The sequence below is a fragment of the Dipodomys spectabilis genome, unplaced genomic scaffold (assembly GCF_019054845.1).
Source record: "Dipodomys spectabilis isolate Male_0828 unplaced genomic scaffold, ASM1905484v1 ptg000166l, whole genome shotgun sequence".
NCBI classification, from domain to species: Eukaryota; Metazoa; Chordata; class Mammalia; order Rodentia; family Heteromyidae; genus Dipodomys; species Dipodomys spectabilis.
In genome coordinates, this window is record NW_024870843.1 from 938,298 (window position 1) to 1,010,386 (window position 72,089).

The following is a 72,089-nucleotide window of genomic DNA, read 5'->3' on the forward strand; positions in this document are numbered from 1 at the left end:
TAATTTTACTTGGGAAGAATGGATAAAATAGACTTCAATTTCTAATTATATCAGCTTTTTAAAATGGACACAGACGTAGTTGTAGACTATGAAGTAATGGTTGGTCAAGTGGAGGGTACGTTGAAATGATGACAGGAAGTGTTGAATAATAGATATTGGAGTACTGTGAGAGTGTAGCTATGATAAAATGTTCTAGAACTGAAGATGATATTCATAGTCCAACTCTTTAACATTCTATTAATCATTGTACTTTATCGAAGAATTACAGATTGCATTTGCATTAACCTTAAGAAAAATTTTAGAATAGTAATGGGTGAATCTGAGTAATAATTTAGAATTTAAAATCACAGAATTCTATAATGCACACGTTTAATATGTTGATGAATAAGACTGTCAATAAAATATGATCGGTGATATATCCTCTGAGTGACTGTATATGACACAGCAAGTCAGTGAATACTCTACAAATTATGTAAATTGAGGAATGAGATAAGACTGAAAAGAATGAGGGATAATGATCATCAAGATGCATTGTATTGAGCTGGGAATATGGCTTAGTAGTAGTCTTAGGGGAATAGTGTGAAGCCCTGGGTTTGATTCCTCAGTTCTACCTTAACAAAAAAAGCTGGAATTGGCTCTGTGACAGAAGTCATAAAGTGCCAATGTGAGGAAAAGAAGTTCGTGGACATTGTCAAGGCCCTGAGTTCAAGCCCCAGGAGGGTCAAAAAGAAAAAGTTGCATTGTATTAAGATAGGCACTAACGGCTCATGCCTGTAATCCTAGATACTCAGGAGACTGAGAATGGAGGTTTGAAACCAGCCCAGGTAGGAATGTCTGTGAGATTTTATCCCCAATTAAATGTCAGAAAAATTAAAGTCCTGCTGTGCCTCAAGTGATAGACTTCTACGGTTCATCGAAAGGAGGTCACGCACACCGCCCAGACCCAGAGTTCAAACCTCAGGAGAGAAGAAAGACAAGAAAATAACTCACTAAACACTATTCATAAATTGCATGGTCAAACAGCAACTCCCATGCAACTACTTAAAGTCAATTAAAATATGATTAAAATAGAATACAAGTCATTTTGTGGACCAAACATAAATAGAATACAAAGGTTGTTTACAGGGACAAAGTAAATTTTATCTCTTAGTTAGAGTTGAAATTTGTTCTTCAGTCTTCTTAAATCATTTATGAAATTGACAATACTGCCAATTATAGGTCAATTTCCTTGAGGAACAGATTGAATTCTGATGTCTTTTCTTAGCAAACCATAGAGGTGAATTTTTTGCCTCTTGTTGAAGTATATCTGATATTTTCAAGTAGATTTGTCCTAATGTAATATTTATTAAATCAATCATTTCACTAGGGTGATGTTAGTCAGATTTTTTTCCAGTAAATCCTATCCCTTATAATAAATGAGAGCATGCTGTGTCAGTCTCCTATTCATATGACAAAATATTTTATAAAATTAATTAATAAGGGGATAGATTAATTTTGGCATCTGATTTTATACATTTCAGTTTATGTTTCTTATCCTCATTGTTTTGGGTTGGTGGTGGCACAGAACCCAATGTCAGGAAAATTTCATGGAATATGTGATTTCATGGAAGACAGAAAGTAAAGAAGAGGAGGAATAGGTGTGGGAGAGAGAGAAAGAGGAGAAGAGGAAGAAGGAAAAGGAGAAGGAGACAGAGAAGGAAAAGAAGGAAGAGAAAGAAAGGACATTTATCTTAACATCTTCATTGATCACAAGTTCTCAGTGACCATACCTCTACAACTGTGCCCACTTGAAAAGGTTCACCACCTCTTTATGGCAACATAGTGAAAGCTAATTATTAATCCCAATCTTTTATGATTTCAGATTTAATTTCTAGAATGGTGGGTAGATATTGCTATACAAGTGTGATAACTTCTCTTCCTAAATATTTACTTGAATTAATCAGATAAGCTATTTGGCATGGAGTTGGTTTGGTTATACCACTGTTGGAGAGATGAATGAAATATTTTGAACACAAATACATTTTATTTAAGAGATAAAGAAGCTTCAAGAGATTACAATTTGTTACCTTCAAAAATGACTATTTCATTCAACTTATAGTGACTTGAACTTTTCATAATTTTCTGGCATTTCCATTGAAGTATTTTGTCGTCTATAGCAAGTTTCATTCTTTCTAGTGAAGGAAAAATGAATGCTATGACGATCATTTATTTCTTAATTATTCTATAGAAAGTAGGTATAATATGAATTTCCTGCCATTCAAAAATAAGTTATATTCAAGTCTATAAGAATAATTGGAAAAGTCATGGAATATCTTGCTTTAGTTATCTTATATTAAGATTGATTCAATTTCTAAAAATGACTGTTGACTTCAGTAGATAATAATCAAAGTTAATGACAAATTGCTTCATTCATCCTGACAGAGCCTATTGATTTTATCTTACATGAGAAATTTGATTAATGATCTCTTTGTCGCTTTTGAATAATAGAGTATTTCAATTTGTCCAAAGATTCTGTAATTTAAACCTTCAAGTGTATATTTTTTCATAAAAATGAACAGTATTTTTCCACAGTGCAGGTTCAGATTTAACAACTAAATAAATATCTAAATGTTAATTAATTAAATTGAGCCTCTAGAATTCAAATAATAAATTTATTTTATTCTTAGATATATCTATGCTGAATATGAGTGTCTAAAGCTTGTAATCCTTGCTACTCAGGAAGCTGGGGACCAAAGCCAGCTTTGGCAAGAAAGTTTGTGAGACAAATCTCAATTAATCACACACACACACACACACACACACACACACAAACACACACACACACACACACACACACACACACACACAAAGCCAGAAGTGGAGTTGTGGGTCAAACTAACCTTGAGTGAAAAAAACTAAGGCATAGACCTTGAGTTCAAATCACAAGAATAACACACACCCACATGCACACATACATATTATGTCTAGATACTTATTTTAGTTTAAAGAAACACACAATATCATGAATAGTAATATTTGTTTCATATCCTGCAACTTTTATGAAGTGGTTTTTAGTATAATTTGCTTTAAGATATAGCATAGGTCATTAAAATTAATATTAATCTAGTTAATATTTTTAATTACTCATAACACATTGGTATTTTATGTATACACTTAAGAAATATTATTTGTAAAAGAAAGAAAGGAAGAATAGAAGAAAAGCAAGAAAGAAAGAGAGAAAGAAAGAAAGGAAGAAAGAAAAGAGGAAAGAAGGAAAGAAAAAAGAAGAGAGCAAAAGAGAGAGGTAGGGATGGAGGGAAGGAAGGAGGAAGGAAAGACAGCAGGAAGGAAGGAAGGAAGAAGGAAAGAAGGAACGAAGGAACGAAGGAACGAAGGAACGAAGGAACGAAGGAACGAAGGAAGGAAGGGACAAAACCAATTTAATTTATAAAATCTGTTATTTAGCCCAACATAAACTTCATGTAAGTTAACCCTTTTGTAAACGCAAGGTTACAATTGTCACTTTGCTGCATGTTCTCCATGCATGAATGAAACCAACAAAGGAAGGATCAGAAATAACCAGAGGAATCTGTTTGCATCTCAAGTGAATATGTACACAAATCTTTTTCTCATTTTCTATACATCGTCAAATAACTATTTGCAAACTATTTATATTGTTATATATATTTTAAAAATTGATGGTACCAAAGGATGTCAATATATTATATAATGTGAGCACTAGTATTTATAATGCTATTAATATTACAGTCTTCATATTATATTAATTATAACAATTTATACTTTATGTTTTATCAGAGAAATTATCATACTCTGATTTTGGTGTCTGTGGGAGTCTTAATAGCAGACAGCAATTAAAATCTAAGGATATCTGTATTTCTGAAATCAGTTAACTCATTGGAGATTGTTCAAATACATCAGAAGGGCCTTAGAAAGGCTGAACATGTTTACATGATTACCTATGATGTGATTCAAGAGCCACAAAACAATCATACTTCACTTTGTCATCACTACAATTATTCCCATTATAAGAAGAATCATTCACATAATTTACACGATATAGGTTTGTCCTTAAGTTATTATTTTCTATGAAATAATATCCAAATGATACACTACACTGAGTTAAAGAAAAAGTTGCAAAAAGTATTGGACACTGTAACTCCTTCCAATTACACGTATTGAAATTCTATTCCCCTGTCTGATGACATTAGAATCAGCCTTTCAGAGATTACCCTGCAATAATGATCCTGATAAATGAAGCCCAATATAACTATTCTGCCATGTGAATGTCCAGCAAACAGATTATAATGAACCAGAGAGTAGACCCCCATAAGACAAAGATTTGCTTTGAATAATCATTTTTATAATCAATGTTCAAGCTTCTAGAGTATGGGTAATATAGTCCTGATGTTTTTAATCAACTTACTTTGAAGTATTTTCTTATAACAGCCCAATAGTGGACAAAAAGCAAAGTAGTATAGATTTAAATTTCAAATTTTTGAAAAAAAACTATTCATAATGTTTTATTATTTGAACTTTATTCTCAAAACCTACAAGTTACAAATATTATTAAATGGGAATTGAATTGAGGTTCAACGCTCTATTCAACTATCATAATTAACCTTTTGAATAATTTTATTATCTTTAAGTATTTGTACAAAGGAGTTGCCATTCACTGAAACAGTTTATGAATACAATTCATCTTGATTAATGTCACTCCATTCAACATTCTCATCCACCCCTCCCAATCAACAAAGTCCATACTTATCTCAACATTATGTTATGTATGGAATTACTTGCCATTTAACAAAACATTTTGTGCATACAGTACACCTGGAATTGTGTTACCACTTCAACATCTTCACCCCCATTTCATACTATCCATTATTTTGTTTATTTCAATTCTGGGAAGTATGCAATAGATTCTTGCCTGTGCTCTATCCATTTCAATTTCCTACCCCTCTCACCTTGCCCCCCACTGTCCTCTCTTGTAGTCCACATTTACTGGTATTTATTTTGTTGGGTTTTGACTTAATCTTTGAAGAGAACTATACTATTTACACTTTCCATGGACTCTGACACTTCAGATAATTCATTTACCTCCTTGGATATCATCCAGTATGTTTAACTTTACATTTATGTGCACCTTCTGTCTACCAAACATAAGGAAAGTCATACAACCTAACTTTCTCTGGGTCCAGTTAATTTCACTTAATATGATTATTTCTAAGTTTTTCATTTTCCTTAAGATGGGGCAGTAGGGTCTGGGAAGGTGGCTCAGTGGTAGAGCGCTTGCCTTGCATGCATGAGGCCCTGGGTTCGATTTCTCAGCACCACATAAGCAAAAAGAAAAAAAGCCGGAAGTGGCACTCTGGCTCAAGTGGTAGAGCGCTAGCCTTGAGCTGAAGATCTGAGGGACAGTGCCCAAGCCCTAGAGCTCAGGTCCCACGACTGGACCCCCTCCACCCCCCAAAAAATAATGGTGCAATATGATTCTTTCTAATTGATTAATAAAATTTGATTATGTATGTATATATACATACATATTTGTAAATAGGGATCAATGAAATATATATATATATATATATATATAATTCATATACAGACACGCACACAATTCTTGATCCCTTTTTGCAGTGAGAGGCATCTAGGCTGATTCCATTAGTTGGCTACAGAAAATAATGCAACAATGAACATGATTGTGCTGGCAGCTTCAGTGTGGCCTTGTTTCTGCTCTATTGGAAAATGCCCATAAGTGGAATTGCTGGATCATAGGTAGCTTTCTATTCAGTTTTGTGAGAAACCTCCATAATGTTTTCCAAAGTCGTTGAACAAGATTACATTTCCACCAACAATGTAATAGAGTTTCCTTTGGACCACATCCCTATTAGTAAATGTGATTGTTCTTTTTTTTCATAATGACATTGTAACAGGGGTGAGAAGAATCTCGGTGTTGTTTGGATTTGCATTTCTTTCATGGAGAAAGATATGTCCATTTGTCATTGTTACTTTTCTTTAAGAAGTTCTCTTTAAGTCATTATCCAATATATTAATAGGGCTCTTGTTGATTTGAGCATTTATTTGATCTCTAAATATGGGTTAGTTATGTAAACCCTGGTCTAATGCTTAGTTAGTAAATATCTCCTTCCATTCTATTCTCTTTCTATATATCCTGCTAATTTTTTCCTTTGCCATGAAGAAACTCTTAAGTATGATGCAACTCTATTCACCCAGAAAAAGTGATATTACACCATTCATAAGGAAATGGAAAGATTTGAAACAAACCTATATTAAGTGAAGAATGTCAGACTCAAAGCAATATAGGTTGCCCGATTTCCCTCATTTGTTGTATTAGAATGTGCCTCTAATTCTACAACTTAACACACTTGGATGGTAAAAGAGAAAACATTACATTTGGACATGATAAATTACATGGGATTCTAAACATTTATACAGTGAGATCAAAGGAGGATGCCCTTTGGAGAGGATCACAAAGGATCAATAGCTATATGAATATTATCATATAAAATAATGTTCATCAAATTGATCTCCAAGAAATGATAATGAGAGTTTTTTTTATTATTTTGCTTTTTCCATCTGAATTCGGATGCTGTTATTTCGTTTTAATTTCAGCATCTTTGGTTTATATATAAGTTTGGAAAGGGCAAGGGAAACACAGAAATGGTGGGACAAAGTGTAAACAAATGTAGCAGTGCCACTCAATAGACACTACCTTGTAAATGAACTATACAACTTAGGGGGGAGGGGGGTTGAAAGGGAAAAACTCGGACAACATGTGGGAAGAGGTGACATTGTTGAAAAAGAAATGTGCTCATTATCTGACTTATGTAATTGGATCCCTTCTGTATATCATCTTTACAAACTAAAAATGGACCTCATTAACAGGCCAGATTAGTTATATTAATATTAGATAAGATTGGCTTTAAATTAAAATTTGTATAAAGGTAAAAAGAGACTAAAAAGGACATTAAATGTTGATGAAGGAAACTCTCCATCAGAGGGATATAACAATGCTAAATATCAATGCCCTGAATCCTAGATCTCTCAAATTCATCAGACAAATACTACTTGCCCTAAAAATATGCATACATCCAAACACATTGTTGGTTGCTTGAACACATCATTCTTACCTCTGGATGGGCCATCCAGGTCAAAATCTAGCAAAAAATCAAAACCAAATACTTGTTTTGGCAAGCTATACCTAACAGCTCATGGAACGTTCTCCAAAATAGATCATATCTTAGATCAGAAAGAAAATGTGTAAAAATTCAAAAATAAAAATGAAATTACTCCCTATATCCTGTTAGACAACAATGGGACCAAATTAGATCTCATCATCAAAAGGCGTCACAAAAAATTCTGAAACTCACAGAGACTAAGTAACACATTTCCAAATCATCAGTGAGTCACTGAAGACATATGGAGGGAAGTTCCAACGTTTATGGAATTCAGTGGAAGTGAACAGACAAAATACTACCTCCTATGGGACACAAGAACACAGGCAATACTCAGGAAAATTTATAGATTTGAGTATGTACATCAACAAATTAGAACAATCTTAAATCAGCACTAATAATGCACCACTAGGTCCTTGAAAAACAGGAACAAGCCAATTCAAAAACTGGTAGATAGAAATTATACAAATTAGATAAAGAAATAAATGAATCAGTCTCAAAAAACATACAATCATAATTGACTTTTATATACCAGTAGCTCAAAAATTCGCCCAATGAATGTAAATGTAGCTATTTTCAGAGATAGACTCAACCAGCTCAAACTAGTGAACAAAACATACTTGTAAGATTCTAAGAAACGATATTTTGTTTGCCTTTTTAAAATAAATTTACCCTGTTATTAAGTTGATTTATAGAGTTATTACAATTACATGAGTCAAGTAATGTGTACATTTCCTTTTATGAAATGTCTTCAGTTCCCTCATATTTTCCCATTCCCTCACTTCTTTCCCCACCCATGTGTTAAATAGTTCACTTTCATCAATGTTCAAGGAACTTCACTGCTTCATTTTTTCCCCCTTTCCCTAAAGCTTTGTGCCCACCCCCACCTTCCTGAAGACATAGAATGAATATACCATGCATAAGGTAAAGAAGACAGAATCATCACAAACTATAAATAACAACAACATACAGTAAACAAAAAACGGACTCTTCTGTTTCCATACCTCATAATTTGTTTCATGATGTTTATCATGTTATATAAATGTAATTGTTTTTATAATAAAGTCAATTCAGGGATTAAAGTGTGATAAAATTATAATTTTATTTATATTTAGTAATGCTTTTATTTTACATTAATGTTGTAAGTAACACAATTCAAATCCTAGTGAAATTTGAAGGTTCAGGTATAAAGTTAAATACTCAGAAGATCTAATAGTTCCATTTTGGCAACCAAACTGAAAAACAGGCATGTTTTATCCTCAGGAATGTCATTATTTCATATGCAAAAAGTAATTTTACCTACATTTTCTCTTATATGATAACATATTTTCTGCTAATCAGAGAGATACAAAAAGATTTTTAATTATGATATGAAAAATGCATCGACATGAGTGAATGAAATCAGGGAGTAGATGGCTCAGAGCGGGGTGGTTCTGTTAAATATTCTCATTATTTTGAATGATCTGGTGTTTCTATATGTGTGGAATTATTAATGTATTTTATGTCTGGACAAGAAAGTTTGATTAATAGATCATTGTCTGATCCCCAATGTCTGGAACCTAACCTGAGTCAGAGTGGTAAGTATGTGTGTGTGTGAGAGAGAGAGAGAGAGAGAGAGAGAGAGAGAGTGTGGGTGTGTGTATGTGTGTGGGTGTGGGTGTCTGTCTGTCTGCCTGCAAGTCTGGATTTAGAAGGAAATATCTTATTTCCCTGAGGGTATATACTTAATTCTATACTCCATTAGTGACAGCAAATAAAGTTAATTAACTTTTTGTGCCATATATTTATGATTGCATGAACAAACTAAAAATTATGTTTAGGGTATGAGTTTTGTAAAAGGTCAGCTGAAAGTATAAACATTTGGAATCTTGAGAAAGATATCAATGGCAATCATTTCAGTGTAGATAAATTTTGACAACACTTGCAGTGATAGATAATCTGATATCAAAATTCAATATTTATTGATTTCCATAGCTACACTATTCTATAAATTTGTAGGAAACAAGTAAAATTATGGAATCATAAAAGTAATGTGATTATTTATTGCAAACTGTTTTACAGTTAGGCCCTGATTGTAAGCGCTAGGATCAACAGAAATAAAAACACAATATACAACATGGAGTTAGATATTTTATAATGAAGCACATTTTAATATACTCCACATTGTTAGAAAGACTAGAACTTTGGGTTAGTTTGATAACATACCATAATAAGTGATATTGTCCACTTATTAAGCAGAAAGGCTTACTCAGAGGTACAAGATTGAATGTTTCGGTGTATGTTCAGCTGGTTTTATTGCTTTGGGGGCCAGTGACAAGACAATGTCAAGGAGGGGAGCATGTCAAAGAGAAATGTTTTTTACCTAGAATGATTAAAAGATAGAAGAAGAAAGAAGATGAGAGTCTATTTTCTCATGAGTTTCACTCTGAATAACTTAATCTACAGAAGAACTATTCAGGTATGCTCCACAGTCTGGGAGGAATTGGAATGTCATTTTTCTTTAACACATAGGTCTTTCTGGGGTATTCTAAATTCAAATGGCAACATCTTCATCAATGATAATAACTTGTATAGGAGTGGAAGCCAATAGATATTTCTGTAAATTCTAATCAGATCTCAGCAGACTAAATATTTTAGGGAATTCCTATTAAAAATTTTTCTTTCAGACTGACTGTGTCTTCATAATGTGTATCTGTGTGTTTATATGTGTGTGTTTGAATATACTAATAAAACAATGTGGCAGATAAAAGTATTAGTATGGCCTTTTGTTTTTCTTCTCATACTATGAAAGCCTTTCACAATTCCCAATCAAATCCCATCCAAGATTCAAACATTAATGCTGTCCCAAAATTTCTTTATGCTAACCTAAATACATCCATCTCATTTCAGATGGCCATGGTATAGGAAAATTTTAAGTCTTCCAATTACTTTGTCACCAAGGAAACAACGTACAATATTTCTTTTAAAAATACTTAGTATGTAGAACATGTTAGCCAGAAAATTGAAGGAGTATACATTATAGAACTAAATTTAAATATTAATCACATAAATGGATATTCTTTATCCCCAACTCAGAGCCTTTTTAAACTACATAATTGCTCAACTCATCTCAGTCCTTGCTGTAAACAAACCAGATGTGGTGAACAAATTAACATGTATACCATTGTTACATGCTGCTGTTCTAAAACATGGAAGTGAAAGACCATTTAATGCCTGTGAAGAGCTGATTCTAGGGATTATGGAAATTGATTACTTTGCACCATAAATAGAAAAATCAGCAGATGTTTCAAGTTGTGTTTTGTTGTTAGCATTTGTAAGATATATTTTGGAAAGCACAATGAATGAAAGCAGGCTATTTTGTAAAACTTTGCTGGCTGACACATTTACTGAAATGTTTCAAATGAGAAAACAGACAATAGGGTGGGTAAGATGTGGTATGCAGCTTTAAATACAGACAAGCAAAACAAATAATGGGAATTTTTTTTTCCTTAACAAATGCTTTCTGGTTATATTGTGCTATACACTATAATGATGAAATAATCATTTCTTTGGAAAAGTAAGGAGAAAACACTGTCACCTGTTGAATTTCTTTTTAAAGCGAATGTTAAATGTCAAGGTCAAAGAAATTTAAATGCCTTAATAAAATATTATCAAGTATTACTTTCATTTTTGATAAAAAGTTAAAACAAACTGACAGACTGTTCGTCCATTAAGATTTATAAGTTTCCTGCTATATATTTCCTATTGTTCCTCTTTTTTGGTGGGTGATATATATATATATATATTTTTTTTTTTTTTGGAATGGCAACCTGCTCTTAACCATTACCCACAAAATTTTTGCTGTCATAGAATCAGAGAGGTTTTTTTTTGTTGTTGTTTTGTTTTGTTTATTTGGTCATTCATGGGGCTTGAACTCTGGGCCTCGGCACTGGTCCTACACTCTTCAGCTCAAGGTGAGTGCTCTACCACTTGAGCCAAAGTGCCAATTCTGGTTTTCTAGTGGCTTATTGGAGATAAGAGTCTAATCGACTTTTCTGCCTGGGCTGTCTTTGAACTGAGGTTCTCATATCTCTGCCTCCTGAGTAGCTAGGATTACAAGCATGAGCCACCAGTGCTCAGAGAGTTTTATTTTATTAAATTAAGACAATAGTAGGCTCATTTTATGCCAACACAAAATATAAACACCAATGACATTTTTCCCTAAAAAAAACACATAAAAAATCATGAGATTCGGGGGAAGATGGCAGAGGAGAAGCTGAAGGCTAACCAAGCTCTCCCATAGAAAGCATTTAAGTATTCCAGTGAACAGTCTTCGGCTACAGAGACACACCAAGTATTTCATTTCAATACAGAGAGTTTGGACAGAGAAGGAAAATCCAAGCAAGGAAACACATCTGAACACATGCAGCTAGCCATGGCTGCAGTGGCAGAGTTGGTAGCAGAGACAGTCTTGGCAGCCATAACTACAGAGGGAATAGCGGACAAAGGCACCAGATGTGGCTGGCAAGTGGATTCTACCCAACACAAGCAAGAACTGATAAGGAGCAGATATCTTCATCCTGCAGATCACAGACCAGAAACTGCCCAGGAACAATACTCTAGCATGAGTAGAACCCTCATCTCCTCATTCCTTCTCAGGGAGCAGAGGAGGGAAGGCTGCATGTTCCCTACCACTGGAGATCTCTGTCTTTGATACTAACAAAGGCCAGGCTGAGCAACTAGCTCCAACACAGGCCTTGGAAGAAAACAAAAGAGTCATTTAGCAGGTCACAGGAACCTTACCTGACCTCCCAGGTTCAGCTCCACCCATGGGAAAGTCAACTAGCCCAGACAGAGAAAAATCTGCCCCCTGAGGAGTGACTTTCATCACTGGGTAAACAGAGCCAGAGGCTGCCCCTCCCTACAGCAGCCTAGACAACAATTAAAACTCAGTAAACATAAACCCTGAGAATGGCTCCAAGCTGGGCTCTCTGAGAGTCTCAGGAGCTAGCCCAACAAGGAAAAGCTACTGATTGCTGAAAGGCCTCAACTCTACCCATAACCTAGTCTTATCACAGCGTCTCCAATCTAGAGGAAACTCCCATCTCCCTCTTTTGGGATACTCAAAGCAAATCTACCTCCCACTGAACTAGCCTGGGAGGAGGATCACAAAACAATGGGTTAGGCAAAGCATTTTTCTGCCTGTTCAAACAAACTGACTTAAGAAAACAATCAAGCCACAGGAAAACCAAACACCACAAGCAGACCAGAGACTCCACCAAGAGACTGGTAATGGACACGGGAGATACACAATCCTACCATTGCCCCCATCCCCCCACCAAAAAAAAAAATCAAAGAACTCTTTTTTTTTAATTTAATTTTTTTTTTATAGTGAGAATACAGTACAGAGGAGTTACAATTACATGGGCAAGATAACGAGTATATTTCTTATCAAGCATTGTTGCCTACTTGTTTCCCCTTCCCATCCCTTCCCATACTTCTCCCCTCCCTTCACCTATCCTCCCCTACCCCCCACCAAAGGTGTTAAGTTCGTTTTTCGACATAATGAATTGTACATCTCATTGTTGCAATCAAAGAACTCTTATTTGAACCTTTTAAAAAAATTTTTAATTTTTAAAATTGTTTTCTATTAATTTTATTTTCCTCCCATAATTTTTATTTTAGGTGTATACGTGTGAGTGTGTGTGTGTGTGTGTGTGTGTATGTGTGTGTGTGTGTGTGTGTGCATGTGTGTGTGTGTGTGTGTGTGTGTTTTTATCTCTTCTGAACTTTTGGTCTTTTTAAGTATTCTTTTCATTTTTTTCTGATTCGGTACAGGATGATAGATAAGCATCTAGCTTTAGTTTTCTATGAGTGATTAACCAGTTTTGCCAGCATTTTACTGAAGAGGCTGTCTTCCTTCCATTCTATTTTTTATCTCCTTTATCAAAGATTAGGTGCCTATTGGTCTGTAGGCTCATTTCTGGGTTTTCAATTCTATTCCATTGGTCCTGAGTTCTGTTCTTGTGCCAGTGCCAAGCTGTTTTGTTTGCTAATGCTTTGTAGTAGAGTTTGAAATTTGATATTGATATTACTCCAGCACTGTTTTTTCTGTTAAGGATTGTTTATGCTATTCATTGCCTTTTATCCTTCCATATGACTTTTTGGATTGCCTCTTCTATTTCCTTGAAGAATGAGATTGAAATATTGATTGGTATTTCATTGAATTTGTAGATAGCCTTGGGAAGTTTTGCCATTTTCACGATGTTAATTCTTCCAATCCAGGATCAAGGGAGTTTTTTCACTTTCTAAGTTCTGTTTTGATTTCCTTTTTCAGGTTTTTAATGTTTTCATCATGGAGATCATTTACTTCTTTGGTTAAGTTAATTCATTGCTATTCTATTTTTTGTGGGGTTATTAAGAATGGAGTTGCTTTTCTGATTTCAGCCACTCTTTTCTCATTGTTGGCGTACAGAAAAGCCATTGATTTTTGAGGGTTAATTTTATACCCTGATACATTGCCATAGTTTTGAATCAGCATGAGTAATTTGGGAGTGGAGTCCATGGGATTCTTTAAATACAAGATCATGTCATCTGCAAAGAGAGAGAGTTTTACTTCATCTTCCACTGTTTGGATCCCTTTTATGTTTTCATCTTTTCTTATTGCTGTAGCTAGGCATGCTAAAAGTAAATTGAAGAGAAGTGGAGAGAGTGGACGTCCTTGTCTCGTTTCTGAGTTATGAGGAAATGTCTTTACTTTTTGACAATTTAGTATAATTCTGGCTGCAGGTTTGTCATATACAGCCTTTATTTTATTGAGGAATATTCCCTGGATTCCTAGTTTATGCAGAAACTTCATCATAAAATGGTGTTAATTAATTGATTTGCGTATATTGAACCAGCTTTGCTTCCCTGAACTGAATCTTGTTTGATCATGGTATGTAATTTTTTGGATGAATTGTTGAATTGTTTGGCGAAAATTTTGTTGAGAAGTTTGGCATCAATGTTCATCAAAGTAATGGGTGTGTAATTCTCTTTCTTTGATGAGTTCCTACCTGGTTTTGGCATGAGGGTTATGATGGCTTCATAGAACTAGTTTGGTAGTGAACTTTCTCTTTCAGTTTCATTGAAGAGTTGGAGGAGTATTGGTATGAGCTCTGCTTTGAAAACCTTGTAGAATTCTGCTGTAAATCAATGTGGTTCTGGGCTTTTCTAAGAACAGAGGTCTCTTACTGCTTTTTCTATTTCAATGCTTGATATGGGCCTGTTAAGATGGTTTAACTCGTTTGCTCCTTTTCAGTTGTTGCTGGTGTTGAGTAGAATCTGCTCACCCACTGTGTCTGGTGCCTTTGTCCTGGACCCCCTCTGTTGTATGTATGGCAGAGTGACTATGGCCGCCACCAAAGCTGCCTCAGCCATGGCTACAGCAACTGCTCAGATCTGTCTCCTTCCCTGGATTTTCCCTCTCTAGCCAAACTCTGTACTGTGATGGCACACAGTGTGATACTCTAGCCTAGTACTGTTCGCTGGAACACTAAAACTGCTTTCTGTGAGAGAGATTGTTTAGCCTCCAGGTTCTCCTCCACCATTCTCCTCACTTCTCATAAACATTTTCTTATTACAAGATTATTCTAGATTAGCTATATTATGATTGATAATGACCAAGATTGACAGAAAGGTGAAGGAAAATTGTCTACACTTCCATGAGGTTCTGACTTGTGTTTCAAATGTTATAAAAGCTCTCCATGAGAAATCTAGCAGCTGCATTTCTATATAGTCTTTGCTTGCTTACAATTTCTGATAATGTTTCAATTGAAGTACTTCTCCTTAGAGTCCCATAAGATTCAATGATGTTGTATTATATCTTTGTTACATCGTGAAGATAGCTCTTGGTGATTAAATTTGTGCTTTTCAAATTAGCTCTCACAATTCCATCCACAAAATGCAGACAAAAATTATCTGAAATAAATTTGTATCTGTTGATAGTGAATATATTTTATTTTCCAATATAACATAGAATATAGCAAAAATTTTCACAGAAATTACACTGCACTAGGTTGTGGGCAGATTCTAATGAAAATAATATACTGTGTTTATGTAGAGAATTTGAGGATCCAAAATTTTAGTATGCCTGTGGTCCTAAAACTAATACTTTACTTATATTGAGTGAAAAATACAACTTGCTATATGTACAGTTTTCCTAGTATGTTTTTAATATATATTTTATTGTAAAGATACTGTACAGAGGGGTTACAGTTGCATAAGTAAGGTAATGAGTACATTTCTTATTGAGCATTGTTACCACCTCCTTTGTATTCCCCTACTATTCCTTACCTTCACACATCCACAACACCTCCGTCCACCTCCCTCTAATAGTATCTTGCAAATCTCATTGTTACAATGGGACAACCTGTATCCTTTCCTTGTGTCTTAAATGAAGAAATGCTGGCTTGTTTCATGCTGATTCTACTTGTGTAGACACACTTAAAAACACTTTCCAAGTCCAAAATCACATAAATGAAATGCACATCATCTTTTGTCAGTTGATATAATTGTGTTCTACACACTTATTGACAGGTTACAAATTATTCTTAAATTTTAATACATAAAAAAACTTTCTTTTTTTCTTATTTTAGTGGCTAGGACATCAGCACGACCTCAGTCAGCATTTCTCACTTTAGACTTTTCATATGGGTTAGTTAAATTTTGACCTGTGCTCCCGTCTTCTGGGGAGTCACTCATCTGCTTAGGAATTGATGCTGGCTGTTGGAAAAGAGCCCAAGGAAGGATGCCATTTAAAGCCTTATAACTTTATTCTTAATAATCCTACTACTTTGGCTGCTGAGAGTGTCTACAAGAGCAAGCATTCCATGGGGAGCAGGGAGACACCATATGACCTATACTTATTTAGATTTCCGAGTGACTTGCTATCACTTGTACTGCATTTTTTCAAGTCGAATCTCTCTAAACCTACCAGTTGTAAGAGATAAGAGGAGTGGTAAAAGAACTCTTAGAGACAAATATATCTTCAACACATTTGTTACCAAGCATTCTGTCAAAGGCATATTCAACAACTAGTGAAACTTTTGTTGGCTATATCTATGTGTCTTTCTCCATTTGTGTATGTGTACATGTGTGTACATATGTATGTATTTGTGTGTATAGTAACATTCATGTGTACATATATGGGCCTATATATGCATATGTAAATAAATATACATATATAAATATATGTGCATATAAATATATATCAGGTGTTCAGTGATTTAATCTACAGTTCCCAGCACATTGTGCTTATCACAAAGTGTACATCATAAACTGCTCTTAAGGATCTGTGCTATATGAGGGATATCCTTTGTACTTACTTCCCCCATTACTTTGTTTTTCATCCCTGTGAACAACTTCAGCCTACTTTCCATAGGATAGCTTTGTTTTTGTTACTTACTGATAATAAAAGTAAAAGGTTGCTTGTAAAGAAAAAGAACTTTTAGGTCCCAAGCTAAAAGTATCTTATCAGTCTCAATGATTCATATGAGATAAAATTTATAATAGTACTTAAAGTGAAAAGGAATTCCTAGATCTGTTGTTTTGCCATTTAGAGTAGCAAAGAATAATTTCACGTCACTGTTATAACTCTTAAAGAATGCAAGGGTAAGGGATGGTCCCTATCCCCACAAAACCAGTGGATCCTGACGGATAATAGTAGACCAGCAGAAAATCTAAGTAGCAGACATAGAGCATGAAAGAGAAAGAGCAGAAATGAGAGAGTGCAAGAGAGGGAAAAATATCATAATACTTAAATTGCGTAACAGATAAACGAGTTGTATGAGAATATTCATACTGCTATATTGAGACTCTACATGTACATTTGAAGGTAGTTGATGTATGATAACTCATCAACATAAAATATAAAGTGATTTTGATAAAAAATAAAAATGACTCAGAAGAAATTATAAATGCAAAAACAGTCTTCACAGAAGCAAACTCTCAGAAATATTTCTTGACTTTGAAAAGGATAAATTGGCTGCAGTTAGTATAAATTTAGAAGTATGACAATTCACAATAATATAAAAATATGTTTACATATTTCATTATATAACCCAAAGGAGAAAGCAAATTTTGTTCACATGATTTTTTAAATCACAGTTTCTCAGGTGCTGGGAAGGTGGCTCAGTGGTAGAGTGCTTGACTTGCATGAATGAGGTCCTGAATTTCATTCCTTAGCACGACATAAGCAGAAAAAATGAAAGTGGTGCTGTGGCTCAAGTGGTAACACTAGCCGTGAGCTGAAGAACTGAGGGACAGTACCCAAGACCCAGAGTTCAAGCCCCACAACCAACAAAAACAAAGCAAAAAAAACAAAAACAAAACAAAACACAGTTTCTCAATTTTGTGGCCTCAATTCTGTAATACCACTACTTCAGCCTAGGGTTAAGATTTTAGGTGTGGACATTTATCAACACTACTGATTCAGACTCTACTTGATAAAAATTTTAATCAATATTTTGTTTTTAGTTTTGCTCTTTGTAAATTCACATGCACCTATGAAAAATTGTGTGGCCATCCCAATAATATTCTCAAAGTACCTCTTAATGACGACTCACAAAATGTTTTATTATATTACAAGGAAAAAATGCTATGAAGAAAAAAATAATTAAATATTAATGATTACTAAAATAAAAAACAAAATAATTACCAGGGTTTTCAGTATTTGAAGTGTACATAGTAGATTTTACTATTTTCTCATATTCCTGTACATGTAAAACTGGATAAAGCTATGAGTAGCCTTTAAATTTACCCACTAAGATTACTATTTATAGTTCATCTCATCATTTATATGTGGCTTATATAATTATTTGTTCATCATTAACATACAACGTAAGGGAGCCCTAAAGATTTAACAGAAACTGTGTACTTTAAATCTTAACTCTTCACTCTGCTTCTTTAAACAGTCTTTGCAACTTCTCATTAGTAAAGTTTCTATAAACTCTGAAATGTACATACTTACTCGTACATGCTACTAGAAATATTATATACTTTATCAAAAAATTTTATGACCTGCTAAACAGTCTTAATTTTATCATATGTAAGCAAATCCCAAAAATAAACATATTTAAATCATTAAAACTTTTAACAAACCTTAACATTTGCTGCAATGAACACTATGACAGGTGCCTTGTGTAGAATAATTGAATTCCTCTTCCTACACATCTCATGAACAACAAATACCTGGAATTATTTTGTTTTTGCCATGTCAATCTTGACTTTACTCTTAAATGTGTGCTTATGTAAGAAATAAATGGTTCAAAATTTCACAATTCTTTTGAACTTACTTTTTGTTTTATTGTCTAGTTTAAGAAAATCAATTACACTTTATATATACAATAATGTTCTGTGCTCAATTTGGCTGCACATACACTAAAATTGGAACATACAGAGAAGATTAACATGGTCCCTGCAAAAGGATGACACGCAAATTAGTGAATCGTTCCATACTTTTACAACAACAGATGCTGGAAGGGATGTGGCCAGAAGGGAAGCCTACTGCATTCTTGGAGGGAGTGTAAACTTGTTCATCCACTTTGGAAAGAGTTTGCAGGTTCCTCAAAAGACTCCACATAGAGCTCCCGTATTACACAGCAATCCCACTTTTAGGCATTCCCCTAAATGATCAGAAACAAGTCCATACTAAAACTACCACCACAACAAGGTTTATTGTAGCATTATTTGCCATAGCTAAGATATGAAACCAACTCTGATGCCCCTCAGTAGAAGAATGATCAAGAAAACATTCTGTGTGTGTGTGTGTGTGTGTGTGTGTGTGTGTGTGTGTGTATGAGAATGTACACTTACACAACCACTTTGGAAATCAGTCTGGTGAGTCCTCAGAAAGCTAAATATTGACCTTCCTTATGGCCCATTCATACCACTTCTAGGCATCTATTCTGAACAACAGGTACTAACATTCAAGGACACATGCACCTCCATGCTTATTGCAGCAATGTTCACAATAGCCAGGATATTCAAAAAAACCATATGTACCACCAGAGATGAGTAGATCCAAAAACTGTGGTAACTATACACAATGGAATATTTTCCATCCATTAGAAAGGACAAAATAATGGCATTATTAAGGAAATCAATCAAGCTACAGGAAATCATGTTGAGCGAGGTAAGCCAAAAGCAAAGAGACGAACGGCACATGGTCTCCATGATAAGTGGATGTTAAATCCAAAATGTAAGGTGATATGAAAAAATTAACAACACTTAAGAAACCAAGAACTTCCACTCATCTGGTCGAATCACTACTAAATAACCCCATTTTGCTGATCATATGTGAACACTGAAGGGAAACCAGAGGACGACACAAGACTAGAGAGAATCAGGGAAAAACATACAATAGTGGGATCCATCAGCTGCACTGGACATTGACCAAAATAAACTAAGCAACACCATGTCACTGAAGGGAGGGAGGGAACAAGTGGGAAAGAGGGAATAGCTGACGCTATACAAAACAAAAAATATACATATTTCAAAACAAAAGAAATATATATATATATATATATATATATGAAATAATTCTATTGCAAAGCTCATAGAACTCATAAATGTTGTAGACTATGATAGACAATTTGCTCCATCAAAGTAAGAATGTGTTTGTGACTTTAACTAAGCATCACTATCCCACAATATTGTGAAATTTGGGAACTTATGTAACCATGTAATCACAATAAAAACATTTGAAAAAATGATGTAGGTGGAAAACTAAGTTGCTCTAAAAAACAAAAAAGGAAAATGTTCTCTGTGTATATGTGTGTACAAACACACACTCACATATATACTATATATATATATATATATATATACATATATATGTCTATATATTAATTCTATGCCTCCATCAGAAAGAATGACATCGCCCAATTTGTTAGGAAATGGAAAGTCTTGGAAAAAATTATATTAACTGATGTAAGCCAAGTCCAAAGAAACATAGGTCCCATGGTATCCCTTATTTGCAATAACTAGTATATGTCTGGGATAAGCAGAAATGTTGAAAAACTTTGTGTATATGACTAAATAAGTTGATGTTAAGCTAAATGACCCCCAAGATAGAGACACAATTTTTTTTCTTTCTTGCTGTTGTTTCTCACATATTTATAATGTACAACGTGATTTTTTTTGTTTTTTATACGTTCCTCCCCAAGAGTATAACCCTCGTTTTCACTTTATTTGATGTTGGTGCACCTGCATCTTGTATATACACTTCTCTAATTTGGGGAGGGAAAGGGAAAAAAACAACATGCTTAAATAGGAATACAGTTTGACCCATTGTATAACAATAGATGCACAAGACATTATTTTGAAAAACGAACTTTACAATTTAGGCTGGGGACATTGGGTGGGACTTGGGGTTGTGAGGAGTGTACTTGTGGAGGTGGAAGGGAAGGAATGGTGGGGGAAAAACAAAGGAGGAGGTAACAAAGCTTGACAGGAAATGTACTTATTACTTTGCTCATGTTACTGTAACCCCTTTGTACAGTATTTTTACAAAAATGTATAAAAATGTTTTGAGATGGAAGAGTTTATTTTGCCTATTTTACCCATATATTATCATTAACAAAGAAATTAATGCAAAACACTGATATGAAGATATTTTGAAAAAGTGAGTGTGTGTGAATTCCTGCGTGTTAGCATGCTCAGAGTTTGAAATCAGGGCCTCAAGATCTCGCTACGTCTTGCTCTCTAGATTGGTGAGCTACTATATAAGCTACATCTCCATTCCTGGCACTTTGCTAGTTCATTAAAATTTTTGAAAATAATCTCATGAATTTATTTTGCCCTGATTGGCTTCCAAATGTTATCCACAGATGTTAGCCTCTTGAGTAGGTATCTCGAGTAGTTAGGATTACAGGTGTGACAAACCAGCACAAGGCTTTCAGAATAATTTTAAAAGTAGAAGAAAATTTACTTCACAGAGGCCTGTTTTATCATCTCCTAGTTTTAAAGCATTTTGGAGTGATTTAATGTGAATTTTTTCATTCTTGAATTCTTAAAATACAGTAAGTGATGATATTTAAAAGATTTAGTACTTTGTAAAACCGATACTGGAACTATGGGACAGAAGAAATTTGCCTCTCTTTGGGCCATAATTTATAAGCTTAGCTCTGTGCATAATAACCCAATGTCACAAACACAGTCTGTGTTGAAGACAAAATGTAACAGAAAACAATCACCATGGAAAATAATTGCTATGCTATTATTTCTTGGACAATATGTATATTGAATTGAGAATACCAGAGAATGGAGAGAATTTATTTACCTTTTGTGTATTGCTGAAAGACTTTTGGAAATTTGACTCATTTCCTTCCTCACTGTGTGTCTTGGGCCATGCTCTTAGTGCCTTTAATTACAATTTTTCCAAACACTAAAATGGTAATAACATTAGCATTATAGCAAATATTATCTTAAGAATTAAGGGTCCTTAGGATGATGAACTCTTTTCTCATTCTTGTAGAGGCATTATCAGATGAGAGGAACTGTATTTTTGTTTGCTTACTTTCATTTATTCTTCAGTTTTAAATCTGAACTACTTAAAACCGAAAGAAACCAAAATTAGACAGGCAGGCTTTGGAAAGAGCAATCAATGTAAAATAAAAGAAATACATATAGCTATGTAAAAGGCCTAACTAAATTGTAATATAGTTTCAAGCATAAACAGAAAATGATTTAAGCAATATCAAGTTATTGAAAATGTTAAGAGTTGCTTAATTTTTTCCTTTTTACTACCTTGAATTAATTATTTTTGTATAGAGAGATTAAAAATGAGATTAACAAGATACTTGATTAAAAATGGACAAAAGTTTGAATAGACATGTTTTCCATAAACCCCTCTATATCACCAATGGGTTTACACAGTTGTGTTTAATGCATTGTGAGCAGAAGTCATTAGAGAAATGTAATTCAAAATTACTATGATACTACTTTATAACTATTATAACTCTTATCAAAAAAAATCAAAGGAACCAGCTGTGGTGGTAAAGGTTCGTAATTCCAAGCATTTAGGAGGTTGGATTTCAGTCTTAAGCCAGTCTGGGGTACTGAAGATAGTAAAAATTTGCCCTTTATTACCTTTTAAATAAAAGGTAATAATGTTGGTGAGAGTGTGAGGAAAAAGAAATTTTCTACACTCTTGGTCAAAATACAGGTTAGTATTCTCCTTGTAGAAAGTAGTATGAAGTTTTTTAAAGAAATAATAGTTGAAATACCATCTGACCCACCAATCATGTGATTATTTCTCTCCGGGTAACTCGTAATATATCTGTAGTTCATTGTTATTCACATTATTCACAACAACAGCCAAGATATAAATCGAAGTTCAGTGTTCAACTACACTAATAAAGCAACTCTGGTACATGCACAAATATCTTTTTCTGTTTCATCCTTAAAAAAACAAGAGACTTCTCCCATTAGCCACAACTTACGATGACCTGAAAGATGGATTCGAAATGAAGAAAAATGTTATGTTCTGATCTTTGTAAACACACACACACACACACACACACACACACACACACACACACACACACACACAATCCTCAAACATTAAGACAGAATTTTTTTTTAAAAAAGTAAAGCAAAGTGGAACTTCTGGGGCATTTAGTTCAAAATGCATAAGATACTAGATATACATTATGACCAGGTATAGAGTTGTAGTGTACAACATGAGGATACAGGGGACAACATTGGCCTTATATAGGAATGAAGCTAAGTAAGGAGGAGTTGTTCTTCCTAGTAGTGGTTACTCTTTTAGTTGTTCTTCCTTCAATAATGGATGAGATGAATGTAATTCTTTAAGTATACCTGCCTATTTTCAGAAATAATAACAAACAATATAGCAATAATGTTGCACACTCAACATAGAACAAAATGTCAAATTAAAATGCATGAGATTATCCTTGATGTAAACTAATTAATACAAATAAGGGAAACCATGGGACCTATGTTTCTTTAAGTCTGGCTTACTTCACTTAATATGATTTTTTCAAAGATCTTCCATTTCCTTACAAATGAGGTGGTCACATTCTTTGTGATGCAAACATATTTTTCCACGTGTGTTTATCTGTAAGTGTGTACGTGTGTATGTGTGTGTGTGTCATTTTTGGTAAGTATTACTGTGTACATAGTAGTATCTTTACTGTGGCCTTGTTTGTGATCACCTGGTTATATGCCCAGAAGTGGGATTACTGGGTAATAGGGGAGCGTTATTGTGTACATCAAGGATAATCTTATTAGATGAGCAGAATAGCTCAATAGCTATGTACATATGATCGTATAAGGTGATTCCAAGTTAAATGAACTCCAAGACATGTTCTTTGTTATTGTTGTTCTTAATGTACTATGTGATTTCTTTTTATACTTTTGTGATTTCCCCACCTATGATTAATTCCCTGTAGTCACTGTATTGGATTTTGATACCCTGGGTATTTTCAATATGTTGATCTGAACCAGGGAAGGGAAAGGAAAAAAAAAAAAACTAAATGGTGAGACAAAGGACAAAGGGGGAACCTATGCAACAGTAGTACTCAAAAGAAAATATTTTGTAAGTAAACTTGGGGAGGGCATTGGGAGTGAAGAGGGAGAAAAATAGGGGTAATTTAGAAAAGAAATAAATTAATTACCTTACTTATGTAACTATATCCTATCTGTATATTACCTTGACAATAAAATTTAAATAAAAATAAAATAAAATATATGAGAGCAGCAATACAGGAGATGGGAGTGGGGGAAATACTGTAGTATCATAGAGCAGAACAGCTGTGGAAAGCAGTAATTTTACATTAACATAGCAAGTAATAAACTAGCATACAGATTTTCAGCTTCATGTCAATCATTAAAAAGGGAAAACAAAATGCACAATCAGCATACCAATAGAGATACAATAGAAAACTCAACAATTAAGATGAAGCGATGACTTGGACCAAGAATAACAAATGACACAATTAGGAAACAAATAACAAGCTGCTGGGCTGGGAAGGTGGCTCAGTGGTAGAGTGCTTGCCTTGCATGCCTGAGGCCCTGGGTTCGATTCCTCAACACCACATAAGCAAAAAGAAAAAAGCCAGAAGTAGTACTGTGTCTCAAGTTGTAGAGCACTAGCCTTGAGCTGAAATGATGAGGCACAGCACCCAGGCCCAGAGTTCAGGCCCCACGATCGGACCCAAAAAAAAAAAAAAAAATAACAAGCTGCTAAGTTTAAAAATGATCACCCTTAATTCTATTGACTTGCTTACATCACAATTTGTTAGAAGTATAATTCAAATCACAGTTTAATAGTATGTCATTTTAATAATAGTTTACTTATTATTGATTTCTTAATATTGAATGTTTAATATATAATTTTCATTTCAGTAGCTATAGAAAAGAAGAAAGTGAAAATAGTTTTAATACTATATTTAATGAATTGTAAAATTGAGAAGCATTAGAATTTAAACAAATAACATATCATTATTGCTTCATTTCTGTGAGTTAATGTAATAATTCAAAGTATATTCTACACTTAGCACTCATCTTAACATCAAATAATAAATTATTGCACATGACTCTTGGTATTAGTTGGAAGGGTTCATCACTGTGGTAAAATTCACACCACATAGTACACGAGGGTATGACCCCTCTCATATAGCTTAAATTGAGGAAATTTGATTTCTACATGCATGTTAAATTCTTGTCTAGGTGACATCTATAAAATTATTTACAATTATATACATGAGGACTATTTCAGATAATACTTAAAAGTCAAATTCATTAATTATATTTTATTATTTCATACCAAATAAATATTTACAGAGAGACTGAATTTTTGAGTAGATGATGGTGTATGTGTGCCAGAATATATGTGTTAAGGCTTATTTTATATTCATGACATTGTTTCTAGAGTTGGATTTATTTGTCCATTACGGGTTAAGTGTATTATATTGGATCTATGAAAGTAAACTGAATGTTTATTCCATTAATCCTTTGTCTAATCCCTATATAAATTATTCATCTGTTTGAAGTAATGAAAATAACAACAGATAAAAGCAAGATAAATCAGTCTGTAGTAGACAAGTATTTACACTGTTATTTTGAAAGTTGGTCCTGTTTTACACTACAGAATATTCTTGGGAATATGTGCTCCAGGCTGGCCACAACTGAAGAATATTATGGTTTGATCTATCATAAGAGAAGGAAGGAAGGGGAAGCTTCCTTCCAAAAGTCTGATCCCAGGAATGTGATCTATTTTATGGTGCCTACTTGGAAATGAACATTTTTCACAGTCAACCTTGAAAAGCCATTTTGATAGACGACTTCTGTAAGTGGTTACAAAGCATTATTGATGGCTTTGCAAGGATGCCTGATTGCCTCATTTTGAGACAATTAAGAGGAATTTAGTCAGTTGTTCTTTGTATCTTTAGAAGAAAAACCCATTGACTCTAGGCCAGGGGATCACAGGGGCCCAGAGAAACTACTATCTTGAATAGTAATCCTTGACATCTAAAACAACACACACACACACACACACACACACACACACACACACACACACACACACACACACACACACTCCATTAAGCACAGCCAGGCAGGGTTGCTATCACAGCCTAGATGAAATCAGGCAAAAAACAGAAGCTGAGAGTCATTTAGCTGATAACTAATATATTTTTTATGAGTAGACTCAAATGAGACTCCAAAGAGAGGATCAGAAAGACTGATCAGAGAGACTAAAATTGGTCACACAAAGATTGGAAAGTATAATTCCTTGTAGAACAAATAAATCATAGAAAGAACAAGACAGAAGACCAAATTCTAGAAATGCACAGTTTCTTAGAAGTCAGCTTAATCAATTATCAGTGCAAATCTTTGAATTCTTAAATATTTGACCACATGTGGGAGAGGTTGAAAAGAAAGAAAATTTCATCACTCTATTAGGAAGTCCAATATCACATTAGGAAGTAATCAAGCACAGATTTGTAATAAAAAGAGAAAACAATTATTCCAAATGAGGGTTTCATTTCTTTTGAAGTAAAAGTTCTTAAATTAGCTGCTAGCAATTATCATACAATTGATCCAGTCCCCCAGATGAGTTGATAATTGACTGCAGTATTCCCACATGAAGGAAAAGAGAAAATTTACAAATGTCTGATGAAATGAGGTGAAGATGAAGTGTTCTAATAGTAATATCTGAGGTTTAGACACTGGTGAAGAGGTGGATTTTCTTTTCTAAAAAGCCCCCATTTTTACCTGGTGCAGTTGCTCACAGCTGTAATCCTAGCTACTTAGGAAACTGACTACGGTTCAAAGCCAGCGTGGGCAAGAAAGACCCTGAGACTCTTATTTCCATTTAACCACCAGAAAACCAGAAGTGGCACTGTCGCTCAAAGTGGTAGAGCACTCAGCTTGAGTTGAAGAGTTCAGGGACAGTGCCCAAGCCCAGACTTCAAGCCCCTCAAACAACAACAACCAAAAATCTCCCCTTTATGGACTACCTTCATCTCTTCCTAAGATTCAACAAAGGAGCCATTTATCACCCATTACATTTAAGTCCTAATCTAGCTACTGCAAATACATTGATTTGGTATCTTATATAAAACGGTTCATATTTGCGGAAACAAATACCAGGAGTGGTAACTTTTTTCCAGTCCTTGAACTCTGGGCCTGAGCCCTGAACATGGTTATGCTGATAGCTTTCATGTGAGCTTGTTTGTTATTTATTGGATTTCTGCCCATGAGGGGAATTACTGGGTCTTAAGGGAGATCTATATTTACTCTTTTCAGTAAACTCCGTACTGCATTCCACAGTGGTTGAACATGTTTAATTTCCCACCAACAGTGTAATGGAGTTCCCAATTGGCTACATCCATGCCAGCATTTGCTATTGTTAGTTTTCTTAGTAATGGCCATTCTAACGGACAAGGTAGAATCTGTCTTGTTTACTTATAGATTTTTATGCATCTTCTAGCTACAACAAACGAATTAATCCATGAAACCTATATTGCTCTGATTCTGCATTCCTTTCTCTTTTCTCTTAATATAATTTTCCCAAACCTTTCATTTTTCTTACCACTGGTGAAAAGTAATCTTTCTGATGGGTGAATATAATTCCATTGTGAATGTGTGTGTGTGTGTGTGTGTGTGTGTGTGTAAGATGACTATAGGCCAATGAATTCATTTCTAAGCATGCTGTTTCATCTGTGTGTAAGATGACTATAGGCCAATGAATTCATTTCTAAGCATGCTGTTTCATCTGTAATTTTGTAATTCCATATTATAGTTGCATTGCTTTCTCTTCTACAGTGAAGAATATTGTTGGGATTTTGATGAGTATTGCATTGCCAATTGTTTAGGGGAAGTATTGCAGTTTTCAAAATGTTAATTCTTCCAACCAGAAATACTGAACGACTTTCTATTTCCTTGAATCTCCTTCAATTTCCCTTTTTATATTTTTTAAGTTTTCACATACAGGTCCTTCACAATTTTAGTTAAATTAATTAATTCCTAGTTTTGTTGTTGTTGTTTTGTTTTGTTTAGATTTGATTTGATTTTGAGGCTAGTACATATGAGGTTGTTTTTGGATTTCAGCGTGGATCTTCCCATTGTTGGTAACAGAAAAACTACTGATTCTTGTAGTTTTTATATCCTGCGACAGTGCTGAAGGTTAGCATCACCTTTACTAACTTTAGGGAGGAATCTACAGGGTCCTTTAAATATAGGGTCATTTCATCTGTAAAAAGGGATAGTTTTACTTCTACCCTATTTTGATCTGCTTTATGTTTTTCTCTTGTCTATTGTACTTGCAAGAAAGTCCACTACAATATTGAAGAGTAGTAGAGAGTGGACATCCTTTTCTCATTCCTCATGTTAATGTCTTCATGTTTCCACCCTTAGGTAAATGCTAATTATCTCTGTCATATACATACTCAGTTTAATATTGAGGAATGTTCCATGCATTCCTAGGTTCTTAGACCTTTCAATCATAATGGGGTATTAGAGCTTGTTAAAAGCTATTTCTACATCTCTATTGACTATCATGTGTTTCTTGTCCAGGTTCTGCTGATGGTTTGTATTATGTTTATTGACAAGAATATTGAATCAAATCGTATCCAAGATGAATCCTATTTGATCATACCATATGATTTTTTATTAGTTGCTGAAATTGATTAGTGAGAATTTTATTAAGAAGTTCTGCATTAATGCTTATCAAAGAGTTTGGTTCATAGTTCTCTTTCTGTGGTGAGTCCCTATGTGATTTGAGGAGGAGTCTAATTCTAGCTTCTTAGAATGTGTTTGATAATGTGTCTCTCATAGATACTAGATGGACGCATCTTGGTTTTTGATACTACTATCTAATCTATGTCTTCTATTTGGAAATTTAAGTCCATTGATATTGAGAGTTCAGACAGAAATATCTGATAAGTTCTGTTATGTTATACACCTGTTGTTAGGAGCTGTGCCTCATCTACTCTTAACATATTTACCTTGTTCTCTGGTAGGGAGCATTTTATATAACCAGTTCCTCTTCTTCTTGATCTCCTCTATGTAGGATATATTTGATTATATTTTATCCTGATAATTTGATGGAAATACGTTATTTCAAGTTTTCTTTGTCATGAAATATGTTTATATATCCTTTAAATGTAAAGGAGAGTTTGGCTTGGGACTGTATTCATGATGCTAGTTGTTTACCTTTAATGTTTGTCATATATAATGCCAGGCTTTCCTTTTTACCATATCAGCTAAGAAATCTGTATTTATTCTGACTGTATATCCTTTACAAATAATCAATCTTTTCTCTATGGCATCTTTAAGAATCCTTTCCTCGATTTTTAATAATCCTCTAATGGATTATGATGTCATGGTGGATTGTTCAGTTCTAGAATTCTGTTTGGTTTCTACAGGCTTCTCTTCTCTGAATGAGCCTATCTCATGTTTGGCATGTTCTCTGCTAGAATTCTGCAATATGCTTCCCATCCATTTAGTTTCTTGCTCTTCTCCTTCTTGATACGTATCTTCCCGAAATATGATCTTCTAACTGAGTCTTGAAGTTCTGGCAAGATCATTTCTTATTTCTTGGATTTGTTCTAAATGATTATTTCCTCTTTCCTATTAGATCTATTCTGTCTTTGACCCTGAGATTATCTTCTATGTCATCAATTTGCTGTGGAGACGTTCTACTTTGTTTTTGATGTCCCTGTCTTCTAATTGGTTATTTTTAGGGGTTATTAATTTTCAGAAGTGGCAGTTTGGTTATTCTCTTTCACTAATATACTCCCTCTATTTCCTTTTTGTTACTCCTTCCTCGTAAAATCTTGTTTTTTACATAAAATTATATCTTTATATATGCACATATAAACTCATTTGGAGGATTTAAGGTAAACTGTAACTTAATTAAAGATGTACAGAGGATTATCAGGATGAACAAAAACGAGTATTTTTTGTTAACTTCTGAACTGAACTATCATTATCATTATGGTTAGGGTTAGGATACCAGACAGAATTAGAATTAGGGTTAGAGAAATAGCAAATTTAGGTTCAACACAGGATGACCTATTGCAACAATAATACTCACAGCACATTGTACTGAAAATGAACTTTACAGCTTGGGGAGAGAAGAGTGATGGAGATGGGAGAGGGAAGGGATAGTTGGACAACAACAAAGAAGGGAGTAACAATGGTCAAGAAATGTACTCATTACCTTACACATTTAACTGTAATCCTTCTGTCAGCCTCATTACCTACTCTGGAAGCTGATTTCTGAGGACCGCCGTTCAAAGCCAGCCCAGGCAGGAAAGTCTGTGAGAATTTTATCTCCAATTAACTACCAGGAAACCAGAAAGTGGTGCTGTGGCTCAAGTGGTACAAGCGCACACCTTGAGCTAACGAACTCAGGGATTGTGCCCAGGCCCAGGGTTCAAGCCCCATGACCGGCAAAAAAAAAAAAAAAGAAAGAAGTGTGTTAAACATTAAGTAAAGCTGAACTTTTTTAGGTTCTAGGAAATCAGGAAAATCTGGGATATTGGAAGTACAGTGTATTTCGTAATATCAGGATTTGAGATCAATGGGTATAATGATTCCTCTTATGGAACAAGATAGGTTCAGAGATAAGAGTGAGAAAATCTGTAGGGTTTAGGAAAACCTGCAATTTATTTCGAGGATTACAGTGAAATTTCAATTAGGATTGCACAAAACGAGCATTTTTCATAAATTTTAGAATTGGAATACAATTAGTGGCAAGGATATGGTTAGGATTCCAGCCATAGTTAGGGTTAGAGTGAAGGAGAAAAAAAAAATGAGGGTCAAATTGAAGGTAAATTTTAATATAAGCCTGGTAAGAATTAGAATGAATGTGAACTAGAGTATTGCTATTAATATTAGAATCTACTTGCAATATTCAATATACCAGTTAAGATTAAGTTTAGAATTAGAAAATGACTAAGATATTGGAAAAAAATTGAAACCTATGTTTGGAAGTCTTATTTGAATCAAGTTAGGATGAATGAAAACTAGTGTAACACTAACTAGTTAGTGTTAGTATTAACATATAATTTGGATTAAAATCAGGGTCAGTATTTTGTTCTGATTATGATCAGTGTTATGAATAGGAAAGTTTTACTGTAAAATTGAGTTTTCACTAACAAGTAGAAGCAAAAATGTGAGCGTGAATAATAACTAGAGCATTAACATTATATTTATTTCTCAGTGACCATTCTTGTAATGATTAATGAGGGTTTTCCAGCCAGGTATAGGTTGAGAGTTAGCGTTAAGTTAAGGACTAGATGATATGTAAATCTGAAATTGTTTTAGGATACAGTGGTTCAGGAAAAGGTAGGACTAATGGAAACTACAGTATTTTTCCTGGTAAGAGAATGTGAGGACAAGTAATATAATGGTTCATGTTAGGGAACAAGATCACTTCAGAAGTAGAGTCAGGAAATTTGTTGGAATTAGGGAAAATTGAAACTCATTTCCAGAGTGCAAACTGGAATATTCATTACAATTAATAAAAAACTAGAGTATTTTTAATGTTAATTTTAGACTATCAGTAGGTTAAAAATTAGGTTTCAGTTCCAGCTGGGCTTACTGTTAGCATTAGGGAAATGGAAAATTTAGGGTCAAACTGAAAGTAAACCTGTGACTAACAAGTCAAGATCGAATTAGGATCAATATGAAATAGGAAACTGCTAATAATATTAGGATTAGGGTATGATTAGTGTGAGGGTTAGCATGAATGTTGTGTTAGAAAAATGGCACGATGTTGAGTAAAACTAGAAACTATTTTAAGAAAGATGAGTTGAATCAAGGACAGGATGTATAAATTTAATGTACTTTTGTGGCTTTTAGAATCCAAAGGCAATTGGTTCTAGGGTTAGGGTTACTTTTCTAATTAATGAACTAATGAATTAAAGGCACAATTCTTTTTTTTTTAATGCGTATAAGGTTTATTATCCTTATTTATTTAGTATTATACATATAACACTTCATTTATTACATTATATCACCTAGATTATATTTGCATATGGATTATTTTTTTTTTAATTTTATTTTATTTGTGACAATACTGTACAGAGGGGTTACAATTACATGGGCAGGATAATGCATACATTTCTTACTAAGCATTGCAGCCTCCTCCTTTGTTTACCCTTCACCTCCCTTCCCAGCCTCCCCTCTCCCCCCCACCCAATCCTTCCCCCTCTCCCCCCCACCGACATTGTAAAGCTCGTTTTTGACATGACAATTTGTACTTCTCATTGTTGCAACAGGTCCACCTGAATCCTTAAACGACTTGTTTTTCCCCATCTCCTCCACAAGTTATACTGACATCAAATATATTGAAAGTGGGGGTTACACTGTGGGGGAGGGACATACAAAGCAACAAAGAAATAATCTTATAAATGCGTTAGAAACACATGCATGAAAGAAAAAAAAACATTAAAATACCTATCTAAGGGTTCATTTTCCTAACATCACATTATCTGTCTTTTTCCTCTTGACTCATACATATACTGGATATTCTTACAAACCAAGACAGTCACAATTTGCGGAAAAAAACAATTTTCTACATGAAAATGTGTCTTAAAATATTTTCCAACCAGGATTAAATAATAGTGAACAGGGTGTCATTCATTAAAATTAGGTAAGTTGATGATAAAACTTTCAAAAATATCCAAACACATAAATTGGAACTCAGATATGTTATTGGGAAAACAAATACTTGCTCTTGCTGGGAAATTTTGTGTGTGTTTGTGTGTGTGTGTGTGTGTGTGTGTGTCTGTGTGTCTGTGTGTCTGTGTGTGTCTGTGTGTGTGTGTGCACCCACCACAGGTCTTCAAATGAGGCCTGGGACCTGTCATTAGCTTATTCTGTGGGAGTATGGCACTAAACCACATAGCCACAGGCTTTCTTCTGGCTTTTTAGTAGTTATTTTGAGATACATATCTCATGGATTCTCCTGTCTGGACTTAATCTGATCTCCAGAAATCCTTGGGTTAGTGTTACTGTGGGTGCTACCACAAAGTGACAGTTCATTAAACTGGGAGCAATATGGAAGTACTCATGCAATATATGTAGTAACCAGTTCATTAATGTGGGAGTAACAGGATCACATTAGATTGCCTTCAAACACATTATTTCTGATGAGTTTAACTGAAGGCCAAAGCATAATCCAAACCTATTAGCCACACTGTATGAAGTAGCACATATTCATGGTGTAGAATACGTACAATGAATTAAATCCTGAATCAAAAGACTTTGATGGGTTTGCACCAAAGAAATAGAGTGTCATTGAAATGAAGTCAAGACTGGAGGCCTGTAGTGAGCAGGAGAGCATCTGCTTAGTGTGTGTCCAACCCCCAGGACCATAAAAAAGTAGAAGAGAAAGTGCAAGAGAAAGAGGAAAGGAAAGGAGGAGGAAGTGGTAAGAGAGAAGGAAGGGCATAACAGGAGGGAGAAGAGGATCAGACAGGGAGAAAGTAGAGGTAGGAGAGAAGGAAGTGGGAAACAGGACCCTGGAGAAGAGGAGCAGGAAAGGAGGCAGGAAGGGGAAAATAAATGCAATATAACACCAAGAGTTGTTGGAAAACATTTTGCATAAGCGATCTGCATATGCATGGCAGGATTATTTTCTAATCAGAGAGACAGCTAGCACAGTGACAATATGGGTGATACCTGTTGCTCAGTCATTTTATTCTCTTTCTTCAGTGAGGAGTTCAGAAGAAATGCTGAGTTCGGTGTTTTACAGATATACTTCAGGAATTCTTTTTCATGATTCAAACAAGGGAAAGAACTAAATGCAACTTGCCTTAATTAAAAAAGAATTAGAAGCTATATTTATTTGTATTACTATGCATGAAGAAATCCTGAAGATTTCTGGTTAATTCAGAGGGCCCCATGAAAAATATTGGACAAGAGGAAAGCAAAACTGTTTTTAAAGTATAATAGGTTATCATTGATGAAAAGTTTTACTGGACATTTTTCGTTTTTCTTTTTGTTTTGTTTTTGTTTCTGTTTTTACCAGTTGTTCATTGCTCCAAGGCTGTGCCCTGGAGCCCTTTCCAAGTCACCACGTGAAACTCCATTTCTGTAGTCCCTGTGGGTGTGGGTACCTCCTCAGGTCACCCTTTGAGATGTGTGGCCAACTCCTTTACGGTGGATGTGCAGTGAGTGGATGTGTGTGCATGCTCCCCAACATTGCCAGATGAGCCCCGCCCACCCTTCCCACCTAACTTCCCAGTCTCAGTTGCTCCATTTCACCCAGGAGCTGGCAGCCATGGGTCTGTAGTTGAGGCCACTGCTGCCCTCTCCTCCTCCAGCTGTGCTGGTACTGGTCTTCTGTGCTCCTGAGTGCATGGCCCATCCTACGGAGACTCTGTTCTGGGGTCACTCCCTGCCCCCATGAGTGCAGGGTGGGGGACACCATGTTTGTACACTGCACAGTCCATGGGTAAAGGAAGGCTGGGCATGAAGTCTGCCCCCTTGGAGCCAGGCAGCCCAACCTTGGTTCACCTCATCAGTTTTTAAAGGGGTATGGGTACTGGAGCCATGTGTTGGCCCCTCTGCCAACTGGCTTGTGACAGCTTCAGCAGCTCAACAACCTGGAGTCCCTTCAGCATCTCTGTGGACCTCCATTTTCTGGTCCTTGTGGAATCGGTACAGGGCCAACCCTATATATGCCAATCAGTGCCAGAGAAGCCTGGACTTGCAGCACACCAGCTGCAGCACCGGGGGAATGAATCCCCTCTTGCTTTGCTGTGTAGCCTCCTCTGTCGCCCTTCTGGCCCACATGGGCCCAGCTCTGGGTGCCATTCTAGGGATACTCCATTTGGAGGCAATGGGCTCACACCCTACCCTTGTTGTTCTCCAAAGCAGGAGAAAAGGCTTGGCCTTGGAAATGTAGGCTGCACTGATGGTAGCCAGGACGTGGCATCTGCCCTGCCTTCCCTCCTGGCTTTGGCACTTGAGTCTGGGTTGCTTGGTTTGGTCATTAATGGAACCAATGGTTGGCTACAGCCCACCGCAAAGGTCCTGCACCTGCTGCAGCAGCAATGCGGTGTCCTGGACCCCCTTAGGGTCACCACATGGACCTCTGATGTGTCTACTTGGGCGGGATGTGCGTTTCATGTCAGGACTCCCATTAGGAAGTGCCACTCCCCTTCGTGGTACTGCAAGCAAGAGGTGCCACATATAATTTCTACTTTCTAACATTTTCCTTCACTGAGATAAACAGAACTTAGAGATTTAAATAAGTTTTATAAAAACAAAATATATAACCTATATCACTTCAACGTTTTAAACCATTGTAATATTTTTTATCCAGTAGGAATTCTATCTGTAATTACTTATTTTACATTTGAACGTAACTAATGTAATGTATTTTGTGTGTATTTTACTATTGTAGTTTAATTTCATTTGCACTACTTACAAACAATTTTTTTTCAAATTCTGAGATTTAATCAAGTGTTTATGGATAAGAGTTTTGTTGTACTTTTATTTCAGTTTTCCATTATGGCCTTATGAATACAAACAATAAAATCTATTCTTGCTATTATAAAGTTCAATGATTATGGACTATAGACTCAAGGATATAGCATTACATATCATACAGTAATGTGTATCACTTTGTTTAATACTGATCCATAAAATAATTAATAATTCAGGTGGCAGCCACTTCATCTGGCATGCTGGTCTGTCTGGTGAAGTAGGATCCTAGTGGCAGCCTGCCCATATCGGGCCATTGCAGGCACCTCCCCTGGGACTGTGGGAGAAGATCAGGGTACAACTGCTGTTCAGCTAGGGCAGCAACACGGCAGCTGCTGTGTGAATGACAGTGTCACTGACTCACATCTAACACATGCCTGCCCCGTGGACTTGGGCCCTGAGGATCAGCCCCTGGGAGCCACAAACACCGCGGGGCAGGGGGCACCTACCTAGGAAGGTGTGCAGACCAAACAGAAGCCACTCTGCAGATTGGCTGGTGCAATATTTATTCTTCTTAGAGCAGGGGACAATTCTGCTCTGCTGTGGGGAGAAAACAAGGAAGACAGTCACAGGTGGGTAAAGCCATCTTTTTGTACTCAAGCTGGCAAGGAAACTTTCCTCCATGCCCTCTCCAGCAGGCTCAGGAAGCCCTTCCATGCTCCTTGTCCATGAAGTAGCAGCCAGGGACACTCATGTCTGGTACTCCTGGCTGCCCTTTTGGGTTTGTTTGTTAATGTATACAGACAGCCCCTCCCTCAGACAGCAGAGTTATTCTGGGTTTGGTAAAACGTTCTGCATCTGATCATTCCCAATGTTTGGTTTTCATTGTTTCTTGTAAATGCTTTGTGAAATTTGTGTTTTAGGTGTTGAGGTGTGAGAGAAGGAGCCAGATTATGAACATAGTTTCCTACCAGTCTTTCATTTAAAAAAGAAAACAGATTCTCTATAAAAATGTCTATCAGGAACTAAATTTGAGAGGGGGGAAAAAAGGCTGCTTTCTCATAAGATCAAAATATGCTAGTTTTATATGCATATTTTATGCACACAAAATACAATTAAGTAACACATTATTTAGGAACAATTGTCCAGAGCTAAGAGTTAAGTGTCTGGGAGCTAGAGGTAGGGTGTTTGTGAGCTTTATCCAAAGGAGGGAAGAAAGTTAAAATTCATAAATGACTTTGTAGAATCAAGGTGACAATACAAAATGAGGGTCACAATAAACTTCTTGGCTAATCGGGGTCTTTTATTGTTCCATATGAATTTTTGGATTGCTTCTTCTATATCATTGAAGAGTGAAATTGGGATATTGGTAGGTATCACATTGAATTTGGATATAGCCTTTGGCAGTATTGCCATTATCATGATGTTAATCCTCCCAATCCAGGAGAATGGGAAGTTTTTCACTTCCATAGCTCTGCTTTAATTTTCTTTTTCAGGTTTTTAAACTTCCCATCATAGAGGTCCTTCACCTCTTAAATTAACTCCTAGGTATTTTATTTTTTGTGTGGCTAGTAAAAATGGGTTGCTTTCTTAATTTCAGCTGCACTCTTATCGTTATTAAATTAAAAGCCTTTATTTTCTGAGGGTTAATTTTATACTCTGCTAGTTTGCCAAAGTTTCTGATCAGCTCGAGTAACTTGGGAATGGAGTCCATGGGTTTCATTATATACAAGACCATGTCATCTACAAAGAGGGAGAGTTTTATTTCATCTTTTGCTATTTGGATCCCTTTAAGATTGCCTCTTATATTATTGCCCCAGCTAGCATTCTAATACTAAGTTGAAAAGGAGTGGAGAAAGCAGACATCCTTATCTCATTCCTGAATTTATAAGAAATGGGTTTAACTTCTCACCATTAAGTATAATGCTGTTTGTAGGTTTGTCAATTCTTAGCAGAAAGAACAGCACTAGAGCAATATCAGTTCCAAATTTCAAATGGTACTAAAAAGAGATAGTAATAAGAACAGCTTGGTTCTGGCACAAGAACAGACCTGAGGACCAATAGAGTAGGACTGAAGACTCAGAAATGAACCCCCTGACCGATAGCCACCTAATCTTTGTCAAGGGATCTAAAAAAAGAGAATGGAAGAAAGACAGCCTTTTGAGTAAATGGTGTGGGCAAAATTGGTTAAACACCTGTTAAACTAAAGCTGGATCCATATATAACATCCTACACAAGAATCAACTCCAAATGGATGAAAGACCTTAAAATAAAAGAGGACAACATGAAAACATTACATGAAGGAATAGGATAAACTAGGGCTTTTTAGCACATACTGAAATTTTCTTAGTAGAAAGCCAGAAACACAGAGTAAAGAAAAATCAGTGAAGAAATTCATTCCTTAATTCATCTCTTTATGAAACAAGTAATTTACTATTACAAGATGCGATGGAATTATAAATTCCAAGTGCTGATGCAGTCTGTATTTAATAAACATATTACAATAGTTAATAAAAAGAAATCAAAGAAAGGTTGGACAAATGGGATTGCATGAAACATGAGAGCTTCTGCAAGGCAAAGGTCATAGATAGCAATATCAATAGAAAGCACATGTTCTGGGAGAAGATCTTCACGGACAAGATCTTATATCTAAAATATATTTAAGACTCAAAAAACTAAATCCCCAAACAGCAAATCTTCAGTGAAACAACTGCTCGATGATTAAGTGGGCTAAAAACATAAAGAGAGACTTCTCTGAAGAGGAAAAAAAATGACCATTAGACACCTGAAGAAATGCTCAACTATTCTAGCCACAAAAGAAATGCAAATCAAGACAACATTGTGAATGCACCTTACTCTAGTTAGAATGGCTATAATCAAGAAATTTAATAACATTTTGGAGGGGATGTGGCTAAAACGGAACCCTATTTCATTGATGATGGGAGTGTAATCTTGTTTAACCACTTTGGAAAGCAGTGTGGAAGTTCGTCAAAAGACTCCATGTAAAGTTCCCCTATGTCCCAGCAATCCCATTTTCGGGCATTTAGGCATTTATCCAAATGATCACAAACAAGGTCATACCAAAGTTGCCTGTACAACCATGTTTATTGCAGGATTATTCACCATAGCTAAGAGCTAAGATATGGAACCAACCTCGATGCTCCTCAGTTCATGAATGGATCAAGAAAATGTGACACACACACACACACACACACACACACACACACACACACTCACACAGAGGAATGCTATTCCTCCCTTAGAAAGAATGAAATTGTCACATTTGTTAGGAAATGGAAAGACTTGGTAAATATTACATTAAGTGAAGTAAGCCAGGCCCAAAGAAACATACGTCCCATGGTTTCCCTGGTTTGCAAGGACTAGGACATGTCTAGGACAAGCAGAGAAGGTCAAATGCTATGGACGTATAACCATATAAGATGACATTAAGTGAAAGGTACCCCAAGTCAGACACACAAGTGATTTTTTTCTTTCTTGTTTTTGTTTTTAGTATACTTATAATGCACTATATGATTCTTTTGTAGGTTCATCCCCCCATGGTATAATCCTTGTTTTCAGTTTATTTGATTCCAGTGTTCTGCATTTTTATATACATTTTTGTAATTTGGGGAGTGGAAAGGTTACAGCAGAATGCTGAAATGGGGATGCAGGTTGACCCATTGGGATGATGAGATGTACTGGACAGTGTGTCGAAAATGAATTTACAATGTTGGGTAGGGGTAAAGGAGGGAGGAGTTGGAGAGTTGGAGAGGGAAAGGATAGTAGGGGAAAAACAAAGGAGGAGGTAACAATGCTCAATAGGAAATGTACTTATTACCCTACTCATGAAACTGTAAACCCTCTGTATTGTATTTTTACAATAAACAATATAAAACTCTCTTTCTGGTATAGATTTCCAGTGTTGTCCTAGGCATCGCATTTTTTGCCTTTTCTGGTTGTGGTTAGGTCCATCTGCCTAGTGAATCAGTAGTCTTCAAGGCTTCTTGGTCCTGAAGTGGGACATGGATTATCCAGTGATGGATGGAGCTAGGCCAAGGACAGGACAAAACCAATTCCAGGGCATGGCTTCTTCATTGCCCCCCCGGCCCCATGGAACTAGGATTGCAAGCAGAATTTCTCTGAATTTGACTCCAGAAAACAATCACTGAACCAAAAGGCAAGGTCACCAAACACCTCCCCTCTTCCCCCCATTTCCTCCTTTCTTCCTCCTTGGGAAAGTACATAATAATTTTGCAGGTTTTGGCAAACACACAAATTGCCCACCACCTCCCCTTTTAAACTAGGTTTAAAGTCACTAAGTCATGTAAACGGATAATGTTGCACTCATTATTCTGGACAACAACTTCAGGTGTTTGATGCTTTAATTTGTTGTTGGTGGTGGTGGTGGTAGGAGGGCCTAAACTCTTTGTCTGGTTGCTGTACCTGATGAGCTTTTCAGCTCAAGGCTAGTGTTCTACCACTTGAGCCACAGAGCCATTTCCACATTTTTCTGCTTATGTGGTAATGAGGAATTAAACCCAAGACCTCATGCATTCAGGAAAAGCACTCTATTGCTGAGTCTCCTTCCCAGCCTTAATGCTTCAATTCTTTAAATTTTATTTTTGTCAGTCCTGGGGTTTAATCTCAGAGTGTTAACATATCCTTCATTTCTTCAGCTCAAGTGGAACCCTTTACCAATTGAGCCACAGTGCCAATTCCTGTTTTCAGATAAGCATCTTTCAGACATTCCTGCCAGGGTTTGCTTTGATCAGTGAATTTTTAAATTATATTTCTTCTATGTATTTATTGGAATATTCTAGTTTATCTGAAATTAAAGGTTTCTGTAAAACTTTGTCTTCAAGTATACAATAGTACTAAATATTACATTTACAATCTATTCTGTAGCAATGCATTGTGAAATTATTGTGTTAAGATGAAAATCTTGTTTGTAGAAAAATCCCATTAAAGTCCAAATGGGAAATATGCTCATTTCAGCAGCTTTGAGTCTCCTTCGAATTTATTTATTTATTTATGAAAATACCATACAGAGGGGTAACAATTATAAGGACAAGATAATGAGTACATTATTCATCAAGCATTGTTGCCTCCTCCTTTGTTTCCCCTTCCCATCTGTTCTCATCTGCCCCCCCTCCCCGCCCCCGTGCTCTTCAGTCACCCCTTTGCCATCCCCCTCCCTCGCAAGCCAAGTTGTAAAGTTCATTTTTCTTTTATTTTTTATTTGTTTATTTTTTTATAGTGAGACTACCAAACAGACGAGTTACAATTACATGGGCAAGAAAATGAGTACATTTCTTATCAAGCATTGTTGTGTGTGTGTGTGTGTGTGTATATATATATATATATATATATATATATATATATATATATATATATACACACATATATATACATATATATATATATATGTATATATATATATATACATATATATATATATATATACATATGTATATATATGTATATATATATACCAAATTTTATTGATCCATGCATCTACTGAGGGGCATCTGGGTTGGTTCCATATCTTAGCTATGGTAAATAATGGTTAATAAACATAATTGTGCTGGTAGCTTTAATATGGTCTTGTTTGTGACCATTTGGGTAAAGGCCCAAAAGCCGGATTGCTGGGTCATAGGGGAGCTCTATGTGGAATCTTTTGAGGAAGCTCCATACTACTTTCCAAAATGGTTGAACAAGTTCACATGCCCACCAACAATGCAATAAATTTCCCTTATGCCCACATCCTCTCTAGCATCTGTTGTTATTAGAGTTGATTTTAGCCATTCTAACTGGGGTGAGGTGGTATCTCAATGTTGTTTTGATTTGCATTTGTGTTATGGCAAAAGAGGTTGAGCATTTCTTCATGTGTTTATTGACCATGCTTCTTTCATTTTGAGAGAAGTTTCTCTTTAAGTCTTTAGCCCACTTATTTATTGGGCAGTTGTTTTATTGAGGATTTGTTGTTGGGGGATTTAATTTTTTTTGAGTTCAAGGTATATTTTAGATATGAGACCCTTGTCTGCTGTATGGTAGTAAAGAGCTTCTCCCAATCAATGGGCTTTCAAATGATCTTGCTAGCTATGTCATTTGCCATGCAGAAGCTCTGCAATCCAATTTTTCCAACTTTTCTTTGATTTGTTGTAATTCTGGGTCTCTATTAAGAAAATTTCAGCCTGTGCAAAAGAGACCTACTGTTTCTCCTATTCCATTCTTTAATGTTTTCAGAGTGTCTGTTTGACTCCAAGGTCTTTGATCCATTTGTAGTTCATTCTGGTGCAAGATGATATATAAAGATCTAGCTTTAGTTTCCTACAAGTTGTTAACCAATTTTGCCAGCACCATTTACTGAAGAGATTGTGTTTCTTCCATTCTAATTTTTCATCTCCCTTATCGAACATTAGATGTCTATAGGTATATAGGTTCATTTCTGGGTTTTCATTTCTATTCCATTGGTCCTATGGTCTGTTCTTGTGACAGTACCAAGCTGTTTTAATTACTATGGATTTGTAGAAGAGTTTGAAATTTGGTATTGATATTCCTCCAGCTCTGTTGTTTCCGTTAAATATCGTTTTTGCTATTCGGGGTCTTTTATTGTTCCATATGAATTTTTGTATTGCCTCTTCTTTTTACTGAAAGAATGAGGCTGGAATATTGATAGGTATCATATTGAATTTGTAGATAGCCTTGGGAAGTATTGCAATTTTCATGATGTTGATCTTTCTAATCCAGGAGCATGGGAGTTTTTGCCACTTTCTAAGTTCTATTTTGATTTCCTTTTTCAGGTTTTTAAAGTTTTCATCATAGAGGTCCTTCTTTTCTTTGTGAAGTCCAAGGTATTTTATTTTTTGTGTGGCTATTACGAATGGAGTTGCTTTCCTGATTTCAGCCATACTTTTCTCATTTTTGGAATACAGAAAAGCCATTGTTTTTTGAGGGTTAATTTTATACCCTGCTACTTTATCAAAGTTTTGAATCAGTTTGAATAATTTGGGAGTGGAGTCCGTGGGATTCTTTAAATCCAAGTTCATGTCATCTGCCAAGAGGGAGAGCTTCTTCTTTCCCTATTTGGATTCCCTTTTATATTTGAATCTTATCTTATTGCTGTACCTAGCCATTCTAATACTAGTTTGAAGAGAAGTGGAGTGAGTAGACATCCTTATCTCATTCCTTAGTTAAAAGGAAATACCTTTATTTTTTTACCATTAGGTAAAATGGATGTAGATTTGTCATATACATCCTTTATTGTATTGAGGAATGTTCCCTGAATTCCTAATTTTTCCAGAACCTTCATAATAAAGGGGTGTTGGATCTTGTCAAATCCTTTTTCTGCATCTATTGAGGTAACTATGTGGTTCTTATCCTTTCTCTTGTTGATTTGAGGTGTTGTTTTAATTGATTTGCATATATTGAAGCAGCTTTATATCCCTGAAATGAATCCTGTTTGATCATGAAGTATGATTTTTTGGGTGAATTGTGAAAGTCGATTGACCAATATTTTGTTGAGAAGTTTTGCATCAATGTTCATCAAAGAAATGGATCTATAGTTCTCTTTCTTTGATGAGTCTCTGCTTTTTTTGGGGATGAGGTTTATGATGGCTTCATAGAATGAGTTCGGTAGTGAACTTTCTCTTTCAATTTCATTGAAGACTTGGAGAAGTATTGACGTAAGCCCTGCTTTGCAGGCCTTGTATATTTCTGCTGTAAAACTATCTAGTCCCGGGCTTTTCTTAGATTGGAGTTCTCTTATTGCTATTTCTATTTCATTGCTTAATATGGGCCAGTTAAGATGGTTTAACTCATCTTGTTTTAGTTTCGGCATGTCTATATTTACTAGGAAACAGTACATTTCTGACACGTTCTCAAACTTATTAGCATAAAGGCTTGAGAAGTATTCCTTATAATGTACTGAATCTTGGTTGAGTCTGTGGTGATGTTTCCATTCTCATCTCTGAGTTTATTTATTTGAGTGTGTTCTCTTGTTCTTCTAATAAGCTTTGTTAAGGGTCTGTCAATTTGTTAATTTTTCAAAGAACCAACCCTGCTTTGTTGGTTCTTTCTATGATTTTTTGGATTCTAATCCATTTAGTTTTGATTTATTTTTAATTATTTCTTTCCATCTACTGGATTTTGGTTTTTCCTGCTGCTCTTTTTCAAGGAGGCTCAGATGTCTCATTAAATTGTTGGTTTCAGGTCACTCCAATTTGTTGATGTAGGAACTCAGAGCTATGAATTTGCCTCTGAGTACTGCATTTGCTCTGTCCCAGAGGAGTTGGCAATTTGAGTGTTGTTCATTATTATTGAATATTATAAACATTTGAATTTCGTTTCTGATCTCTTCCATGACCTATTGGTGATTCAACAGTGTGTTGCTCAGCCTCCATGTATTACAGGACTTTCATTAGTGGCTTTTGGTGTTTAGTCCTAATTTTATTCCCTTGTAGTCTGAGAGAATGCAAGGTATAACTGCAATGTTTTTGGATTTTATAAGTTTAATTTGTGACCTAAATGTGGTCTCTCTTGGCAAAAGTTCCTTGTGTGCTGAGTGAAATATTCGGTAGATTTCTGTTAAATCTATGTGATCTATGCAGTTTTTTATATCCATGGTTTTTCTGTTGATTTTTTTTTGCCGAGTTCATATATCTAGTGAGGAGAGTGTGTTAACGTCCCCAACAATTAATATCTTTGCATCTATGGGAGATGTGAGAAAAAATATAGTTTCTTGGATAAATTTGGGTGCTCTTATGGGGAATAGATATTTAGAATTGTAATATCCTCCTGAAGGAGAGATCCCTTAAGTAGTATATAGCGACCTTCTTTATCTCTTCTCACTAATTTTAATTTGAAATCTCTTTTATCTGATATTAGGATTGCAACTCCTTCCTGTTTATGAGGCCATTTGCTTGTTAGATTTTGTTCCAGCCTTTCAACGTGAAACGTGTTTGTTTTTATGAGCAAGTTATGGCTCCTGAATGCAGCAGACAGAAGGATCATTTTTTCACCCAACTAGACAATCTATGTTGCTTAATTGTATTGTTAAGTTTGTTATTGTTGGGAGACAGTACTGAGAGATATTTGGGAGTTGCTGCCATTTTATGCACCTTCTTGAGGGCTGCGCCAACTGGTTTCTTCCTACGGTTCTTGGATTCTCAATTTGGGTGCAGTTTCTTACCCTTTATTGTGGTCCTGTTGGTTTTCTCTGTGTATGACATCTTTAAGTAACTTTTGTAAAGCTGGTTTGGTAAAGATATTTTGTTTCACTTCTTCTTTGGTATGGAAAGTTTTTATTTGTCCTTCAGTCATGAAGGAGATTAAAACCGGGTACTATTTTCTTGGCTGATAGTTGTTTGTCTTTAGGGCATGGCCTACATCATTCCAGGTTCTTCTTGCTTTAATTGTCTCTGCTGAGAAATCTGAGGTGATTCTAATTGGTTTCCCTTATAGGTGATAGATCTATTCTCCTTGACAACTTTGAGGCTGTTTTCCTTGGTCTGAATTGATCCTGTGGGGATTATAAGATGTTCATATGATGTCCTGTTCTGGTCTGGTCTATTTGGGGTTCTAAAAGCTTCTTTTATTTGAATAGGCTTATCTTTTTGCATGTTTGGGAAGTTTTCTGCTAGGATCCTGTGAAACAAATTTCATAGACCTTCTGTTTCTAGGTGCTCCTCTACACCTATTATCTTCAGATTAGGCTTTCTGATTGTGTCTTCCAAATGTTGAATAGATCTATCATATTTCTTGGATTTTTCTTAGATAGTTGTATGTTCTCCCTCTATAATATATAGGCTGTCTTCAATCCCCGAGTTTCAGTCTTCTGCATGGTCTAACCTATTCTCAAGAATTTCTACTTTGAGAGCTGGGAAGGTGGCTCAGTGGTAGAGCACTTGCCTTGCATGCATGAGGCTCTGTGTTCAATTCCTCAGCACCACACAAGCAAAATAAAAAGCCGGAAGTGGTGCTGTGGCTCAAGTGGTAGAGTGCTAGCCTTGAGCTGAAGAGCTGAGGGACAGCCCCCAGACCCAGAGTTCAGGCCCCACGACCACACCCCAAAAATAAATAAATAAATAAATAAAAGAATTTCTACTTTTAAAATTTTTTTTTCCTTCTAATTGGTTGGCATTGATGGCTTCAAATTCTTCGATGGAGCTTTGTTTTAGATCTTGTATGAATTTGTTTACTTCCTTAATTTCCTCTTCAGTGTTTATTCTCAAATCACTTAGTTGATTGGTTATGGTTTCCTTGGACTCTCATTCTTTCTGTTGGGCTCCATTCAACATTCCATTTCGGGTCTCCCTGACTTCATTCAGCTGTCTTTTAATGGATTCCATGAATGCCTCTATTTGGTATGAAAGTAACACCAGTTTTCTGCTAGAACACTATTTTTAGGCAAGCATCAACCAAAGTCCCGTAGTTGCACAATCAAAAGTTGACAGATACAATCTATTTCAACAGGTACTATCTATTCAATGTAAAACAACAATGTATTAATGGGCTAAGAACAGCAAAGTAGAATTTGGCAAACCAGAAATTATTAGTTTTAGGGAGAAAAGTGGGAAAAATAGGATTAGAGAGATGTAGAAAGGTAAAAGGACAGTGAAATTAACCAAGTCCTAATCTCAAAGAGGAAAATAGATTGGACAAAATGATAGGAGAAAGAGAAGAGAAAATAAAAGAGGCAAGAAAAAATGGAAAAACAAAAATTTAAATTTAAAAAGTGAAACACAAAAATGATGCAAGTTTAAAGAGGAAATAGTGAGAGAAGAACAGGAATAGGATGAGAGGAGCGGACAAGTAGAAAGGAGAAGTGAAGTACTAAAAATACTTAAAATAAAAATAAAAATTAATTATAATATTATATAGGTATTATGAGATAATACTGTTATTAAGGAATTTTAGCCTAAGAGTTTTTGAAATAATTAATAAATTTTTGGATTAAGTGTGTAAACAATGTGGAATAAGGTCTAATAATCAATGAAGGGTATATCTGAGGATGAGGAGAACAGCAATTAAGTCACCTAAAAAAGAATGAAGAGAAGAAAAAGTGAAAAGAATGAGAAAGAAAGGAAAAAGATCAAAATTCAGTAGAGATAAAATAAAAATACAAAAGTGCACACACATATACACCTAAAATAAAAATTATAAGAGGAAAAAACAGATTAATAGAAAACAATTTCCTTAAAAATTTACAAGTTAATGAAAAGGTAAAAAGAAAGGGTTCTTTGGGGGGGGTGAATGGGAAGATCCTATATCTCCCTTGTGTCCATAACTAGTCTCTTGGTGGAGTCTCTGGTCTGCTTGTGGTGTTTGAGTTTCCTGTGGCTTGATTGGTTTCTTAAGTTAGTTTGTTTGGCAGGCAGAAAAATGGTTTGCTTTACCCAGAATTTTGTGATCCTCCTCCCAGGCTAGTTCAGTGGGAGAGAGATCTGCTTTGTTTCTCACAAAAGAGAGAGTTGGCAGTTTCCTCTTGTTTGGAGATGCTGTGATGAGGCTAGGTTCTGGGTAGAGTTGAGGCCTTTCAGCAAACACTAGCTTTTTCCTGAGGGGCTAGCTTCTGAGACACTCACAGAGCCCAGCATGGAGCCATTCTCAGGGTTTATGTTTACTGAATTTCAATTGATTGTCTAGGCTGCTATAAGGAGGGGAAGCCTCTGGCTCTGTTTACGCAGTGAAGAAAGACATTTCTCTGGGGGCTGAGTTTTCACTGCCTGGTCTGGGTGACTTTCTCTTGAATGGAGCTGAGCCTGGCAAGTCAGGATAGGTTCCTCTGACCTGCTAAATGACTTTTGTTTTCCTCCAAGTCCTGGGTTGGAGCTATATTCTCAGCCATGCCTTTGCCATCATCAAAGATGGAGATCTCAGGTAGTGGAACAGTGGGGGGGGGAGGGGTGACCTTGCCTCCTCTGCTCCCTGAGAAGGAGTTATTATGTCTTGGTTCCTGGGTTGTTTCTGGTCTGTGATCTGCAGGATGAAGATACCTTACCTGCACCTTGTCAGTTCTTGCTGGTGTTTGGTAGAATCCGATCACTCGCTGTGTCTGGCACATTTGTCCAGGACTCTCTATGTTGTAGGTATGGCCACTGCTACTGCAAGTGCTCAGATCTGTTTCCTTGCCTGGATTTTCCCTTTCTGGCAAAAGTCTCTGTACTGGGATGGCACACTTGGTGTAAATCTCCCGCCTAGGACAGTTCACTGTTACACTAAAACTTCTTTATGGTGGGAGCTTGTTTAGCCTCCAGGTTCTCCTCTGCCATCTTCCTGGAACTACTCCTCTTTTTTTTCTCTCCAGTATATTTTCTTGTTTTGGAACAAGTGTCATGGACTGTCCAACCATTCAAAATGAAGCTTATTCCATTAATTTAATAGAAAAGGAATGCAGCCTGCTTACATCTCAAACCAACTTTGAGTATAATGTTAATCTGATAAATCACATCATTGAATTTTCAAAGTTGTATTAATAATTTTTTGTTAAACTATTCATTAAAGAGGTTCTAAATAGCAAGAATAAAAAACAATGTTTTGCTTTCTAAGAATGTTTTAAAAGCTAGTAATTCAATAAAACATATTCTATTCTTCCAAGATTCCATGGTGAAGAATTTCTCTTTTATCATAACCCTTACCACTGACCCCCTCCCATCAAACTTGTAAGCTTTATTCAGTTTTCTTGTTCCCGCTTTCATTTTGGTACTAGCACGAATAATCTCCTTGTTGTATTTGACAATGAAATTCCAATTGTTGTTAGAGAGGTCAATACATATTGCCAAAGGCAGATTCATGGGCACATCATAGAGCATGAACTATTGAATATCATTAACGTGATCCTATGCAACTATTCCATCAATTAATATAAATACCACATATATGTGCATCTTCATATAATTTTTAAAATGCAATGTAGTTACATATCATATGTCATAAAATAATTCAGACAACTGGTAGAAGAGACTAAGCTCAGCATTTTGTATCGTTCCTAATACTATTTGTAAAATTTTCTTTCTCAGTAACTTTTACTGCAGGGCCTTCTTTTCCTAGCAATAAGTTATAAGTCATGTCCTTGGATTTTAGTCAACTTTGAGTAAGCTGTTTTCTTTCCACCACCAGTTAGTCCCTCGCGTTAAATACCTGAGGAATAACTTGTTCCAATATGCCTGCAAGAGGAGTATCCAAGTCAACTGTCTGTGCCCAATCTTCGCTTGCTTTTTGGGGGAGAATGGGGTAACAGAGACAGGGGAGACAGAGGTGTCAAGGTTCAGATGGCTGGAACCATGGTGTTATGAATTATGGGTAGCAGAAAAGAGTAGTAGAGAATAGGATACCAGGTAAAGGTTAACTGTGACTGTAATTGCTGAGTTCCAGTGTAAGGAAATTGGTTAGCAGCAACAGCTTTGCAGGGGTTGGGGTAGCTAACACAGGTATCCAGAACTGTTTTGCAGGGACAAGGAAGCATAGACAAAGTGAAAGAGTAAAATAGTTGTGAGGGATTGTGGGGCACAATCAGGGTAACAAGGTCATGGGTGTGCAAAGTGGGTAGAGAGTACTATGGGAGAAGCAATTGGCATGGTGGTCTGATGTGGTGCAGAGCTCTGGGTTTGCCTGTCCAGTTTTGGCTGTTAGATCTTTAGGGAAAGTACCTCTAGCAGCTCATTATCAGCTTGTTGTGTTCAGGCACGTGCCATCTATAAATGTCTACTCCAAGTAGATTGCATTCTTTGACACCAACTATAGGATCTTTGCTTTAATCATCCTGAGAGACCACACTCCACAATGCTACAGAAATGGCTCCACATAGTAAGCTGCAACAACCTCATACAACTCTTGCTGCTCCTCCCTAGTGTCAATTATCATGGTAGCAAGGGATCTGAGATGTACTCAGCAGCAGTGCTCTGAGAAGCTACCAATTCTTACCATCACAATTGGGGAGCTCCCTAGAAATGGGCAAGAGCACTTGCTGATGTTCTTCCAACTTCTCTCTGTGGCTATGCACAACCATATTGTTGTACCTCAGGTGGATTACTTTAATGTCCAGGTAGCATCAAACTTGCTCTGTCTTCTCTCTCTAGGTGCTCTTCTTCTGTTTCAGCTGCCTCTCCATTTCCCAGGTAGCTCGCTTCATCTCCACATCTTTTGAATTGTGTTCATATCAACCCGTGGCTTTCACACCAAGCCCTTCCATTTTCTCATCTACCTCTCTAGCTGTGAATCTGGTACAACAAGCTAATTTCTGTATCTGTTTCTCAAGATTTGAGCCGGAATGCAAGATGGTACTAGCTAACTGAGAACATGGGGAGCTTCTTAAATACTTCCCTGCCATTCACTGCTCATTGAGAAAGACGCAAATGTGTCAGTCTCTCCTTCTCCATATCTGGTTCAGCAGAATAAAGTGAATTCACAATGGAGCTACCAGACAGCTGCTATGTCAGCAAATGATGAAACCAAAGATAATTTAGTGAGGGGATACTTATCAAGTGTAGTAGGATAAATGCACATATTTGTGGGATATTACTAAGAGCTTTCATAAAACTGGTTGTTTTATACCCAAACTGGCAGACCAGTGTTAATCTCTCCCTGAGATCTTCCTGTTCTGAAGGCCCTGAGGACTCCTACATACAACTCAGACCTAATGACATGGATGAATAAAACCGTAGGTGAGTATGGATTAGTATTTTGAATGTGTGGTAAAGTGTTGTCTTGTCATGACCACCATGAAATCAATGTCCTTTCTCGGACCTTCATCATATCTCTTTATTTGGCATAATTGGCAGATTTCTTAGTGTGTTATTTTCTCCTGTTAGTTCAGTGCACAAGTTAAAACATTAAGCATGCCAAACCATGCATTTCCATTGTCCTAGTAGATGTTTTGCCTTCTAGGACCTTCCTTCCAGGTAACTCTCTGTTTAGCATATTGCACAATGCCCCAATCAATGAAATCATTTTGAGCCTAGGAGAAAATCTCCATTTGTAAAGCAGTACACATAAGAAGGAGATGATACCCCACACTCAAATGCTCCAGGAGAACAGAGTGTAAGGCTGTCTACATATTTGGGAAATATGATTCTGAGGGGTGGAAAGGGATGAGTTTAGATAGCAAACCTAGAAGTAATTATAAGTTTCTGAATTTCTAACCTTTTTTCCTTCTGCCCCTCAGATCCAATTCAAGAAGTGGTGGAATGTTTATGATCACAAAAAGGAGTTTTTAATCCCAGGCCCAAACTCTAGGTGTTCTTGTAACATCTTCCCACCTACCCCTGATATAAATTGTCAGAAGGGCAAAGGCGAAGGGAGCCCCTTGCTCAGGAATATAAATGGAGCATACAAGTAACTGCAGTCTCTGACTTTCTATTTTGAAGGTAAGATAAAAGGAAGTTTGAGATTTTAAGAAATCAGTTTCTAGGCTCTATGGTTCCTTCTGACTTCTTTCCCTCCTTCTATGTTTTGAGAGCCACAGTTAGTACAGTGCTTCTGTCTCTTAGAGGGCAATCCTTCTCTTCCTACCATGCTTAAAGTAGACAATAGGTGGAAGCTGCCAATAAAAAAAACAGCATGAAATAGCACACAATGAGTGCTTTCCCTGAATTCCTAGACCTAACAAGTTCCCAATTCTGAAGAGAATGTGATTATGGGTAAGTACTAACAGCATCCACTGAATGGTGAGCTTGGAACTCTTTTCCCAAGGCAGGTTCTGTCCAGGTTATTAGGATGGCTGAGATCTACTGAATCAATGAACTTACAGACCATGCAAAACAGAAAATTCTAAGAGATTGAGATCCCAAAAAGAAACTGGACCAAGAAGAGAAAACTTATCATTGCTGAAAAAGGAGGAAGACTTAACTAGGAGAATGTTCTTCTGAATACAGATATGGGTATAATTATAAGGAAGTTTTAAGTTGTGGCTCATCAGTAGAAACTATCAAGTCAAACCTCACTAAAGCTAAAAATAAAACTTATAAAATAAAAAAAACTATTTGGATTTCAGTACTAACATCTGTTTTAAGGAGTGTGATTGTGGTGTGTGTGTGTGTGTGTGTGTGTGTGTGTGTGTGTTTGTGTCTGTATGTGTGTGTGTCTGGTGTCTGAGATTATTTACGGGACAACATTTGTTCTTAAAAATCATCATATTGTCAATATTCTTTAGGTTTCCCACTCATGTCTGGTGGCGTTCTAGCTCTACCACGTGAAACACACAATTCTCGCTTCCTTCTGGTTAAATGGAGATAAACATGATCTTCAGATCTTATTCTCTGGAGTAGGTAAGGTATAAGAGTGAGCCACTATGCCCAACCCAGTATTTCCAGTGAGTTACATAATCTTTCTGAATCTCAGTTACTTCCTGTGTGCAAAGTGAAAAGAATTACTGTGTGTACCTTAGAATCAGGTGGGAGTTATGACTGGGTGTAGGAAGTATACGTGTTTGGGATGTGTGTACAGAGCCTGACACTCTCATACAACTACTGATGTTTATATTGAAATGTATTCCAGGAATTGAAACAAGAGGAATTTTTTTTGTTCTAGTTTATCCATTTATGGCATTGAGGGAGCCAGAGATAGTCAAGTAGAACAGGGAAACAAATGCAGCACTTGTACACTGTAGCTATTGTGTTCACAACGAGCTATACGACTGTGGACAGGGACAGGAGAGATGGGATTGTCAAACAGGAAATGAACTCATTACCTGACTTACAAAATGGTTATCCATATAACAATTTTAAAAGTACAATAACAATTTTAAAAGTCCAGGTTGATGATGATCTCCTCCAGTTTGTGTAGGTGCCCTTAAGACTCAGGCCCACCGATGGAGTTTTGAAGGTTCAATTTATATGATAATTAATATAAAGCCATAATCTCTTAAGAAATGTTGTAACAAGTAGTTCATTCTTAGTACTGGTTTCTCTTTGAGTAGCAATTCTATATGTTGTTGGCCGAGCTAATGTTTTACTTTCTGTTTTTCATATTTGTTAGGTGTTGAAATCCCTCTTAAAGTTTTGCAACAGAGTTCTGCTGTATCTTGGCACCCTGCCCCTAACTAAAATGGTAATCAACCTTTGAAATTAATGTACTTGAGTATGAGTTTTATTTATTTAATTTGTTGATGATGGTGAACTGTCGCTGTCCTTCAGCTCTTCAGCTCAAGACTAGTGCTCTACCACTTGAGCCAAAGTACATCTTCTAGCTGTTTCTGCTTAGGTGGTGCTGTGGAATCAAACCTAGGGTCTCATGCATTCAAGGTAAGCTGTGTACCACTGATCCACCTTCTCAGCCCCCACAAGTGGTATATTTGTACAAGGGTCTATCAAACAAATCTGTTGAGCAAATGTATTCATTAGCCACTAGACATAATCAAAATTATGAATTATTTGATATTTTAATGAATAAAACTGTTATCATTGTTACTAGGAATTATTTGTCTCCCCATACTGTAAATATGGAGGAGGTATTTTAAACTAGAACTACAAAAGTAATTTTAAGGTCTTGGTGCTAACAAATCTGTCCAGGTGTTATTACACTAAACAGAGAATTCAAAATGATTTTTCTTCATAAATACAGAGATTAAAGGACTTATAATACTTATTTCAAAATGCAAATTAAAGGGAAAATCAGCCAGGAGGTAAAATTTATATTGAATGTTAATTTTTGAAGATGAAAAGAAGATCTTAGATGGAAGACTAAAAGCAACACACTATCAGAGCCCTTTATGCTGAATTATAAAAAAAGAAGCTTTAATTGAAAAATTGACCTGGAATGTGCACATCAGGCAAAGGCAAGCAATCAGAGCATACCACCAAGAAAGAAACGCCATAATGTATATCTTAGAAAAAGGAAACAAGTACAGACCCGGGCTCAACATCCTTATCCTTGATTTTAATGATACACATATACCCCCCTACACGCAGATGCACACACACACACACACACACACACACACACACACACACACACACGAACACATGAGAATGTATGCAACAGCTCAACCTACTCACTTCCATTCAACATGAATCAAAGATCTTCCTGTAATATTTGAAACTTTAAAAGTTTCAAGTCTTGTAAGTAATTGATAACAGATGCATAAGCAATTATTTTCTGAATAGCCTCGGCTATAGAAATGAGAGTTCATGATGGTTATAACTACTTAAACATCTTTGAATCTCGAAAGAATTAAACAAGAGACAATCCGAATTTTGGAACTGTATTTCTACCAGCTATTCTTCAAAGGCTTAATAAGAGGTTACAAAATCCAACATTAAATATCAAATTAATACAACTAATACTTGTGTAAGCGAAGTGAAAGACACTGATCAGTGACCTATGCTGCCTACATTTCTAAGCCGGTTGCACATTGTGGAGCCTATGATTCTGCTGGGCCAGGCCCACAGTTGTCTTCCCCAGAGCAGTGGCCCTGCTGGGGTTGGCACTGGGAGCTGTGTGGAGAAGAGGGGAGGCTTAGGGGGAGGCCAAGCTGGGGTTGGGGTTGGGAGTAGTAGGGAGAATACGGGAGGCCCTGGCAGAGGCTGGTGAAGGGAGGAAGGAGGCAGTAGGCCAATGGCTCAGGAAGCAGCAGCCCCAAAGGCAGTTAGGTTCTGGGGAGTGTCTGTGAGGTGCAGAGTTAGGCCCCTGGGGCCTCACGGCTGGGTGAGGAGAGGAAGGAGTCTCAAATCCCACCCTAACAGGCAGTGAGAAATGAGACAACGAGTGGCTGAAGAATTTCAAGTAAAAAGGCAGGGACTTGTAAGGAAACTCTGGGGGTGGGAAGAGGAGCAGTGCTGAACCAGTGGTGGTCATGCCTCTCTGGGGCCCTTGAAGTGAGTGAGGGCCACCTCTGCTGGGCACTAGGCCTCACTCTCAACTTGAAGCAGGCACCAGGAATCTCAGGCACAGCCTCAGCCTGCCCCACAGAGCTGGCTTGCCATGAGTGTTGGGGACCGGACAGCTGCTGGGAGTTTATGTGCAGCAGGGCAGAGGAAGAATGGCTGGTGGGCACTGCTCCACCCTAGCCAGGCACAGGGCCACTGGGGAAGTTCTGGCTCTGGATCAGGACCAGGGACTGCCCCCCAGACAAGTGGCCTCTGGGGACTTGCATGGTGGTTGCTATGCGTGGGCTTGGAAATTCCTTAACATGGCCAAGGAGTCTCCACGGATAGGCATATTTGCTCCTGTGCCTCTCCTATCTTCTGGATTCCCACTGTCCTCCTGTCTCGTGCCATGTCCAACTATAGGAGTAAACTTCCCCAGCCTCTAAGAGGCCATCCCGGAGATGCTCACAGGGCTTCCCACGTCTGGTTCACCATCCATGCAGGGCTCACAGGGTGACATCCTCCACGCAAAGTGTACCCCCATTTCAGCTTGGAAGAGGGGAAAGCTTCATTGTCCCAGATACAGCTACCCTTGGAGTTCTCTGTGTACACTATTCTTGTGCTGAGAAAACGATCCCCAAAGACCACCAAGCCATTTCCGATGCGAGCACATGAGGGTCATTTATTGCAAGCTCGAGCCTGGACTCACAACTGTCAGCATCGCAGTGGGTCAGAGTTGAGAGCTCTGAACCTTGAGTTAACAGGGTTTTTATAGGGCATAGGGCTGAAGTAAGTGGGTTCATAGCTTGTCAGTTACATGATTGGTTTACATTTAATGAGTTAATATTGTAACAATCTTATTGGCTAACATATGCAGGCTTAGCAGTAAGAAGCAAATTATGGTAACTATGGAATCTTAAGAAACTTCTGTAGCTTTAGGTACCTTCCTGTCTTCCGCTTATGGCTATTGCTAGGAGAGTTACGGGAAGAATGTTACTGGGACATTTCATGGTTTTTCCAGGAACCTGAGTCCTAACTTTCAGTAAAAGTCTTTACAATGGATACTTTCAGTAAATGCCTTCACAATGGATATTTTCAGTATAGGCCTTCAAAATGGACTAAGTCCAGAATGGCTATACTTTGGCTAAGGTCTCTCACTAGGTGTGTGTGTGTGTGTGTGTGTGTGTGTGTGTGTGTGTGTGTGTGTGTTTGGTGTGAGAGAGTCAGACACAGCTGAGGTTTGGTGTAAAACACTTCTTCCTTTCAGCATTGAGTTTTAGTATCTAGTGGTTGTTCCTTCTCTCGAATTCTGAACTCTAAATTTCTTCTTCTATATAGTTTTATCCTTAGATCTTCTTAGTATTCAGATTCCTAATATCTGCTTGTGAACTTCAGAATTTGCTTCATAAAGGGGGTGCCTTTCTCCTTACGTTTATGAAGCCCTTTGCTCTATTTAAATGGAGCATGTGCTGTGTTAGTGGTTTTACTTAGCCCAGACTGTTGTGGCCCAGGCTGTGACTGTTAGTTCTGAGATTAGTTTAGGCTAATATGACATACTATCATTTCAGTCTATCTAGTGAAAAAAGTTCAGCATCTTTATTGAAACAATTTCCTGGCTGTAAAACAAACAAAAATTCCAGTGGTATAAATGTACAATCTGTTGATTTTAGTTAATTGTTCACCACAGCATTGAAAAAAAATCTTCTTACTAAAGTGAGTATTTAGAATATGAAAAAAATCAATTATTATAGAACTTAAAAACTGATCAAATACCAAAAGAAAAACAAAGACACTGATCAGGAATGCAGTACAAATGTAAGTGTTTAATAAATAAATGAAATGTTTGAGATTCTTATCCACATAGGAAATACAAAGGAAAATATATAGGAAAGTCACTGAAATCCCATCCTACAAAGCAGAATAGCTATCACCATTTGAATAAATAAACATCTGGACAGGTTGAAATAAATCAGGAACTGTATTTGGTTTTGTGATATTGTAAACTAGTGCAACCCATAAGAAGATCATAATGGAAGTTTGGACAATACCAAAAAGACACATGTGTTGATGACCTTTACTGCAACCTTACTACATAAAGAAGGAATATAAATCAACATCAACATCCATGTGCATGGCAGCAAGAAAAAAAGCTCTGTAATCAACCTAGATGCACAAAAAAGAGGGAATAAAGGAAATATGCTATTCATAATTATAAACATGTTCTGGTATATAAATGAAGTAAATTTCTCCAATATCACTGCTAAATATTGTTGGATATATACCTAATCCTAATTTCACAGGTTTTATGGCTTCGTGTTTTTCTTTAAAAGGGACCTCCATATTCATTTTTAGAGGAGTTTCAATAGGTTGAAGATACCTTATAATATGTGGATATTAGAAGAAATTTAAATATCAATGAACACATAAAGGACCATCATATACAGTTTGTAACGATCCAATTTTAAGAAGGCAACAGTTGGGGGACAAGACAAAGTTAGAAGCTTAATAACAAAAACACAGACATGGAACATTTTTTAAAAATGTGCAACTGATTAGTGCTAATACTAACAAAATATTTTCCTCAAGTTTTAAAAATGAAACAATTAAAATAATATTTAATAACATCAAATAAGTATGCCATGGAAGAAAATGTACCATAGATATATGTTTCCTCATAACTTGTTTTAATTTATAAATAATGGATTAATAGAAAATGTGATTACATTTCTGAAGATGATAACACATTCAAGTATCATTGATTGAATCCAGCAAAGGAAAGTAACAGAGAAGTAGAGAAAACGAACAACCTGGGGCATAGATGAAGACACTCAGTAGAACTTTGTGAGGAAAAAATGTGTTCCCTTTTTCTCATCAACATTGAGCTAAGACAGCTACCGTTTGACAGAACACTTGTAATGTAGTCAGAACAGTGGAGTTACTAATTTAGGCAGTAATTTATTACTTTTATTCGCTAATCTTATGAAGTGATTCCCAAATGATGTGAGTGATCCTAGATTTTCTGAGCCCTTTTTAACCCAAAATTTTTAATTCCTTCCCCTGCCAATAATTCTTCTGCTATTCTCATTTCTCCTTGTTTCTGAACACAACCCCGGTGACCTTTTGGCTTATGGGAAAGAGCTTGAGAAATATGAGGATGGTCTGGAATCTGAGGAACATCGACTCCAGCTTGGAAGATCTGGTAAAAGACCTCCACCTGGAACTCAGAATCAGATATTAATTGACGTCTTTGGAAATAGAGAAACTCAATCCCTCAGGCAAGATCTATCATTCCTTGACATTCTCTGAAGAGATTTGGTACTTGAGCACAATTCAGAGAATGAGCTTTCCCACCACTCACCACAGCTTTGTCAGGAGGAATAGGTTCAAAACTAAAAGTCACCTCAGTTCTCACAGGGCCAGTCAGAAACCAAGAGATCACATTTTCCTCCTCATCAGGCACCTTTCTAGGAGCAACAGAGTCTGGGCAAAGTCTATGATGGGGATAAAGTGAGACTGGGCCTAAGGAGTACACAAAAGAATGACCCTCTCTTTGACTAAAAGTGAGTTGTGCAGTGAGGCATGACAACTTCCTTTATATATGAATATTCACTAGGTGAGTTATCTCACTGCCACTGTGCGAGAGGTCAGTTTCCTCAAATAACTTGTTAAGTGTTGTGTCTACCAGTTTACTCTCTAAGCTGTTGTCTCTCCCACCTCTTCCCATGCCAAGAATGCATTGCTTCTTTCAGGCACTCAACTACTTGTCCTGAATCCTAAGCAGGAATATTGTAGGCTATTCTTTGGCTAACTTCTTGTATTGAAGGTAGAAATGGCCCAGGCTTTTCACACGCAAAGAGGTAGAGAAGGTGAGTATAAGCTCAGATTGTTACTGAAGAGCAATCATATTGAAGAAAAAATAAGTAAATGAAATTAATGGTTGGGTAATTTAGGGTGTATAGCCACTAAATTTAGGTAATTATTAGTAACACATATACAATCATGGATTAGGAAGAAAACAGTGAACTAGATTCAAGATAACATGGAAAAGACACATAATAACCATAACAGGAGATGAGAGTGTGAAAGAATTGTTGGCATAGGCCCTTTTACTATCTGAGGATTGACCTTGGATAGGAGGCTTTTAGAATAATATCTAAAAGAGACAGACTTGTGGGCACTAGTGACTTACACCTGTAATCCTAGCTACCCAGGAGGGTGAGATCTGAGTATTATAATTCAAAGCAAGCCCAGGCAGAAAAAGCCAGAAGTAGTGCTGTGGCTCAAGTGGTAGAGCACTAGCCTGGAGCTCAGAGACATTATCTATGCCCTGAGTTCAAGCTTCAGGATCATCAAAACAATAACGATAAAAAGATATAAAAGAAGGACTTAAAGATATACGATGGAATGATGATCCTGTGTAACTGTCTAGGGAACATAAAAGGAGACAATATTTGGAGCAAAATGATACCTATTCATTACTAATCAAGGATGCAAAGCAAATGCCAAATTCCTCTTCCCAAAAACTTCCAAACTTGGGCTCAGAACATGGCTCATTGGTTGAGTGCTTGCCTTGCAGGCTTGACGCCCTGGGTTCAATTCCTCAGCCAGAAGTGTTGCTACGGCTCGAGTGGTAGAGCACTAGCCTTGAGGTGAAGAGGTGAGGGACAAGACCCAGGCCCAGAGTTCAGGCCCCATGACCTGACAAAAAAAAACCAAAAAACAAAACAAAAAAATCTTCCAAACTTATTTTTTCTCATAATTGAGGAGAGGGTTTTTTTTAAACAGGAATTCTTATCTAGTTCAAGGTCATCAGAACTTCAGTAGAGTTTTCCTGTTGAGATATAATGCACCTAACTCTGCTGAACTTAATGATGACTAGGAAAGTATGGATATTGATGTGTTTATTACATTTTTCCTTATAAATATATAATTCTAGCAGATATTATATGTAATATATATTGTACAATATATTATACATTATATAGTATAATATAACATATATTATATATTAACAGACTATCTAATTTTAGAGTTAGGAACAAGCAACATATTGAAAAACAAATGCTTGAATCTCTGAATAATTTCTCTACCACTGGACAATTCCAGGTTTCATTCTTATTCCCAAAGAGCAACATAGGCAAGTGGTGCCCATGGAGGTGGTTCTCTGGATTCTGGAAACTGTGTTCTGCATATATATATATATATATATATATATATGTATATATATATATATATATATACATATATATATATATATATGAAATATTGTTTTATACTAGTGAATGTGTAAAACTATAGCAATAGATAATTAAGTCAAAGTCTATGTGCACACACACTCAATCACTTTCAAGTATAATAATTTATTTTCGGGCTGGGAAGATGGCTCAGTGGTAGATAGCATGCCTTGCATGCATGAAGCCCTGGGTTTAATTCCTCAGCACCACATAAGGAAAAAGAAAAAAGCCGGAAGTGGCGCAGTGGCTCAAGTGGTAGAACACTAGCCTTGAGTTGAAGAGCTGAGGGACAGCACCCAGGCGCAGGGTTCAGGACCCATGACTGGACCTCCCCCCCAAAAAAAGAAGGTCTTTTCTATGTTCCCTATGCACCCACAGAGAGAGTACATGAGTTGCACTTGAATTGTCCTGGGAGTTCTTTATCTGGCTACTGTAGCTTCACATCCTTTATTCTCTTAGTAGCCATATGTCATGTTTTCAACAACAATACTTGTTACAAGCAAAAGTATCTACCTTGGCATACAGAGGAACTTGGATTTCAGAAATGCCACAAATAAGTAGGAGGTACAGCACTACTTTTCAAAATTAAATAGATTGCATATTTATTAGAAAGTTTGTAAGAAAAATAAACTTCAGTGCAGGATGAAATACTTGAAGAAAACTACAATTTAAATTACATATAGCTAGGTGCTGGTAACTCATGCCTGTAATCTTGGCTAATCTGGAGGCTGTTTTCTGAGAATCACAGTTCAAAGCCATCTTGAGCAGAAAAGTTGCCATGAGACACTTATCTCCAATTAATCAATCAAGACTAAAATTGATACTGTGGCTCAATGTTGTAGAGAGATAACCTTGAGCCAAAGACCTCAGGACAGTGCCCAGGACCCAACTTCAAACTCTGCAATAGACAATATATAAAAATAAAAAATAAATTACATATAATTTATTACCAACTCTGTACAAGGAAGATAGGATATGACACATGGCAACATATGACTTCAAGTTAAAAAGTTCCAAAGCATTTCCCCACTCTTGAGAAGTAGGAGTAATCCATATTGAAAAAAAATAAAAACATGAATGATTCATACCAAATTTCAAAATGTACTATATGTTATACAAAAGAAATGCAATAAACATGCATTTCACAATTTAGTAACATCATATCGTGTAAAGAATCTGGTTAACTGATTCATAAAAATCAATACAATGTCGATAAAACATCCAATATCTCAGGGGCCAAATTAGCAGAATACGTTCCATCTATGATGGCTGTTTTGTAAATTATCCAGCCCTCTCAATCCCACAATTGCAGAAGGATCTTCCTGAGAATGTCCAGAAACCTGTCTACTGTGAGTGCTCAATGTAGACCTGGTCCCATTCTCTATTATTTAGACATGTGATAGACTGAATATCTGATAACTTAATGACATTTTAGTTCTCAGAAAAAAGGGAAATTAAAGACAGTGGGAAAATCTACCAGATCCCGGAAAGATTTCTATCATTGTGCAAAAACTGTACCCTTTTACTGACACTTGAACAAACTGCAGCAATAGTCACTCCAACAACATGTCCAAAAAATAGCTTTCAAAATATTAAGCCACAGTGCCGCTTCCAGTTTTCTGGTGTTTAATTGGAGGAAAGAGTGTCACAGATTTCCTGCAAGGGCTAGCTTTGAATTAACATCTTCAGATCTCAGCTCTTGCATAGCCAGGATTACCGGCATGAACCACTGGCTCCCAGCTAAGATGTTACTTATTTTAAGTTCTATGATTTAGTTGAGGGAGTAGCATGAGTGTATAGAAAGGAAACTTTCAAGTCATCTCTCTAAATAATTTCAAAGTTTCATTTTCATAATATTTATTGCAGTGATTAATAACAGAAGCTCCCAAAGTAACAGAATGATCCTTCATTATCTCCTTCCCATAGGTATTATTGGAAGATGAATGAAATCTAAGTATAAGGCAATATGTACTTGAAACAATAAAAAAAATGTTGATGACACATAAAGAGCCATATTACACAGCTTCTTTTCATTTCATAAAGAAAAGAATGTCATACAAGTATATTTATTGGCAGGCTTTTTCTTCTGAAAAAAATATAATAAAAAAGCTGAAGGGGATCAGCAAGCATTTAAATGTGATACAGCATTGGAGACTATAAGACATGAAATTATTCATTAAATAATTATCTAGGAAAAGTATCAGTTCACTAAATTTATTCATTGTAAATTTTATTTTATTTACATGGCACTTAATATATAAATACATACAAGTGTGAAGATATATATATATATATATACATATACATATGTATATATATACATATATATGCATATATATATCAGCAATATCTGTCCAGTGAACTACATGGTTAGGTAATTTCATCATGTCAAGTTCATCAAAGTGATGGACTTCCATAAACCTTAAAAACCCTGCAACACCACTGCACATGCAAACTTAAGTGTTCACAATTGTAAGCCAGACCTGTGTTTTACCAAAGCTTTGTATATCGTGTGTTATTTTTTTCATTTAGGCTTGACACAATATGTGTTTGCCCTAGAAATAAATGATGGCATTACAACTACAATAAGTTAGTGTAAATCATTTCATTGAACACATGTTCAGTATGAGTTGTTCTTTCTTTCCTTTTCTTATTTTATCTTTAGGATATAGATTTCAGTTTTGATGTAGTGTTTGCCAGAGAGGTATTCCACCACGGGAGTCACTTCACCAATCGTTTTTGTTTAAGTAACTTTACTCATAGAGTAGCAATTTTTGCACCCAGCCCCAAAAGCAGGGACCACGATTTCATTCCAATATACCTACCTAGTAGGTTGATATGGGTGATACTTTCCTTCCTAGGCTGATTCAGAACTGTGATCCTCTCAAATTTCTACCACTTTAGTTAATAGTGTGTGCTCCAGTTCTGCCTGCCTCTAGAAGATAGGAGAGAAATAAATGATTACAGGTAATTTGAGTGAATCATTGGCTCATAGATGATTTGATATTAAAATGTAGGATAAGTTTGAAAGTACAATCACAGTAGACAGATATTTTGCTAAGTAAATTTTGCTTCACATTAAAAAACACCTCGACCAGAATTCAGGACTTATATTGCTGTCTGTCAACTTGTATGTGATTTGGGAAAATAAACTTAATATCTTCCATGCGTGGTAAAGATCTTTGAATGATCTGATGTTCTGGATCACATCTATAATCATGGTTTGCAATCAGAAATAAATAGATCACAATTTGAACATAGCCTAACCAAAAATTTAGGAAGTCTCAATCTCAACAATCTAATGGATCATGTTGAATCATGCCATTAATCTCAACACCAAAGAGGCTAAGTCTCTGCCCAGTACTTGTGTCACTTAGGTAACTGGCTCACTTGGAGGCAGTCACCTCTCCTGATGCAGAAACTGGGCTGAGATTTAGCCAAGAGGAGGGAGGAGTCTCCCCCAACTTCCCAGGGTGGACCTCCAGAATGCAGTGAATGTGCCTGCTTTCCTCCTCCAAATGATTTGAGATGCCATGCTGCTGAGTGCTCATTATTTGATTCCAGTGACCTGTGGTAGAGGTATAAGGTAACAGTAAATTAAATTTCACATTTGCCAATTGCGCTGCTCTTCACAGCCTGTGAGTTCAACCCACCAATTGCCCATTTTTTGAGAATTGAGAATACTGAGATAGGGGAGAGAGGGAGGGTGAGTGAAAGAGAGGAGAGATAGATAGAGGGAGAGAGAACAGAAAGAAAGGATGGAAGGAAGGTAGGAAAGAAGAAAGAAAGAAGGATGGAAGAAAAGAAAGAAAGAAAGAGAGAGAGAGAGAGAAAGAAAAAAGAAACGAAAAGAAAGATAATGATTGAGAATGAACGGTTTGGAGTCAGGAGTTACATGGCAGAGGTGTTACCTGTATTTGGTAATAGGTCTGCCCAAGCCATGCAGACCCAATGCAGACACTTCCTCTCTTCTTGGCTAAGTTTCCATCCTTTATGTGTTACTCAGGTATCTGGCATGCCTGGTGGCAGACACCTCCCCCTCCTGCTAAGTCACAACTTGATCAGCCTCTGGTCACACTTTCCATTTGACCAGAGGAGATTCCCAGACACTGAGGTCACATCCAGTGTGGTCAGAATTTTCCCCCACCAGGCCATATGTCATCTGGTCCTTGGCCTAGATATGTCCTGGCCTGAGGTGGGTCAATCCCCTTTTTTGACATGCCTCTACACAACATATGTCATGGGCAGCAGTTCAGTAAATAAACTACTTTACCTGACTGAAGACCATGTGGTGTTCTCTTCATTGGTTACCTAATGAAACGTACCTAATTAATATACCTTACACTGCATAGTTTCTAGTTATGAATTAATAGATATTTTTCTGACATATGTGAGATCAGTATCTTCAAAACATATGTACTAACTCATCATTTAACAGTAAAATTCTGAGTGGAGTCTTTTTTGAATTTTTTAATTTTGAAAATGTACAGAGAAGTTGCAATTACATTTGCAAGATAATGAGTACATCTCTTATTAAGCATTGGTGCCTCCTCCTTTGTTTCCCCTTTTCATCCCTTCCCATCTCCCACTTCCTCCTCCAAAGGTGTAAAGTTTGTTTCTTGACTTAATGTGTTGTACATCTCATTGTTGCTATGGATCCACCTGTATCCCTATTTACATAATTGATTTTTTCCCTTCCCCTCCACAAAGACTACCAACATCTGAATTTTTAATAGCAGTCTAATTAACCTTAAAGTCTATTTTGTTTGCTTTGCTTTGTTTTGTTTTTAGCTTAAAGTAATCAAAGATTTGGTGGGATAATCTGAAAAGATCTCTGCCGTCATATTTTCCAATCACCCTGGGCTACAACCTGTGTGCTACCAGGTCAGATGATGGGACTTTGTAATAGTAGAAAGCAGATGCACATCATAAGGTCATGGTTTCGGGATTTCTCAGATTCTTTTTTAAATGTAATTGTTACTAAGGTGTGTAGAGTGAGTTTACCATATCACAATTCATGTAATGTGTACATTTGCTTTGTAGACAATGCCATCCTTTCCTGAGCTTTCTCCCAGTTTTTGTTTGTTTTGTTGTAGTTTGTTTTTGTTTTTGTGCCTAACCATCAGCTTCAACTCAGGATTGGTTGCTTCACCTGAGTTTTTGTAATCAAGGCTACTCTACCTCTGGAGTCCCAGCTCCCTTTATGGCATTTTGGTTCTTAATTGGAGAGAAGAGTCACAGATTTTCTCACTCCTGCTGTCTTTGAACTGTGATCATCAGCCTCCTGAGTAGCTAGGATTATAGGCCTGAGTCCCCAGTGTCCAGCTACTAATGTGTTGGTTTCATGCTTCCCTGGTTGTGTTACAATTTTCCTCGACAATTGGCACTAATACTACATATTGCCTGGCTCAAATCTGAAGTGGTGGAACATGCTTGTATTTTGAGGAAGGCAGGAATAGGAAACTATCGGTCATAGGGACATATAAGCTAAACAAATCATTTGGAACTTTGCATAAAGACAAGTAAATTTATTGCCAGTTGACTGTGTCTTGTCTTTACTGTTAATTTTGCATGGCCTGTGAATGATGTTAGACACACCCAAATGGCCATTGTCAGAAATAAGGTTTCTCATCCTATTCTAAAAAGAAAACAAAAAGCCACCAAAAAATATTACGTATGAGTCCAGCAATTTCGTCGAATTAGAGACCAATCTGCCCTAGTTTATGAAAAAATGTCCTTTAATCAAGTGCTGCTACTTTGTCTAACAACAAATATAATGAAATCTGTAGTAGTCTGTAGAATTGTATACCAGAGCTGACATTTTAATTTACAGGAAATTCAGACTTTAAAATGTTTATTTATTTTTTTGACAGTTGTGGGGCTTGGACTCAGGGCCTGGGCACTGTCCATGAGACTCTGTGCTCAAGTTAGTTAGCATTCTACCAATTGAGCCACAGTGTCACTTCTGTTTTTTGAGTTGTTAATTGGAGATAAGAGTCTTATGGGGACTTTTCTTCGTGGGCTGGCTTTGAACTGCTACCCTCAGATCTCAGCTTCATGACTAGCTGGGATTACAGGGATGAGAGACTGGAACATGGCTTCAAATAGTCATTTTTAAAATGAACTGCTTGGTGCCTCTGGTTCACATACATAATCCTAGCTATAGTTAAGATTACAGTTATGAGAAACAAACACTAGTTAGGTGTTGTTCATGATGGTTTGTATTGCCATGCTTTAATATTGTTTGTTTCTTATACTACAATGCTCTTATTTTTATTTTCACCTAAGTGGGGGTGATAAGTGCTAGCCAGTGTTGGACTTTCTTTGGTTGAGATGGAGACCTATGGACAATCTTTCCTAGAATTGCATGGAATTGAAATCCTCCTGTTCTGAGCTCCTCATGGGCCTGGGATGATAGAAGTATTCCATCACGCAGAGCCAGGGGTTGGGGAGCATTGCAGGTAATTCTACACTGGTCTGGAACTGATGTCCCAAATACCTACCTTTACAAGCAAAACAATGTTATATTCCATTTCACTTTGGATTGCTTATGTATATACTTAGAGAGTACAATGATAACACACTACATGTTAAATATATAAAATAGTCAATATAATTAGCAGGTTTATCTCATAAAACATTCAAGCTAATGTAGTTTGGTAACCTCCTGACTCTGCTAGCTATTTGGGAATAGACCATAAACACGAATACACTGACAGAAGTTGATAGAGATAGAGACAAGTGAAGTAATTATACATTTATCTATTGCTCCTCTGAAGAATATTATCATATATTCACCATGACAATAATTTTCCTGCAGTGTAGAATTTCCCATTTCATAATCTGCCATCTTCGTCTTTTTACATCTTTTTACATTATAAGTATGAATGTTTTCCTGTTTATTATTATGTTTTCAAATTATTATATGATGGAATTAAAATTTGTAGCGTCTACTGAAATTATTTCATTTTGTTTGGATTTGTGATGCTAAATCATTAAGACCATGGTTTCCTGAAATTTATGCTAACAGACTATATCACTAAATTATATTCTAATTACATCTTATTATTGTATTTTTATATAGGGTTCTACTGTTGCTGTTTTATGATATAAATTGGTGTGAAGCTACACTGAAACTTGCAACCCCACTGCTACCAGTATCAGTTTTATCACCAGATTATGGAGACTGATAAGTAAAACTCTAACTAATCAGGGGTTTGAGACCTGAGATTTAGTTCAGACAGCCTGAACATGAAATTTTATGAGTCTCTCCTCTCCAGTTCACTACAGAAAGTTTGGAGTGGAACTGCGGCACAATTGGTAGATCACTACAGTCACCAGAAAGATACTCAGGCTTGTCATATACCCCCTGAATTCAAGACCTAAAACACAGATATGCACAACACACCCTCACACACATACACACACTCTCAACACACATGTACACACACAGATTTGCTGGCAATGTTGTATCTTAAATTATTATCCATAGATGGGGCAACAGCTCACTCATTTGTGAAGATTTTTTCCTGATTATTTTGAAGGAGGAGGATAGTTCATGGGACAAAGATGACAAGACTTTAGTGAGGAATTCTTTATAAATGACTAGCTTATAAAAAAAACAGGAGCACAGTTCTTATATTTAAAGCTTACATTCCTTCAACTATAGTATTTTTCTATAATAATCATTGAATTATGAGATGACAATGCAGCACCTCTTACCTCCTCTCTCTCCCCTCTGTCATAAAATATGACAAAAGTATCAAAAATACTCTTATCTTACAAGAATGTAAATCTATAAAAATGTCTGACAATATGTGTAAGGTTTATTTTTCAATACTTGTATGATTTTCCCACCTCTAAGTACTTAACTTTTTTCCACATGACAGCACACTGGGGCTTCAAGGGCAAACAAAACTAGGAAACAAAAAACTAACAAAGTCCTAGGATGTAGATGTCAAAAATAGATTCAAGAAGCACATGGCAGGCTGAGAAGGGCCCTGAGAGGCAAAATGATTTCTGCAGGATGAGAGGAATAGTGACAAATAAAGCATGGATCTGACCTAGGAAGTGTTCCTTGAGGTTGAGAGCATGCCGATTCCCAGACCTACCAGAGGATGTTGGGATTTGACAATGTTCACATGCGTATAGAGTGATGAATGAGGGAAGATTTCAGTCTCCATTATGTCATTGGGATGGTCTTATGTGAGCAAGCAGCTTAGATCATTGGGCTCTGAGAGATGACACTCTCTACCTCACAATGGAATAGAATATGGAACTCTGAGAGCCAGGCAACTGTAACTGACAGTCAGCTCAAGCCAGCTCAAGTGGCCTGTAGCTCAGGAACAAGAAAGATATTCCTGTGTTGTTTTCAAAGTTCAAGAGACTCAGGTCTCAGGCATGAGAGGTGTGAGTGCCTCACTCAATGGTGCAGACATTGGATCAGTGCCAAAACATGAATCCATATTCTCAGGCCTTTTTATATGAAGAAACCAAGGAAATCACAAGGAAACTCAGGCCAGTTATAACTGACAGGAAACCTATTTAATCTCATCCTAGCCCACAGTACAAGCTTCTTCTTGTGTGCTTTAATATGTGTATACTGAGAAAATATTTACTGTGTACTTTGCAATCCACTCTATTACTCATTTTAAAGTGTACTCCCAATTCCATGTTCCAAAAATCCATTCTTTTCACCACCTCAGTGTGACAATGAGTCAGCCCAAATCCTGAATGTGACATATAATATAGGGAGCTTGGACTCAGGGTTGTTTGAAATGCTGGTAATGGACCTGGTCCCTGCCTACCAGAATGGTGATCTTTTCTATGTTGGAAACATCCTTCACCACTATAGAGTGGGAGACAATGGAGCAGTTGTTGGATATTGTTTAAAAAGTGAGTGTTCCTCTTTCAAACAGGGCTGATGAGACACCCTGGAAGATGATTGGAATACTTGGTACCTCTCTGAGACTCTTTCACTGGGGTCTGAACACAGGAGCTTGTCTTGAGATAAAGAAGTTCACTCCCTGGCTAACTCCTTACTACTGGGCTGCCAGAATATTTCATTTGCCACAGAATTTAGTGGAGCCTTAGCAGTTTGCTTGCTGAGAGACTAGGATTAAAGGAATGAGCCAGTGGCACCCAACGTCCACCCTCACCTAGGAAACCACTATCTTGGAGGCCTTTGAAGGAATATAGGCAGAAAAAAGAATGCAACTTGAGCTTGAATTGGGGCCTGAGTGCTGCCTTGTTTGTAGCACTCTATAATTTGATCCCCAGGTCCAGGTCTGGCCTTTGGCTGATTAATTGAAGTATCTTTAGAATTTTACAAATTAGACTGTGTTCAAACTGTGATCCTCAGATCTCACCCTCCTGGTTAGTAAGATTAGAGGCATGAACCATTGTGCACTTATTTGGACGGATGCATATAAGCATCCTCACAGAATTTCCTTGAAATTGTGTAGACATATCTCACTTTTTGTCTGTCATGTTTACATTACTCTATGGGACTTAAAAAGTCCCATGTGTGTCCTGTTAGTTCAGAACAAGGAGAAGCACAGAGTTATTCTCCTTCTCTCCTCTCATTGGTACAGATTCTTCTACCGAAACTGGGAGGAAGATGAACAAGATGAAAAAGAAAGTGGATGTTGGGACAAAAAGAAGTTCTGTCCTTGAAAATGGGTATCTGTGAGGTTCCTGATTCAAAGTCAGCATTCTTCTTTGCACACCAGTTGTGATTTTCACCAGGGGATTGAGGCTTGGCACTTCAGTGGATAGCAGATTACACATTGTGGATGCGGTTGCTGTTTTGGACTCTCATGGATAACAAGGAGGTCTGTGTATAACAAGTCAGATTCAGTGGGGAAACAAATTTCTCCTCCTATCACGGGGAGAATTTTAGAGTATTGTATTTGAGAAATTGTGAGGATCATCCTGCTTGCAGGAGTCTCTTCCTACCTCCCAACATGCATGTCCTGCCAGAAAAACGCTATAGGCTCAGGATGTGGAGGGCGGGCTCTCATTTTCCTTATCTGCCCACAGCATGATTTGTTCTATTTTTCCTATGTGGATGGACTTCTACTATGATGATTTCTATGAGCACAAGTACCATGACACCATGAAAGAACTAACACAATATGTCAAGCTCAACATGCCCTCTTCAGACTTGCTCTTCTGCTCACATATTCTTCTGGAGCAGCTGGAGGAACGCATGATCCTTCAGACCAAGAAAAAGAGGAAGAAGTCCTTGTTTAGATGCCTTAGAGCTGGTGAGTACGGATGGAACCTGGGTCTCTAGGTCTGTGCCTGATTGGCCAAGAGCCCTTAGTATGCCCCAGCTTGGCAAAATGTCCTTTTATTGATATTCTTTGCCAGGTAATATCTGTTCTCCTTTTGATAGAACTTGGAAGTAATCACTAATTAGAAACACTCTCATCAGTGTTCAGTCAAAACTCAAGTTCTACAGCTTCCCCCATTAGATCCTCATGAAAGTTTAGTCACACCTTAACTTCTATAGTTCTAAGACTCCTGGACCTATTTCCATGCTCAGGTTTGCATCACCGTAGAACAACTCCTGCAGAACTCCAGATAAAGAACCCATCAGTGTTGTCATCTATGGTGACTGATAGACATCGGAAGCCATCATTAATCTCCATTAAGCATATGAACATAGAGGGCTTTTTATTTATTTGTGGAAAGGCCCAAGCAAGTTTTGAGTCTTGTGGACATCTCACTGGTTCTGAACACCACATGTGATGCAGGTGTACCTGCACATACAACCAAAGAAGAAGATGATCCAGAATGTCTCCCATTGATATTCATAATCCACCTAGATCGGCGCCAAACCAGTCAAAAAGACTCGTCTTGGTGTGCAGGGTAAATGTGTGCTAATGGAACATGACCACAGTCTATGTTCAGTAAAACCAATAAGAGAGATCCAAAATCTAGATTCAGTTGAGGAAAGACAATCTTTCCTCACAGAATACCCAGACAAATCTGTCCTCCTGCAGGGGATCCAATTTCCAATTAAGAAATTAGAATCTGTCCCTCCCTGGACTCAGGAAGAAAATCCTGTCTTTAATGAGGAAGTAAATCCCTTTGAGGATTCAGAGGCAGAATTTCTGCCGGAAGGCAACTTAGAGACCAATCTAGATTTAGAGATTCCATTCCCACTTCCTGGAAAAAAATCTCTATTTTTGTTTTTGTTCTGATTGTTGTAAAGTGTTAATTCTATTTGGTTTTCTAACTTTATTAAAATGTCAATGTTTTTGATATATTGTAGATTCATGAAGCCTAAATATGTTTCTTTTTAAGCCTACAACCTGAAGCATCACGCATACTTGTGCTGTTGGGGGGAAAACACAGAGTGACAGGGGCCTCTACAAGAGAGCCTACTGTGTATAAATGGAACTGTTAAATGCACAGGAAGCGGCAAAGAAGCCAGGCCATGCCTGGCTGCGGTTGTAAGGTGGCTAGAAAAGGTCTTGGACAGCAGAAATGATGTCCTAGAAAGCTATTCTGTCAATTGGGACAAATGACATAATACTTATAGTGGTATGTGGAACACTCTTCCAAAAGTGAGTTCAAATCTGTAAACATTTTCTTTGTGCTTTGGGTAAATATGGAAGGAAAATTTGGCTCCAATAATATACAAATCTATTTATGGTTATTTCACAAAATATATAGGAAATATGTATACTGGAAAGTAAAAACCATCATCAATAGAAGAAAGAAAGTTTACATAAATGAACAACCACAAAATCATGAAGGAAAATAACATAATTAAATCAGGTGTATGTAAATACATGTTATATTCTTGATGTTATATATAGTATATTATATAATATATGAAATTGAATATGAGTTTTCAAACTACAAAGGCATTTAAATTTTTAGTCTTAAGTAATTATTTCACAAAATATTAGTGTAAAATATTTTTGGGGAAATACAGCTATAATTTCATTCTAATTATAAGATTATATGAATATATATTTGTGTTTTTCTAGATCTAACACTGATTATTAATAGATGAATAAACATATACATATATTTGTATATATCTGTCTATGAAGTGAATATAATGAAACTGACTACACTATGTATAAAAATGCTGCTATGAGTTGAGTCCAAGAGACTCAGGCCTGTAATCCTAGCGATGTGGGAAGCTGGGTTCTGAGGTTTAGTCTCTCTTACCCTCAAGGCCTTAGATTTTCAGAGGAGGTCTTGGCCCTTTAGTGTAGCAAAGAGACACATATGCAATGGGATCACACTCCCCAAACCCAGAGGAAAGTCAGTAGAAATCAAGACAAGCCTTTTATGACGCTCTACTCACTTTCTGTACCAAGATGGCCATCTGTAGAACATCAGAGAGAAAGCAGGCATTCCCTCCAAAAGGGTCTAAAAAGAATCTTCTGAACTATAATCTCTGGCTATATTGAATTAATCCTTATTTCCCTTCCCAAGCTGCAAACACATAGAAATATGGCAAGGGCTCAAGAGAGATGGACAAAGACTTACAAATACATAAAATTATATACTCTGTATTAGTAATTCAATGACAAATCACAAAAGCATGTCTTGAATTTTTCTTTTTTCTAAAGGAAATGGAAACATACTCTGAATGTATCAGGAACTGAGTGACAGTTTGGTTGCTGAATTGTTGAATGCACTCCTGGGCAAAGGAGACACATATAAGGAAGAAATTATGTGGGGGTGAATATCTTCACACAGATTCACAAAATAATGGCTATAACTTCTATGATGTCACAGTCACCTTTGCCATAGCAACAAATAGGTGTCAGGCACTGGTTTTGCCCTGAAGTGGACTCAACCACACCAACATGCACTAAGAATGAGAGGGAATGACTACTAGCCACCAGACTTCAGCTTGAAGAGCTGTCCTGACCAGAAGCTAGGATAAATTGAGCAGG

General features: G+C 36.6%; 1 non-coding gene across 1 annotated transcript; it reads left to right on the forward strand.

The window, feature by feature from the left end:
- The first annotated feature begins 18,566 nt into the window (after positions 1 to 18,566).
- On the forward strand, positions 18,567 to 18,672 carry LOC122119413. The gene has a single exon (XR_006149562.1). It is a non-coding gene; the product is annotated as a U6 spliceosomal RNA (small nuclear RNA).
- The last annotated feature ends 53,417 nt before the right edge of the window (positions 18,673 to 72,089 follow it).